This window comes from Nansenia antarctica (assembly GCF_963989245.1).
Source record: "Nansenia antarctica genome assembly, chromosome: 2".
Taxonomy (NCBI): Eukaryota; Metazoa; Chordata; class Actinopteri; order Argentiniformes; family Microstomatidae; genus Nansenia; species Nansenia antarctica.
Window position 1 is genome coordinate 63054835 of NC_137675.1, and position 72089 is coordinate 63126923.

General features: G+C 44.7%; 4 protein-coding genes across 5 annotated transcripts; 1 reads left to right on the forward strand and 3 right to left on the reverse strand.

Moving 5' to 3' along the window:
- Nucleotides 1-5123: 5123 nt before the first annotated feature.
- On the forward strand, nucleotides 5124-6006 carry LOC308151880 (neuropeptide B-like; the record flags this gene model as incomplete). The annotated part of the gene is made up of 2 exons (XM_080524771.1): nucleotides 5124-5384; nucleotides 5878-6006. 2 exons carry the CDS (start codon nucleotides 5124-5126, stop codon nucleotides 6004-6006), a joined length of 390 nt encoding a protein of 129 aa, XP_080380897.1.
- Nucleotides 6007-6803: 797 nt separating this feature from the next.
- On the reverse strand, nucleotides 6804-17982 carry LOC308151877 (guanine nucleotide-binding protein G(o) subunit alpha-like; the record flags this gene model as incomplete). The annotated part of the gene is made up of 10 exons (XM_080524768.1): nucleotides 6804-6991; nucleotides 8022-8109; nucleotides 8995-9066; nucleotides 9392-9521; nucleotides 12591-12719; nucleotides 15887-16047; nucleotides 16456-16548; nucleotides 17287-17378; nucleotides 17488-17623; nucleotides 17944-17982. The coding sequence occupies 10 exons, from the start codon at nucleotides 17980-17982 to the stop codon at nucleotides 6804-6806; spliced, it is 1128 nt and encodes a 375-aa protein (XP_080380894.1).
- A 949-nt stretch (nucleotides 17983-18931) lies between these two features.
- LOC308151876 (ethanolamine-phosphate cytidylyltransferase-like) lies at nucleotides 18932-36739 on the reverse strand. Of its 2 annotated transcripts, none has more exons than XM_080524766.1 (13): nucleotides 36567-36739; nucleotides 32883-32971; nucleotides 29893-30054; nucleotides 29658-29724; nucleotides 29395-29479; nucleotides 29000-29041; nucleotides 28155-28293; nucleotides 27953-28035; nucleotides 27758-27835; nucleotides 27586-27651; nucleotides 27432-27497; nucleotides 20795-20883; nucleotides 18932-20585 (listed from the first exon to the last, which is right to left on the reverse strand). In XM_080524766.1, the coding sequence occupies exons 1-13, from the start codon at nucleotides 36686-36688 to the stop codon at nucleotides 20471-20473; spliced, it is 1203 nt and encodes a 400-aa protein (XP_080380892.1). In that variant the 5' UTR covers nucleotides 36689-36739; the 3' UTR covers nucleotides 18932-20470. The 2 variants fall into 2 exon arrangements, with proteins under 2 accessions (XP_080380892.1, XP_080380893.1); XM_080524767.1 differs by lacking the exon at nucleotides 36567-36739 and adding an exon at nucleotides 33945-33969.
- Nucleotides 36740-44826: 8087 nt separating this feature from the next.
- On the reverse strand, nucleotides 44827-45485 carry LOC308151878 (transcription factor MafG-like; the record flags this gene model as incomplete). Its single annotated transcript, XM_080524769.1, has 2 exons — nucleotides 44827-45285; nucleotides 45450-45485. 2 exons carry the CDS (start codon nucleotides 45483-45485, stop codon nucleotides 44827-44829), a joined length of 495 nt encoding a protein of 164 aa, XP_080380895.1.
- Between the last annotated feature and the right edge of the window lie 26604 nt (nucleotides 45486-72089).

Here is a 72089-nt window from a genome sequence, read left to right on the forward strand (position 1 = left end):
GATTTTGAGGCACATAGGGAAAATCCAGCTCGATCTGATCCTGGTTCAGTTCACCAAAAAATCGGGATCATCAAAAGCTTTGAACAACTGGGTCCAGAAGATTGTATTTTGATTTTCCTGATCAGGATCAGATATGTAGGCTTACTGAAATAGCCACGGTGCACACAATGACAGCTATCCCTCGTGAATGGAGGGCTCTTCCCAGGGACTTCCCCATACATCCAGGGAATGCTTGTCCAGGTTCCAGAAGTTTCTCTGCTATCACTGTGACTCAGCCTGTCTGTGGCCCACTTACCCGTCCAATGTATTTTTTACTGGAAGCCTGATGCAAAGAGATATTAAAGATGTGGATCATATTGTGGTCAATTTAGATTAATCCTCAGAAGAAGGAAACAAAGTAATTTTAATTAACCTACAATTGAATAATCACTGACTAGGTAAATGGATATAAGAAACATTTCTCCATGATGACCAAAGATTACAGTTTGATTTTTGTATCCTTCCTTGCAGGGATGTTGTTTAAAGCTCATCCAATTGCCATGATCCTGCTAGTATGAGCTGATCTGAGCTCATGAAAAGTGGATTATCAGGTGATTCTCTCAAGGTCTTCTATACAAAAATATGACGTATAGGGATCATAGGCATATTGTGTGCTGTGTATAGTAACAAGCATGGTGTCATTTATGATTTTATTAATTATTTATGTTAATCTGACGTAATCTTTATGATATCAGCAACTCTTAACCACTGACTTGTATTGTAAGACTGTTGCCCTGCTCTGTGTCCAATAGTCAACAATGATAATCATGTTAATCTATCCAATGGTCCAGTCCCAGATGATTGTGAGTTGATCTTTGACCCCACCACAGCAAGTGCCTACGTGCTGCTCTCAGGGTAACGCCATGTGTTGCCCCTTCCGGAGCCTCAAGGCCTAAAGGCCTTAGGTATCTAAAGGTAACCAATAGCTACTTCCCCCAGACAATCAGGCTCATGAACAAGCCCACTGTAGACAATTGACTATCATCCACAAGCACATCCCATGCATACGGACTACCTAAGCTTAAGCTCACAGTCACCTTACTACCCAGCAAGCACCGACGGACCTGGACGAATTCGGACCAGCCCAATAACGGCCAGATCATGAAATATCACAACTAGTTAGTATCTGGCCCACAATATCACCCTATTTCAACAAAAAAAATGTTTTACAGAAATATACTTTGCCACTGAAATAACTAAATGGTTGTAATCGAGCTTAAAATAACTATTTTTCAGACCAGCACTTATTGTGTAACATCAGAAACATAATTGGCACTGATTTACAAGCTGTTTGAAAACGTGTTAACAAAACTCATTTTGATAATTTCTTCAGCTTGAAAGAGAGCAGCATGGACAGACCCTGATAGTGGCCAGATCAAATTATATCATGACTAGTCCGATCTGACCCAGAATATCACCCTATTTCAACTAAGAAAAATCTTAGGAAAAAAGACTTTACCATCGAGTGTCACAAAACTCATTTTGATAATTTGTTCACCTTGAGAGAGATCAGCACAGACGAATTCAGGCCATCCCAATAACGGCCAGATCAAGTCATATCACAACTAGTTAGTATCTGGCCCAGAATATCACCCTATTTCAACTAAAATAAATTTTACAGAAAAAGACATTGCCACTGAAATAACTAAATGGTTGTAATCAAGGTTAAAATAAAAACATTTCCGACCAGCACTTATTGTGTAACATCAGAAACATAATTTGTTACAAGCTGTTTGAAAATGTGTTAACAAAAATCATTTTGATAATTTCTTCAGCTTGAAAAAGAGCAGCATGGATGGACCCCAAAAGCAGCCAGATCAAGTCATATCATGATTAGTCAGATCTGGCCCAGAATGTCACCCTATTTCAACAAGAAAAAATCTTTCATTGAAATAGGGTGATATTCTGGGCCAGATACTAACTAGTCGTGATATGACTAACCCTAACCCTTAATGGCAAGATACTGCTAATTGTAAATAATCTTATTTGTCATATCATGTCACTCTGTACTATTGTCACTTTTTGTATTATCTTGAATTATACCTATTGCCTTATTGTCTTGTGCTGCAATGTCAGGAATCGAAACCTACAAAGTTTACTTTCTTATTCTTGTGAATTTGAAACTGAAACCTGAAACTTGAGTGGAATGACTACGGCTCAACACAGAGGCTTCAGGTTGCTGTGCTCTCAGATTCCCACCAGGGGGCAGCATTACTGAAAGATCAGCACTCCTAATGACACAAACAGCAGCTGGGCCATCAGTGCTGTCACCATCATCACCAATACAAAAACTGAGGAATGCTACAGTACAGCGTCTTCCTGGGCAAGAGCTCCTGGTGGGTTGAATGGAACAGAGAACTTAGGTCTATGGGGGAAGAGGAGGAAGTGAAGAGAATAGATTGAGCCCGAGAAGGGATTAGCAGCAGAGGCCACCAAGAGAGGGGAAGTGACATGGAAGAGGCAGGGGAGTGGGCTGTCTGGACCTATGAAGGAAGAGAGCAATGCAGGTCCAGAAAAGAGATAGATGAAGGCTGAAGACAGTGAACTGTGGACTCTTTGCCTCCCATGATGGAAATATGCAGGCCCTTTGCCCGATGCACCCAAGTAAGATAGGGGTGTATCTGGAATGTGACCATGGCTGGCTATCTTTCCTCTGTGTTTGAGGCAAGAGTGAAGCTCTTCAGGTTTGAGAAGCTGCCGTCTGACCCCGTGCACCCTGGCTGAGGGAAACAGGGAGGAGGATGGCCATCTGATGGGAGTCAGGGGTCAAAGTTCAAGGGACTAAAATGATGCTGCAATTCAGGGAATTTGTTCTTGCAGAATGCTATATTTGAAAGGCTATATGATATGTAACAATTTGGAAAACTGAGAAAGAAACTTGGGAAACTGAGAAATAGTGCATTCTTGCAACAACAATTCACAATAATTAATAAGAAATGTAAAATAATACAGAGAAAGGGTAAAAATGTATCTAATGGTAATAAAAGTCACTGTAAGCACGACGCCTGATGCAACAAATGCTAGAGCTACTTAACCTCTCATTGCCTCAATCACTGCACAACCTCAATCTCTGCATAAGAATATAGACAATTTCTGAAGAACTACTGTATTACTACTGTATGAACTACTGTACTACATGGGTAGTTTCCAGAGCCAATGGAGGATATGTCACTGATGTAAAGTGTGGATCCATCAATTAGGAGCTCGTTGTTCTTAAACCAAGAGACTCCAGATGAGTTGTGGGCACTGGGACATTTGTTCACACAAGTCAGATTCACTGAGACCCCTTTTTTAGCCCATTTCCGCTGGATGTTGTCACAGATATCAACTCTAAAAGTGCAAGTACAGTTACTCTGTACAGTATGTACACATATACTGCCACATGTAAGTTAAGTCCATCACTTGATGTAACTCATGGAACTTTACCAAAAACATTGAATGTTGTGCCATGTCGACCAATCCACTTTGCTTTGAGTATGTCTCAATGCTTCATGCATATTCTCCAGAGACTGTTGCTCCACTTGATTTATTTTCTAAATACCATTAGTATGATTGTTACCAAGATTCTTCAATTTGAGGAAGGGATGTGGTCGTTTACTATATATTTTTAAAAAGGGCCATTATAGAAGTTCACGCTTGTTAGCCTTTACCAAGCAAAATGAGAAGAACCAGTGACCAAAATGTGTGGTGTGTGTCCAATACACATCTCTGGAGCCCCAGTCCCACTAAGGTTATTCACTTGAGAGTCAGAATTCCTAATATGTTATAGCAGATTACAAAGACCATAAATAAAATAACAATGAATATTACAAAAACATGTTTTAAATACACAGCTTCTGAAAATTTGTATCATTTGAGGACCTCAATTTAATGAGTAGGACATGTAACATGAGTGCAGCAGCTTATAGGCTCCCCTGATGACATCAAGTCATTGTCATAACCAAATCAGGTCAATTTGATCACAGACCCAGTGAGGCCGAGCCTCGAAGGGAGTGGGGTTGTGACCAAGACTGTCAATGCAGCACAACCTTGTCGAAGTCACAACTGCTATTGTGGTCATCACAATTGGGATCACTTAGCATTACTTGCTAGACAGATGTTGTGTAATATTGTCCATTATCCACATATTTGATGGCAGCTACTAGATTGAAATCAAGTGTAATACTGAAACACAACTGTGTACATTTCAAACCTGCAAACTGCGACACTTTAAATGAATGTGCAATAACACTATGTGCAATATGACAACCCTAGGGTACATAAGGTTCAGATAATAGGAAATGTTAGAATAGGTATAGCATAGCATAGAGTACAGCACAGTGTTTTATTTGTATAGTATAGTATAGTGGATAGTGTACATAGCCTTTATTTATGTAAACCAGCTCTTTTCCCTTCTTTTTTTTGGGGGGGGGGGAGCCCCCCCTCCCAAATGTCGTTGTTTGGTACCTGTACTATATCAATGACAATAAAGACCATTCATTCATTCATTCATTCATGGTGGCACACAACTGTACCGATAGGTATTTGCACCAAGTTGTTCTGAAGAAAATATGAAAAGGAACATACTCAAGATACAGTTACTGGCAAAATACATTATAAGCAACCAGAAAGGACATTCCAAGATAAAGTCCATTGGAAATAGGCAATAATCCAGAAATAGAATATAAATCCTGGCCCTATCTCGAATATAGCCTAAACCATTACAATATCACCAACTGGTTTTGTTACTGCTTTGATGGGACCACACCTGACGTACACCTCATCTGCCGTGACCTTTTAGTGATGTTTATGCAAGCTGAGAAATTCACTTTGTTCAAATTAAACGTCAGATCTTTAATGACACCCATCCCCTCCTGCCGACTAAACGTACTCTAGCTCTCTGACGCGTAAACTGATCAATCCACACAGGAATTCTCTCATGCGGAAATGTGAATCATCCACTCTAGTGTAGTTGACGAAATGTGATCACGATGACGAGGTCGCTATATAAGGGAGGACATTTGGAAAAAATATACCAAGTATTCAGTGACCAGGAGAGAGTTACCGGGAGAAAGTAAAAGGAGCGCAGCAACACAGTGTTAGACATGGAGAGGTCCGTTAAACTTGCTTTGGTGGTCGTAGTTATATCCATGCTGGTTTCTTGTAACCCAACAGAAGCGTGGTACAAGCAAGTTGCTGGTCCAAGCTACTACTCAGTGGGCAGAGCGTCAGGCTTGCTGTCCGGTATCCGGAGGTCGCCATATACCAGGAGGGCTGAGCCCGAGGCGTCTGACAGCGGAGAGTCTACCTTAAACAGCGTGTTCTCAGAACCCAGCAGTCGAAAGAACTCGGTCCTCAAATCTATGGTAATTTGCTTTTAAAACTGTCACTTTATTTAAATTCGTAATACGCACTGGACACACTGTCACGTCATGCGTACAAGTGCGTAAAACCAACAAAAAATACATTGCGCACACAACATGGAATTGTCAAAACTACTGTGTATTAGTGTTTTTTGTATTTTCTCTATGGGGATGATTTGTGAGAAGATGCCATGTAATGGGGTCACAAGGGCCGGAGCTGTCCATTCAGCACCACCCTGTAGCATTAGAGTTTTACATCAGTTCACCAAATTCGGAATAGTTCCGAAAATCCGAAAGTTGTCAGGAATATTACAGGAATACTACATGCATTATGATTACATTACAGGATATCAATGTAATCTTGTTCATAATAAGTTTGCCTACAAATAAGTCAAATTGTAGTTTATTTTTGCAATAGGAGCATATATTGTACACTCTCTTTTACACAAATTACAATGTTTCGTTACGGAAATATTTTATACTTCTCTTTTTACAGCCTATTTGTATCAAAGATATTACACCGAACCTGCAGAGCTGTGAACTTGTGCAGGACGGCACGGGCGTATTCCAATGTAAAGCAGACGTATTCGTGTCGCTGGACTCACTGGACTGTGTGGACGCCTGATCAGCACCACGAGCGGGGATACATTGATGACTGACTGATAAAGGACTGATGGCATTGAATGTTTCATTGAAATTGTCCATTATCACAACCCTATCGTTAACTGAATTGTTTCTGTGAGTGTTCTTTCGGTTTTACGACCGTTTGACCATTCGTTTCCCCAGAACAGATACATTTGTTTCACTTATATTTGTCTTTACAACACTTTACAATGTATTCTGTAATGTATAACAGTGTACATACCTGTATTGACCAATGAAATACCGTTCTTCATGAATAAAGCCATCTTATATTGCATTAAATAGTTTGTTCATACAATTTGTGTATTATAATTATATGATATATTTCCTACTTAAAATGTTGCTGTCTCCCCAGTACAAAGGCATTATGTGGACAAAAAAACAACACAACACAAATACTCATGTAAGTTAGCTTGGCTTAAGAATAGTCTGAATATTTAACATCATAAGAAATACCCAAGTAGCAATAAATAGTTTTATTTTCTTAAAATGTATTAAAAAATAATTTCACAACATCAAAGTAATTCGGCAACAAATCATGGCAGCCTAAATTAAGTATTTCCAGTAGCCGAATTCATTCTAGATCAGTCCTTGGCTCATTTGAAAATCACTGGCAGTTCATTGACTGAGAACAGCTTTAGGTTGTTGGAAGTGAAGGGGTTGGAAATTGAACTTGACACACATAATGCATACAGTATAACAATGTATGTGAATATAGGTTAAAAAAACTTAAAACTTAAACAAACCTAAAAACAAATATACTTGAGACCCCAGTGGGTCTTAGAGCAGAGATACAGCCTCCAGGTTCTCCTTGACAATTGTGTCCATGGTGTCCTGTAAGACAACCTGGACTTTGGACGTGTCTGTGGCGATGGTATAGTGGTAGACCAGCTTGTTAGGGGTGGTGTTGCATGCCAAAAACATGGCAGTGATGTGAAGAGCAGCAGCATCCACATCACAGTCCGCTCCTGCAGGCAGGGGACCAAAAGTTACAAGAACCACACAGACAAGCAATGGCTTACATTTGGAACAGCCAGCCCAAATTGAGTTGCATACCCTCATCAAGTCCTACATGACACAATCAGATATTAGAGTACAGTGGCGTCAAGTTTGTGGTCCAAATACAGGGAAGGTCAGTGACAGCTGAGTGAAACCTTCTCATATCAAGGTCATGCAAAATTCTGAAAAGTAAACTAAATTTAAAAACTGATTATTCCTACTGAGAAACACTGACATGGAGAGAGACCCACACCCCACCCTCAAGGAAAAATACAATCCCCTTATTTCCACTGAGAACTGAATCAGAATCAACCCCTGATGTTTTATCAACCAGACTTCCAGTTCTCAGGGATAAACCTGAAATATGTATGACTAGATTTCATGGTCCCAGTGGAGGTATTGAACATGATCAGCATTGCATCAGAATGGTAGTATGGTCTGCCATGTCAACCCCTGGCAAGAAGGAGCTCTGATTCCCACACGAGGGAGAGACAGCAGCAGGCCTATAGTGGTGGTAGTAAAAACAGAGTGTATGGCTGCACAGACAGTCCCTTAGGGAAATACACAGGGAAAACAAAGATAACACAATAGTGCCTCTCCCACTGGAGAATAATGTTCTACAGTACAGATGTTCATTGTGTGGGTTATGTGGCTGATGAAATTCCATTATTGCTCAGAGCATCCTACTGCAACAACAGTAACATACTGGGCAGTTTCTCTCCATCACCCACAGGGTAGTACAGGATAATGAGGAGAGTTTGGAGGTGGTAACTACTATAAAACTTAGGCAGCTCAGAGGCATATGAAAAGACAGTTATGTAAAGGATTGCTCCCTAAAGTCAGTAAACCAATTAAATCAAAAGGCCAATTCTGAAATGTATGCAATTTGCAATTCATCAGGAATATATTGTACATGCCAAGATGTACAGGAAATCAAAAGGAAAACAAAGCTGGATAAATACCAAGAAAGTCAGTGAACAAAAACCTATTCAAGATTACCTTTGTAACAGGGGAGGTGGAGTCGCAAGTGCCTTCCCGAGTTTAAAATCTTCTCTCGAAAGAGGTCAATTTTGTTCATGAATAGAATCTGAAAGAGATTGTATTATCATTATGAACAGGAATGTTTCAAGACAAACTTGCCCTAATGTTGAACAAATGCCAAACAAAAATGACATTTTCACTTCACGATTGCTATTTTACTCCATGATAAGGTTTAAAGTGTAATTTAAATTGTTATAGTTTTCTTTTTTTTACAATTTAAACTTCCCCCATGAATTATTTGCAGAAAATGTCTGTCAACTGGTATAAAATGTGTCCTGAAACATGCACCTAAAAATTGTGTTAATTAGAACGAAACTGCAGTTGGTGTCCTTATGGAATAATCACGGTGGCAAATAGATCAGTAATTAGCTGGTATGAGAGACAGGAATACACTTACCTGTACTGTTCACAAAAAGAGAGAGGCTGGAGAAAAAGGCTATACACCCTACTGCTTGGGTGATGTCATTAAAGACTACAGATAAAAACGATACTGCAACCAATAAACAATGACTCATATCCACAACCTAAATACTAGTACAATCTTACCAAGACAAATTAAACAAGCTTGTTATAGCTTTTTTTAAACAGTGCCTCCAGCCAACGCAGTGAACTGAAATGACCTGCAATTATGCCTTGTATGCCAATTATCCATGTCACAGGCAATCAAAGCTAGTTCTGCTCTGGCTGCTTGGGTAGAGGTGATTACTGAGGGGGCTCCAGAGGCTGTAATCTTCCCAACATCTTTAACACTGCTCCGCCACACTGCACTGCACTCCCACAACTAACTGGGAGTTACATTGATGCAAAGGACAACCATTGTTTACAGGCCCAACTGCAGGTCATCTTTAAGAGAAGCAGTCAGTGGAGACCGTGTTGTACAAGTAAGGTGTTTGAGTGGGTGGTGTAAGACAATACTCAAGTAAAAACTTACCAATGACGTACTTCCAAAAACTGTATTGGTGCAGATGGAATTAAAGAGTTCAAGGCTCTCTTGGAGCTGGTTCTACAGTGACAGAGAGAAACAATGGAGTGAGGAGAAAGAAATAACAGGGCAAGAGAAGCACATTAAAACAAAAAACAATGCACAGTTAATCAAGTACAGACAATATATACCCAGTGACATGTCTGATAAAACAGCAAATGTCTAGACGTCAGGACAAGACCGTATTTCTGGTGGCATAACATTTAGTCGTTTACAAGGACATCATTGGTTTCTTCACATTGATTTCATGCACATTACCATATACAGTGTTGTATGAAACCTCCTCCTCCTCCTCCTCCTCCAGTAGCTTTCAAACAGATGTTTTACTGGTAAATGTATGTTTTACCTTAGAGGGGTCCTCCATCAGAGTCATGTCATAGCCACTGAGCGCCACCACAAAGAGCACAGCCCGGACAGAGTCAAAGTAGCTGAGCCACTTCCTCCTCTCTGTCCTTTGGCCCCCCACATCATAAATCCTATCAACAGACACAAAAAAATAGGTTGCAGATGAAAACATGGTCTGAGATAAGTTAGGTGAAAGGGAACATATCAAGAGTCATCAATCATGTACCATTTAGCCAAACACATGAAATGTGTTTATGAAAGATCCTGCCAGGTACACCAGTGAAGCTCTGGGTCTTGGTGACACAGGTCATTGTTTCATCATTGTTAGAAACAAGCGTACCTGCCTCTGAGGGTCAAAGTCGATTTTAACAACCAAAGAACTCATGATGAGGCAGGGTGGTTTACTTGTAGTCATTACCATCAAACTAAAAAGAGTGGGTCTCATATAATATGTATATATATATATATATATATATATATATAGTATTGACTGGATTCACATGTCAAGTATTCACCTTACTGGAATTTTTCTACATTTGGTAGTGTTACAACCTGACATTAAAATAGATTTAACTTGTGTTTTTTTCCCATGGATCTATACAATATCTTAGTGTAAATTAATTTGTTAATATTTACGAAGTAATTACAAATGAAACACTGACATGTTTTGAGTCATTAAGCATTCACCTGCTATAACACTCCTCAAATCAGCTCAAATGCAAAAATGCCTTCAGCCAGTCACTCTATAAGTTGAATTGAGTCCATCCGAGTGTAAGGATAATAGTTGATTCAGAGTGAAATGTTTTTATACGGTCTCTGATTTGCTTAGGAATCAAATTACACGGTGTGGATCAGATTGTCATTACAGACTGAGCAAATGGAGAGAAACAAAACTGCTCAGAAATGATACCCTGAGGAGGCTTAAAAAAAATCTCAAAGTTGAATGGTGGAGAGGAAAAAGCACAGTCGATGGGACATCATCTCAGTCATACTAAACAATTGGTCTATAACCAAGTGGCCAAAAAGAATCCCTTAATGGAATAATTGCTCATGTATAATTGGGTTTGTTTATTTGGTTTTACTACAAAGCATTAACTTTAGTGCTAATCCAGCACCTGCAATACAGTTTCCACACCATCCCTGGGGGGTATTCCTTCAACGTCGCTAAAGGAAAATGCAAGCTTATTTTAATATACAAGGCTGGATTTATTTCTTTCTGGGGCGCCTGGTGGCGTAAGCTTCAACCATGTAACCGCAGGGTTCCTGGTGGAATCTCGTGGGATTTATAAAAATAAGCCTGGATTGTCCTTTAGCGACGTTGATGGAATACCCCCCTGGTGTGAAGAATAGTGGTAGCTGCATCATGTTATGGGTATGTTTGTCACCAGCAGGGACTAGGGAGTTTGTAGAAAATAGCTGAGTTGGTAGTGACAGTGTAATTGATTCCTATGCAAATCAGAGACCCTATAAAAACATTTCATTCTGAAATCACATGAACTATTATCCTTGCAGTCAGATGGACTCAATTCAACTTATTGAGTGACTTGGAGGACATTTTTGCTTTTGAGCTCATTTTAAGAGCAAAGGGTCTGAATACTTATGTACATGAGGTATTTCTGTATTGCAATTTCAATAAATCTGCAAACATTTAAAAAAACATGTTTTTGCTTTATCATTAAGGCGTATTGTGTGTGGATTAATGGCCAAAAATAAATAAAATAATACATTTAAAAAAAAAAAAAAAGTGAAGGGGTCTGAATACTTTCCGAAGCCATTGTACATACATATACACACAGGGGGTTGTCCTTGAACACACGCATACACACACACGAATTCCACCAGCATTGAGGCCATGTTAATGCAGCACCAACTCCTGATGGGCTGCTGTGTCAGGATAACCAAGTACCTCCTATGACACCAGGTCCTCTTCTCCCAGCTCTCTACAGGCCAGCGAATCCAAGGTGGTCAGAGGAAATAAATATAAAGATGCTCTCAAGAAAGGTGATATCAACACCAGTAACTTGAAAGAAAAGGCAACAAACCACCTGGCCTGGCAACAGGCTTTTTCAGCTCTGTTGAAAAAAAAATAATGGAAGATACAACGTATGGAGAGACAGACCAACCCCCCCCCCTGCTGAGCTCTACAACATGCCGCCACTGCAGCACAAGCTGTGCATTGATGACTGGGCTCCTCAGTCACCTTCATACTCACAAAGCCTGATTGACGTCATCGGACAACTGAGGAGGAGGTGGTGTGTGTGTGTGTGTGTTAGGAGTTGGGGAGGGGCTTGTAAATAAAGTGCCAATGAAAAGTCGGCTTCTACTGTTCTTATTTTTCAACTGCAGAGCCATGCCATCAATATTTTATGGGTGTGATTCATGCCCCAGTATGCGGCATCGCCTCCAGCTGTGAGGAGGTAGCCTATCAGCATTCCCCAAGACAACCCTTGGGGAGGGTGAGCAGGGCCCTCAAAAGTACAGATCTGCGCGCCATCACCAGGGCAGCCATCCCAAAAGCAGCATACAATTTGACTGTCAACTTAATCAACTCAGAGACTTGCAGTCTAACAGGAGCTAAACTGAACCAGTTTTACTTGTTACGTGGTCAAAGAAATCACAACACAAAGATTAAACAGTATTGATGAGCAAAGACAAATACAACTAATGATTTTGGCTGGTGCGGAAAGTTGGGCTCATACTCAGAACAAGTTTCACTTCAAACTGACCAACCCCCTCTAGAATATCATGCATTATGTCTACAGAAAAATTATTGGCCGTGTTGAAATACTGAAGTGAATTCAACAGACAACTGTGTTTCACACCATATACATGAGATAGTGTAGGATCAACAACTTGTTCATTGTTAAAATGCTCTGCACTGAATTTATGGGAATAATTGTTGCATATTATTATTCACAAAGGAGAAAACTACAAAAAGTGTAACTGAGATTGATATTTCATGCCTGCATATTCTGTGATGCACAAATGTGAGGGGATTTGATTCCAACTCATATCCATTTCCTTACTGAACAAATGATATCAAGAGTGCTTCGGAAAATATACAATGAACCAAGGCAACCATAATCGATTTTTGAAAAAGCAGAAAACTGTGGGTTATGAAAATTCATTCTTAAGAGTTACAGCGAAGTGAAAGATGCAGCTGAAGACAAAATGGTGATTTTGGAGACTCTACATCTTACCTAAAAACCATTTGATTGACTCGAAATTGAGTCTCGATGATTCCACAGGTACGCACCCGCACCCTCAATACATCGGTCTCTGTGGGAATGTAGTTGGGAGCGATGATCCGACTCAAATTCTCAAAGAAACTGCAAAGGCAGAGAAAACCAGAGGGACCGTCAAAACAAACAATGGCAGGCTTTTGACATTGTGTATAAATGATTTAAGGGATATTCATCACAAATGTAACATCATACCAGCAGAAGAATATTGCAGGGGATTTAGCCAAACACATGAAATGTGTTTATGAAAGATCCTGCCGGGTACACCAGTGAAGCTCTGGGTCTTGGTGACACAGGTCATTGTTTCATCATTGTTAAAAACAAGCGTACCTGCCTCTGAGGGTCAAAGTCGATTTTAACAACCAAAGAACTCATGAGGAGGCAGGGTGGTTTACTTCTGTAGTCATTACCATCAAACTAAAAAGAGTGGGTCTCATCATTTTTGGGGGGTCACTTTTAGCTGTATTGCTCATTCCACGCATGATCCTTACAAGTTGTACCTCGTTGTAAAGGTGACTAATCAGGCTTTCCAACGATTTAAAATACAATACCAATTGGTATTATTAAAGGGGAGGAATAACGTTTCCGAACTTTTTTTGAGGAGTTTATTTGAATATGGATTGGAGCAAACATTGTTCTCAGTGCATAATAAAGTAAATAGTTGCTATTGAATGGGTGCTTTTGATTGATGTTTCTTCCACTTGTGAAAAGAGAGATCTACAGTGGAATACATCAACCGGGAGAATATGAGAGAATGCATGAGCTCAGACAGTGGTGCTCATTAGTGGACAGAGGTGCCCATTAGCTGGGACCTGCTCAGTAGGCAGGTCCGAGCACCATGGGACTAGAGGTTTATTTGAATACTGAACGCTCACTAAGATCCTCTCAATAGGGGTGCTTTGTGTTACAGGGAAACTCAATTCATCCATAGTGTCCACAGCGCCATTTGAACTGTGGATCAGTGCAGCGACAAGCTTCTGGGAAATGACATGGCTCTAAATTTGCAATTGTGATGACAGTTGGGTTTAGTGTAAAATACTTCATTAGCATAATGTAGTTGCAGCCAAAGCTCTAAAAGCAAAAACTCCATTTAATGAAAACAAAACAATTTAACAAAAACTATGACTATTAACAACACATAAAACAACCCTTTTCATAGGACAACAAATGTAGATGTGAAACATTAAAAAGGCAAAAACGAATTATCTGCCTAAGTGTTGTGTGAATGTGCAGGGGAGGCACAACAGTAGCCATATTGGAGCTGACCTCTCATAATTAAGAGCAATTAACATGTTGGCAAAGCAACAGATACCAGATGACACGGTGCACAACAGTGTCTAGCAGTAATCAGATACCTACAGCGTGCAAGACTCCCACCAACCCCTGCACGCCTGCTATGCACCTCCTCAAGCCAGGAATCGGTGACATTCCAGTCCAGTTCAATCTCATCTCCCCTCCCACTCCCACATCCGCCCACTCCAGGCTCTCTCTCTCTCTGTCACTGTTCCATTAGGACTGCTGCAGAGAGAGCCACATCAGCATGTCCAGGTCATGATGGTGTTGCAGTGGGTTACACAGGCCCAAACTACAGGAGGAGGGACTGGAGGTAGCCTCAGCACTAGCAGGGGGTTGATACGGCCTGGCACCATCAAACAGAGAGGTTGCAGAGGAGTGGGGAGATGGAGCTGGGGTCTGGCGACGACACCTGTACCCCCCGCTATCTTCTGCCGGGCTGCTGTCTTACAGGATTGGGATCTAGCAATGGAGCTCTGAAGTGAGGGGGACTGACTGAACAAGCAACTCCCTCTATCCAAGCATTGAGCTGGCTGGTATTCTTTTCTTTTCATTCTTTCGTTCTCAGTGTTAACTGTAAATAAATACAAGGAGAGAGTTCTAAATTACCCGGTCTTTTCTGCAACAAAAGAAACGGTATACAACTAATTGTGTTATTCTTCTTAGAAAGATGTACATTCATCCATTTTCAAATGTACTCTTTTTGACTTTTGAATCCAGAGGAAGTCAAAAGTGTGTCACGAGCTATGGCTGAGATCAATACAAATGGGAGGTCTAACAAGATTGAGGACAGGGGAAGAGCTCTAGGAGTTGTAATCCAAAATGTCACCAGCCTCCAGCTCTGCGCAAAAAAAACACTTTATTGAGTTCCGATAACGGAGCTGTCATGGACTCATCTCCCTCCCCCAGACCCAACATGTCAGGATCCAGCACCTGTTGGTTAACAGATAAGAGCATCCTCCCCCAACCATCGCTTCCTTTCTCTCTCCATCTGCATTTCCATGGCTCACTTGCACAATGATCTCTGGAGAAAATAAATCAAAGAAAGCTCATGCATTGCACTCATAGCAGTATTACTAAAGAGAGCATAGCAAAAAAGCTAATGCAAATCCAAAATGTAAACCATTATCCACACTTCACTTGATAGCTGAACAGCAGCATTCATCAACGGTAATGTCCCTGAAACGAGGCATAAAGAGAGGACAAATTAGGGTGATGACACCTTCAACAAAGTGTCATAAAAAGCGACACGCTTCGCATGAGGGCCCCAATTGCATCACTCCCAAGGACGCTTTACCAATCCCATGGTTCAAAACCCAGCTGATCAACCGACAAGTGGATGACACACCGGGCAGACCAAGAGAGGACAGACCCAATGGCCTTTGGATGTGTGGAAAAAAAATCTCCAAAACAAAACGCATACAAACTATCTATGGTTGACTAGAAAACTACCCCAGAGTACAGAGCTATTGGGCACACAGCACTCATTCTGACTCCTCCTTTACCCCTGGTGAGTAAATTAAAACTTCAAACTTGCTATGACACAGAGCACATGACTGCAGTCATGGTTCAATGCAGCCAGTGCAGGCCATTTGGCAAATTATTCCTATCATAACCCCCCTTTACACACAAACCCCTTTACCACTCTCACATACTGTTCACTCACTATACACACAATTACTTGCATTAAAACATTTAGAATGTAATCATCGTCGGTTTCAGCCCCCACAAGGAGTTGACCAGGACATTCACAACCAATGTTAACGTGCAATGAATCAATTTCAATTCTTACTGTGGATGCAATTAATGGCCAACGCAGCCAATGTCCGGAGAGTCATTTTCTGGAAGCAATGTATCCTAAGCAGCAATCCAATCACATTGTATTCATGGTGGGCCCTCTCTGGACCATTCGTGGCCAGTCTGGTTGGGTGGAATGGTGCGATAACATTTAAGGTACTCACTAGGGCGCTGAATCATTGAGCTCAAACACGTGGCCTCGGGCTGTGGCTGTACGCACACCCTGGTCGGCCCAGAGGGCACAGAAGGCATGGGCCACAAACGGGAGCAGCTCCTGGTCCTGGCCGAAACACTGGCTGCACGACAGGATGGAGCGGGCATGGACCTGGGGACAATAAGGACAGTTTATTGTCTCCTGATGAAACAGTAAAACATCTATAATCAGATCAAATGTGAAGCTCCATGCACATGAGGTTGAGGAGGTGAGAATGAGAGAGGGGCATTACCTTAAGTCCTACATGGAGCTAAAATTGATCAAATGTTGATTGCAATCAGGTGTGGGCAAAAAACTAATCAAAAGTCTCAGATTTAAAAAGATGAAAACTAGTATACTTTGCCCCTCCAGCACAGGAGCTGGGCAACGTGCCCTCCTGGTTAAGCATTAGGCCAGGTCAAGCCTGCCATCTAGTGTAAAACCAGAATTCTACAGAATTCTAAAGAGGAGGACATCATCCACATAGACTTGCTACAGTCTTGGTTGGCCCACCTGATACCTGTCGGCATGTCTCCTCACCTTGTTCTTCTTGTTAGCCAGGTTAATCCTCAGCATCCCCATGCCTCGCAGCACAAACTTCATAGAGGTCAGCAGGTTGTCCAGAACTGCAGGCTGGAGGGAGCAGCTTTAACTGACTAAACACTGGATCGGCTCAAAAATGCATACTGAACCAGTAATACTGGTGAAACCATCCGAATGGTTAGGATGTTCTGGCAGTAGACCTTCATCTATTGACATAATCTTCAACAACCTGTTCTTCTTCTTTGAAACTATGCTCCCAGAGGGTGAAAATAACCTTCACCAATCCTCAGAAACACACTCCCTCCCCAATCCCTAGTGTAGTGCAATAAGATGCCCTTTCCAGCCCAAACCCCTAAGATTACTGGTAAACATCAGAGAGAGCATTCCAATCATTTATTCCCTCCTTTACACCAATCATTGACTTCTTCCCTCTCCTGGGTGCTTTTTATATTCCCAGCTTCCTTTTGAAACCAGGCAAAACACATCATAATCAAGGCTCCGCTCACAGCTTGAGGCCTGACACGCCACAGCAGGAGATCAGGAAAACCATCTTAACAGAGGGATTTCCCTAAAATGGCTTGTCGGAGATGCTGGTCTGCCAGTCCAAACTCATGCTACAGTACATCATTCATCATGTAGTATACATTTCAGCACATGTTGATACTGTATATAATTTAAACACTTTTTTTCAGCGTCAGTGTTTTTGTTTCTTTTTTTAGCTAAAGGCCAGCTGAGGACTTGTGTCTTGGTTCTTTATAACATGGAGACAATGCCATAATATGGCACAGAACAAGGTAGTACTCCACAGTGCTAAGAGCCTGGTCATACCTTGAAGCTGATAAGCTCCTGCTTGGAGAAGCCATGACTGTGGATGATCTTTATCTGCTTGACCAAGGTACTCTTCCCACTCTCCGCAGCACCTATTCTTAGGGAGCAGACAGTGGCCATGGTTACATTACAACTAGACCTTTGACGATCGGATTAACAGGTTCAATAACATCGTTTTGCAAGAGAGGCACACAAACTTACCAAGCATCAGGATTTTTACCACGTTTAATTCATTCTTGGCTTGTTCAAATAGATCTCGCTCGATCTTAGAGCTCTGACTTTTAGCCTTTTTCTCCTCCTCAGTAATGTCTGGATGAAGACACTTTCTCACGCATGTCTAGAGTCAAAACAAAGAAGTGTCCTTGGAACACATGAGCTACCTGTTTATAGTGCATTATGATTGCATATTTTGCTTAAATAAGACATCTTGTGGATCTATTTAACAACCCTTACAAATGGTATACTATCATCAGATTATAATGATTTACACATGGGTGATTTATCATGGTACATGCTAAAACATTTATAGCAGCCCTTATGAAACTATTATATACTGTTCACAGACAGACTGTAGACCTAACTCACAGTAATATTCCACTTTTTGTTTTTTGAAAGCAAGTAAAAATACAGCAATAACAAGACTTCCAGATAGCCTACCTGCAGAGGGGCTGGCAAAACACTAATAAATCGAAACATAGTTGTCTTTCTGTGAGACTTTGCAGTATATTCACTATTAACTTGAGACTTTTGTTTGAAATTCATCAAGAGATGGAAAGGGAAATGAGAGAGAACTAGAACGTGTAGCAATGGAATGCCTTTGTATGTCAAGTGGCGTTGCTAATTGTTGAACTCAAAACACCTGTTGCAATTAGCGAGCAAAGGATTCACCTGTGAATTGTCTGGACTTTCCTGTTTCTTTAATAGGAGTGGGCTATACAGAGGTCAAACACAATTGTTTTGTTATTTTTATTAGGTCTCAGTTTTTTTGTATTCCATTTGACCTATCTCAACATGAAATGACAACATTTGTGGAATGGAATACAAAAAAAACTAAGACCTAAGCAAAACAAAAAATGACCCATTTATAGCCCACTCCTACCTTAAAGAGGTTATTTGTCAAATGTTTTAGACGGTTTAGAAGGCTATTAGCTAATGTGAATGTCCACAGGCCTTGGACCTCACGCTCAGAGTTGCCGCCGTGTGCAGGTACAGGTAGGTCTGCCATAAATGGTGTTACTTGAATGAGCTGACATTTACCGATGTCTCAGTGTGAGGTGATTCATATGGATGTGATGCCATCATTTCAGCTGAAGGTCGAGTAATGTCCAAAACATGATCTTACTTTTTATAAATGACAATGCAGTGTGGTGAAGTCAGTGTCATTCCTTCCCTCCCTGTAAATGCCAATCTTGACCAGAAAAAACAACAAACATTTTAAACGCAGAACTGGATAACTATTCGTCCAAGAATAAATACATAAAGGATAAATATAGTAAACATTTGAATGACTGGATTACCCCCACGCATACATAAATGCAAGAGATAACAAGATGACAAACACAGTTGTTCAGATGAAGTTGTTATTATTGACAATGATAATATACTGTACCAAATTCCACAGCGTTTGTCTTTTAGAAGATCAGAATTGTCAATAACATACACAGGATAGCCTACACTGAATGCATTCCAACTTTACTGACAGACACCGTTTTATAGGCCTATGGTTTTTTGAAACATATGAAACCAACCATTGTTACTGTAGAGCTGGTCTGCAAAATATACATCTATGAAAAATATAGTATTTAATCCGATTACATTTTGAAATGATGATAACCTCTCCAATGTGCAGTGGTTTTATGAAGACTTTTGATCATGACGGTAAAAGGTCATTATAGGTTAAGTCAACAGCACCGACCAATCTTCTAAAAGCTCATAAATTACGATTAGCAATTAAAATGTTAAAACTCTATAGTGCTCTATCAGAATGTGCAAGGACAAGGATTTATTTATTTAAAAAGCAATAGTGACCCTTTGTGGCTAAAACAAGAATTGCTCTCAGAGGCAGGGCAATGGGCCATAGTGTGCATTTAGGGTAAATAACTCTTCTGTCAATAACATACAGTATAATAGTTCTAATGGGCTCCAGTCCAGTCTGTGCGTTATGTACATGAGGTCCCATAGGTTGGCCCACCTGATATTCAATACTGTTTCTGTTCCATCTCTACAGGCTGATTTACACTAGTGGGAAGGTAAGTCTACTTGATGATGAGGAGAAAGGCTCTGATCAATTGGTGAGTCTTTAAATAACTACTGTATTATTATATTATATGACAGTATTCTTTACATTCCATCCCAACAATGATTTTTTGATTGAAATTAAATCAATCAATCATCAATGGCCTCTGCTTGTCTAAGGTAAATCAGCCAATAGGATGCTTCCACAGGGATCGGACATTTTACCTAAAGCACCTACACCTCTAGGTAGTGGTTTCAGCATTTCTAGAGAGCCTGTTATTAATTTATAATAGATACATACAGTACATATATACAGAGATAGATTAGATAGACTGTAAGTGTTGGGGGGATACGTCCATTGCAGTGTGGACAGCAGCAACAGTCCCCCAGCAATGACAACAAAATGTTGAATGCTTCATAATCGCCCCATAAGGAGCAGAGGTGGTTTGCCACCAAGGCAACAACTCCAATCCTCGACCAACAAACCTCAACTTACTCACTTGCCCCCTATATCCCCAGTCCTACCTGCTAAGTTGAAAAAATGCCCATGTTTGAAATTCTTCCATTTTACAAGCTCAATTAACCCAGAGAAGTCATATTGAGGAATGTTAAGTACTTGAAGACATTTAGTCTTGTAAAGACACATACATCTTCCTCCTAGGCATCCATGCTCTGTACTGTAACTCGGGGAGGGGAGGGGAGACAGTGAGAGGTCTGTATGGGTGTTTGGTGAAATAAAAGGAATGACATGACATAAAACATCCCCACCTCCACATTACCATCTGAGCCCACAACAGAACTGCACATTATGTTCAAATGGCAGGTTGGCTGTATGGGCTTCTGTTGGTAAGGACAGTGTGTGGAGGGTGTTGACTGCATTGGGGGTAGATGTGTTGGGTTTGTCAGTCTCAGGCGACCCTGATTGATGGTGTGCTTGGTTGGGGCCCTTCTACAGCACAGCCTGGACTCTCTCCTTGGCCTTCTCCTCCTCTCGTCGCTTCATGGCCTGGATCACTGCCATCTCCTTGGCCTCCTTCTTCTGGTTCCTTGCCTCAAACAACAGTCTGGGATGCAATGGGGAAGATAGCATGAAGTCTTGAGTCAAAATGACTATTTTGCCCAATGGATTTTCTTAGGCACTGTAACACAGTAGTATTCTAAAATATAAAGAATAGATCTTAAAGGTTCCGTACATAGCATTTGGACATGTTGCAGCCGAACTAATCTCACAACCTACTACAAACCGGTTGGGCTCACAGTCTCCTTCCCTTACCTGTTCTTGATTATCCTCTGCACAATGTCATCCGTGGTGAGGCTGTTCATACTATCTACAGTATGTAGTATTCCTTTCCTCCTGGGTTCCTACAATTCCAGAGTCCACAGTAAAAAAGAAAAAAAATGACATTAGTCTAAATCCATACACACCATTTGGTAACCAAATGAAAGAACAGTATTGTTATGAAGGCCCACAATTTAGAGCCAGTTAGTTTCCCCAAATCAGCCCTATTTTGCCCCTGTTATTTCCTTTATTATTTTCCATACTATTCATGTACGTTTCTCATGAAGGTGTATGTATTGTTATTGTAATTGTATAAGTTCTGTCTTAGATTTGTTTAGTATTGTGCAAGCGCCGGATTAGTGGGCGTGGTTTTGATTGGCGTACGTGACCGGATGTATGATTGGCGTACGTGACCGGATGTATGTTCGGTTGGTGTATATATAGCGACGGAAGTGGTCTGTGGTCTGAGAGTGACGAGAGTGAAGAAGAAGCAGAAGGAACCGAATGTGAGACAAAGATGGTGGATCAGTAAACGCACACGGTGCTGAGACCGAAGACAACACGAGTCATTTCGAGACCTGCCTTTAACATTGACTGTTAGTAGTGAAGCACGGGCTACCCGCAGCACCGCGGGAGTTCGGAGTTTGTTGAGTTGGCAGCGCTAGCCCCGTTTAGCTGTGTCCCCGTTAGCCAGCCTTGCTAGCCGCCGGCTGCTAACGTTGGCGCATAGCGAGACCCAAGCTGGACAGAGCCGTCGCCTCCACGAGGTGGATTGCGACCGACCGCCGACACCACCGGAGCTGACCGTGGACCACCGGACCTGAGCCATTCACCAACCTCGTCGTTGACTACGAAGAAGCCCCTTTCCCTTCGAGTTGCAACGTCCCTTCCCCCCCCTTGTCTGAGGCCTTCCTCGAAGCACATGCGAGCTCCAACCAGGCCTCAACGCGCTCATTCTCAGTCCGGGACTCTAAGCCTTTCCAGGCGAGGTACTGTGTGTGAGTGAGTGAGGGAGTGTGTGTGTGGCCGGCGGGGAGGGAGTATATTTGGGATGTGTATATAATTTGTATAAATAAATGTGTTTGTTCATATGGGATACCGTTGCTGTGTGTTTAGTCGTCTGTTAGCTAATGTTAATGCTAATGCTAATGCTAATGCTAATGCTAATGCTAACGCTAGTAATGCTAGTCTAAAGGTTTGCTGGCGCCCCCTGCCTCTATCCTCCTACACTGCCTATTTAGCTCAGAGTTAGTTAGATAACCAGCCCTTCCTAAATTCTACAGTCCTTTAGCTACTCCCTGGTTACAATTGGTCCTTCGAGCCGGATAGGTTGTGTAGTGATAGCATGGCTGAGCGCAGCCAACCAGACAAGACAGTTACCCCCCCTTCTCCGCCCCCTGAGCCAGAGCCACGACCACAGAGAGTCCCGCGGTTGCCTCCGAGGTTACAAGAGTATGAGCTTGAGCACGAAAGCTCACTGAGTGGTAGTGAGGAGCGCACTCCACGGGATACAGTGGTCGGAGAGGCCGAGGTGTCCGCCGGCGCGCGGGTGGCTAGCACCGAGACAGCCATCAAAGAGCACCAGCCTGAGGATGAGATGGCAGAACAGCAGGGTTTTGCCGTAGAAACGGAAGAGCAAGAAGGAGAGGCCCGGTCTGACAGCGCCTGCGGGCGGAAGAGGGAGGGCCTCAGCCTTAACGATCTGCCTCCCAGTACGGCGCGCTCGAGACCTAGCTCCTGCCGTTCAGTGGCTTCCTCCCGGTCCAGGGTTTCCGTGGGCAGTTCTGCCTCTGGGGCGGATAGCATGCACTCCAGAGGGAGTAGTGCCGCGCTGTCAGAATGTATGCGCCAACAGGCCGAGATGGCGTTCGAGCGGGAACGCCTCCAGTTCGAGCGTGAACGCCTCCAGATGGAAGGAGCGGAACGTGCGGCGGAGAGACAGCGCCAGGAGGCGTTAGAGAGGGAACGTGCGGCGGAGAGACAGCGCCAGGAGGCGTTAGAGAGGGAACGCATCCATTTCGAGCGCGAGCGCCTCCAGATGGAGGGGGCGGAACGCGCGGCGGAGAGGCAGATGGCGAGAGAGCAACTGCACGCGGAGAAGATGGAGGAAGTGATGCAGACCATGCGCGACGTGTGCATCAGCAGAGCTCCGTCGGCCCGTAGCTCCAGAGCATCATCCGCACGGCCCTCTCGAGTGCCATCTCCTGAACCCCCCGCCGATGGCTCCATGACCCCCGCCATGACTGTCCAACTACAGGCCCAGCTGACCACCTTGAAGGAAGAGGACCAGGGACCCGACCGCTACGCGGCCCAGAGGGAGCCAGCGTCGCTGCCCGGGAGGGGAGCCATTTCCCAAGAGCGTAGCACACCCCTAGGTCCTCCAGTGAACCAAAATGCATGCAGGCCGGACACCCAGACCGTCACTCCAGCCCCGATCATCCACTACAGGATGTTTCCCCAGGTGGAGGGACCCAAGTTCCCCTTCTTCAAGGACGAGGACAGGAGCCAGTATGTGGAACTACGCATCTGCCTAGACACGCTCTTGGACGACTCCTGCTCAGAGTCCTACAAATATGCGATTCTCCTTCAGCATGTGAGGAACCCCAGAGCCCACAACATGGTTCTGGCCCATGCCTCCGCACCGACACCTTACACCAGAGCGCTCGCCGACTTGGATGCCCGCTACGGTCGTCCCTGGAACCACGCCCTTGCTGAACTGCAAGCCCTCGAACAGCAGGCCCCCATCAAGGATGAACGGGCGCTGGATGACTTCGCGCTCCGCGTGCACACCTTGGTTGGAATGCTGAAGACGCAGGGCCCAGCTGGCGCCAGCGAGATCAACAGCACCTCCAACGTAGAGCGGCTGCTCCGCAAGATCCCACGCTTCCGGCAGGAGAGGTTCCGGCGACAGCAGCGCGTTCGTAACCCCGGGAAGTTGGGTCTGAGCATGGCTGCCTTCGCGGAGTTCCTACTGGAGGAAGTGCATGACACCAACGTAGACGCCATGGGTTACGCTGAGCCGAAGAAGGAGAGGGAGAAGGGAGACCGCTGGGACAGGCCGAGCTCGAACAGAGGACGCCCAGTAGGAGTGCTGCACACGGAGGAGGAGCCTCGGAGAGAGAGGAAAGCCCGACCTGAAGGAAAGGATTCCTCTCAACCCCCTCAAAGGGGACGGAGAGGTCCACCGCCATGTCCGTACTGCACCAGCGAGCACTGGTTCAATGAGTGCAGTGACTTCAACAACCTGAGTACCGAGGCCAAGCAGAGGTGGCTCGAGGAGAACAAGAGGTGCTGGAACTGTGGGCGCGACCATCTGGCTAAGAACTGCACCTTGAGGAGAAAGTGCAACCGCTGTGAGGAGGTCCACCTCAACATCCTACACGAGGTCTCCCTCGCCAGGTCCACGGAGGGCACCAGAAGCCCTAGGTCCGGTAGCGCACCGGAAGAGGAAACACCTGTCTACTATCTAGACCCAACCCAGAGCAGCGGCTCCAAGGTCCTACTGAAGGTGGTGAAGGTCCGACTTCACCACAACAACGCTGTGTACGACACGTACGCCGTTCTAGACGACGGGTCGGAACGGACCATCCTTCTCCAGGGGGCAGTGCGCCAGTTGGGGCTCCAAGGGACTGAGGAGAAGCTGACTCTGCGCACGATACGTCGCGACCTTAAAGAGGTCACCGGGGCGAGAATCAACTTCTCTATCTCCCCGGCGGGGCGGCCGTCGGACAGATATCGGCTTCGGAATGTCTTCACCGCAGACCAGCTAGCGCTCTCCCGCTACGACTACCCCCTGGAGAGATTACGCGCAAGATATTCCCACCTACGGCGAGTAGACCTACATCCGATAGAAGGAGCGGAGCCAACCCTTCTCATCGGCTCGGACAACGCTGCACTGATCGTGTCGCTCCGTCCTCCGCTGAGAGGACCACGAGGCTGCCCGATGGCTGTTAAGACTGCGCTTGGGTGGGCCCTCCAAGGCGCTACCGAGTGGAGAGATAGAGACGGGAGAGCTACGTCATCCCTCCATGTCCGAACCGAAGAAGTGCAGACCATTGGCGCCCAACGTGGGGCTATTCCTGAAGACCCTTACTCTGAATCTGCCAATAGAAGAGGCTTCATCAAAGAAGATGCGAAGCACAGGGCTTTCCCTAAGGGGCAACCTGATGAGCTAGCCTACTCAGAATCTGACCCTCATCGGCGGACTCGTGACAGGGATCCAAATGGGAGGGGCTATTCAAAGGAGGCACTCTGGCCAGCAGCTGGGGAATGGGGGGCAGACAAGAATAGGTTCACAGTGCCAATGGAAGAGGGTGGTCAACACAGTAGAGACCATTTGTTAGACCTAGTTAAGGCCATTCGTCAGGAGGGAAGGGGAAAGAGCTTCGAGGCCAGCAGAGCACCCCCTCAGAGGCCAGCAACGGTCAGCAGAGCACCCCTTCAGAGGCCAGCAGAGGCCAGCAGAGCACCCCTTCAGAGGCCAGCAGAGGGCAGCAGAGTGAGGTCTGAGATCCCAGAACCTTTCAGACAATTTCTGTCTGGGGCCACAGTTAGTAACAAGTACCCTGAGAAGAGGAAGAAGAAGAGCCGGTTCTCTGATGCCACAGACCAGGAGATGGATGTGGTTAAAATAATACGTGTTGATGACTCTAATAGACCACGGCAGGAAACCTTTGCCAAGCCACAGGGTGTCTACCAGGGGACAAGCTCCAGAGCTGAGATGACACGGACACAGACTCCAGACACAGGCAGTGTTTTGGATGTGTTGAACAACATACAAATTGAGAATGTGGAAGAGGCCAACTTCCTGAAGGACAAGCTGTGTCATCTTCTGAAAGAGTTCCAAGCCAACAAATCAGAGAAGGTTGAGCACAAAAGCCAAGGTCCAACAGTTGTCTCCAAAGACTACAGTCACATGAGCAAGGGCCACCTGGAATCTACTAGAGACCAATACGAAAGAAACTTCAGCCAAGTACAAGAGGAGAGACATTATGAAAGCCAACCCAGGCGATCACCGAAACTCTACTCCCCAGAAACTACACAGGGTCTCTACAGAGAGAGACCCAGAGATGCAGAGGAGCAATTGGAGAAACACAGCCATGCAAGTCGTTCTGAACCCAGAGGTTCAAGGAGAAACCATTATGAAGAGGTCTTTGGACAGGTTGACAGGTACCCACCATCCCATGCCTGGCAGGAAGAGCCATTGAAGTATCCGGAGAGGTCCCAAGGGTCCATGTACCCAGATGACTATCCACCTGCTGTGGATGAGTTTTATGACCCTTACCAACCTACACCCCCCACTCGAAGGGAGTGGGGATATGGGATGCCCCCTGGCCCTCAGACCTCCACTAGCCTAGACACTATCACCTCCTACCTCACGCTGCTAGAGCAGCCTAGCCAGTGTGCCTTCCCTAGTTAAATGAAACCGAGGGTTTCATGGGGCGGCTGTTATGAAGGCCCACAATTTAGAGCCAGTTAGTTTCCCCAAATCAGCCCTATTTTGCCCCTGTTATTTCCTTTATTATTTTCCATACTATTCATGTACGTTTCTCATGAAGGTGTATGTATTGTTATTGTAATTGTATAAGTTCTGTCTTAGATTTGTTTAGTATTGTGCAAGCGCCGGATTAGTGGGCGTGGTTTTGATTGGCGTACGTGACCGGATGTATGATTGGCGTACGTGACCGGATGTATGTTCGGTTGGTGTATATATAGCGACGGAAGTGGTCTGTGGTCTGAGAGTGACGAGAGTGAAGAAGAAGCAGAAGGAACCGAATGTGAGACAAAGATGGTGGATCAGTAAACGCACACGGTGCTGAGACCGAAGACAACACGAGTCATTTCGAGACCTGCCTTTAACATTGACTGTTAGTAGTGAAGCACGGGCTACCCGCAGCACCGCGGGAGTTCGGAGTTTGTTGAGTTGGCAGCGCTAGCCCCGTTTAGCTGTGTCCCCGTTAGCCAGCCTTGCTAGCCGCCGGCTGCTAACGTTGGCGCATAGCGAGACCCAAGCTGGACAGAGCCGTCGCCTCCACGAGGTGGATTGCGACCGACCGCCGACACCACCGGAGCTGACCGTGGACCACCGGACCTGAGCCATTCACCAACCTCGTCGTTGACTACGAAGAAGCCCCTTTCCCTTCGAGTTGCAACGTCCCTTCCCCCCCCTTGTCTGAGGCCTTCCTCGAAGCACATGCGAGCTCCAACCAGGCCTCAACGCGCTCATTCTCAGTCCGGGACTCTAAGCCTTTCCAGGCGAGGTACTGTGTGTGAGTGAGTGAGGGAGTGTGTGTGTGGCCGGCGGGGAGGGAGTATATTTGGGATGTGTATATAATTTGTATAAATAAATGTGTTTGTTCATATGGGATACCGTTGCTGTGTGTTTAGTCGTCTGTTAGCTAATGTTAATGCTAATGCTAATGCTAATGCTAATGCTAACGCTAGTAATGCTAGTCTAAAGGTTTGCTGGCGCCCCCTGCCTCTATCCTCCTACACTGCCTATTTAGCTCAGAGTTAGTTAGATAACCAGCCCTTCCTAAATTCTACAGTCCTTTAGCTACTCCCTGGTTACAAGTATAGAGACGATTGCGTCTGGAAAAATTCCGTCTGGATTGCGTCTGGCGTTACTTACGGCATAGGGGTCAGACCCATCCTTGTCAGGAAACACCTCTGTCTTCCCATGACACACAAGGTCCACCTGCAAAGGCAATATAGGTAAATGTTAATGACTTGAGGTCCATTTTTGTTTTAGTCTGCAGAGCAGTGATGGTAGCTTGTGTCCTTACCTTGAAATGGTCCAGCAACTCTCTTGTGACTGCATAGGGTGCACCAATCACCACTTCAGAGACATACTAGTGATTGGAACAGAAACTAATCAGATTTTTTTTTCTCACAATCTCACTTATCAGACAAAGACAAAGAGGATGGAGAAGAGATTGAATGACGGAGAGGGCTTACCCTACAGGCCAGCACACTAAGGGTTCTCTCATGGACGTTCATGATGGGGTAATTCTTCCCTTTGTAACGATTCACCTCCTGAGAAAATGCAAAGAAGATACACATGTAGAATGATACAGTGGGGATACAAGAAGCTTCCACTCATATGCAGCACTGCACAGCTGCAATGAGGAAACAGACAGGAGTCAGACTCACCTGGTCAAAGTGCAAACCCACTATAACATATGGCTTGTCTGAGAGCTTATACACCGCTTCCAGGAAATCCACATGGCCGATATCTAAGGTTTGACCGGTTAAGGCTCACAGCATGGGTAATGAAGTGGCCAGTATCTCTTCCACATACAGGACATGATTTCATAAAAACATCAGTTGATATGATGTAGACATGCCAGGATACGGAAGAGGTCGAAGGCTCCTGCCACGTAGATAATTGTGTCTCCAGGCTGAGGCTCCTGACCTGAGGCAAACTGAATGATCTTCTGGGAGGTCTGGAGGAACTGAGACACCCCCGTCCACGGACTGTGGCCCTTCGGACCCTGCAACCCCAATAATCCACAAATAAGAAAAATAAATACAGTGTAATACTGAATAAACCACCTTGCCAGCAGAGGAGGACGAGCATTAACAGTGAACAACTGAAATTATGTTACACACAGCTTCACTTGTTTTTTTACCAAGATCCAAGATCACTCTTGGCAATTAATGGTCAGCCCAGTGTTGCGTAAGCCTAAACCACATTCATTCAACCCCAGCCAAAATGTGTCTTTTCAATCAATTCTACCATGCCATTATAGAGCATGACACTTTCAGTATTAGAAAATACAACTCGTCTTACGTAAACCGTGATACCATTTCACAATACCCTAATTTTCTTCCCACACCATTTGGAATCACAACATGTTAATCCTGAGGTCAGTTTCCCCATGCTTTGGGGAACAGGGGCAGCATTCATTGCCCACTGGCCAGGCCTACAGCTCTGGTTATAAACTGGGACCACAATAAAGCCCTTTGTTACAGAAACGTTGGCATCTGGCCCTAAGGGCAACGTTGGCAACTCAGGGGACCAAAGAGTTGTAGTAGGGAAAGGAACCCAGGACGTGGACCCAAATAGTCCTGATGAAGAGGTCAGTAGTAAATTGTGTCAAGTGGACTGGATTAAAGGGATCTAAAAAAATGACATGGCACACATAGATTCCCCCACAATAGGTTGTGCTTGTATCACACAGTGGACATGATGCCTACCTTTCCGAAGTTGTCCGTATGCTGTTGATAGTCTGAACTGCCCTGAGGGGGATAAAAGAGAGTATCAGACTTGAGCATGATGAAGACATGAGAGATAGCTAGCTACCAGGTTGGGGGTACGAATTCCTTTTCAATTCACTATGTTCCAGTAATGAATGTAATTCCAATCAGGCGACATTCATAAACGGCAGATTTTGCAATACATTTTATCCACTGTATACTGTATGTCCCAATGGCCATCAGCTCAACTGTGTGGAGTTCTTTACATTCTACTGTAAATTGAAAATAAAAAGCGTTGGAATTTAATACAAGACTCAAAACACTTCTTGAATTGAAAAGGAATTTGCCCTAACGCAGTTAGGCTCCTGTACAAAATGAGGGGTTGCTTTACTCACAATATTGCTGTGGTGGGCTTTGGTCATTAGGAGCATGCGGCCGACCAGGTCTGTGGTCGAAACTCCCTGGGTTCGCTTGCATTCCCTGTAACAACACCAGTTATGAGGATTGCACAGGGAGAGATATCGCTTAACAGACTGGTTATCAAGATCGCTGTTATCTGCTGGTTATCAATATCACTGTTATCTGGTGGTTAACAAGAGGACTTTCTGCAACAAAGCAGATTGTTCTATTCGAATCAGATTGCAGCTTAATGTCACACCTGTATCGTCCCGACTTTTTCACCTCTTCATACGTGTCCTTCCCATCCACTGTTAGTGTGATGTCATCTGAAATAAGACATTCAATATGTCTGTCATAATATGCAGTCTCCAAAGTGCCTGCTTAAGAATAAGCATGAGACATTTGTTTTTCAGGGTTCTCTCTCTCTCTCACTCACTCACTCACTCACTCTCTCTCTCCAGACCAGCCCGCCAACCCATGCACACAGATCTCACCTCCATGCACACAGAAATCACTGTTGTACTTGTCTAGGGTCTCCAGGGTGGTGACGTAGGGTGCTCCCTCCACTATCTCATCCACCCACTTGATGGCACGCACCATCTTGTACCTCTCAGCCTGAGTGAAGACAGGCGGGCCCTTGTGCTTGGAGATCTCACCTAAGGGTTGGGAAGATAGGCATCAAGCTCATTCATCAACAACACACAAACCACTGGATACTGTATTGTATCTCTACAATAATGCTTATGATTTATATAGCAGCTTGGAAGATGTGTCCTGTGTGTCAGTTTCTATACGATGGGTCAAATGTATCTAAAAACAAGCGCTTCCAACCACCATCATCCTTTTTTTTGTTTCTTTTTTTTTTACTGCAAAATCAAACCGTTTACGCTTTTGTGTCCTTCCCTGTATTGGGCCTTTGAGAGTAATTTATCGTCTTATAGTGGATGCTTCATAGTGGATGTACTGTACTATGCACAGTCAATTCTCCTCATTCTGTTACACTGAGCTAATTCATTACCACTCCTCTGGGCACGAGGTTGCACTATCTTTGGGCCCTGGCCACAATGTGAAGCCCCATTGTTTGAGATAAGCCAGAGCCATGTTGTTCTGACTTACCATAAACACTCATGGCACACCGGAGTGAGCTAGGCGGTGCTGTGAGCAGCGTCACTGGGTCCCTGTGCTACTGTCACCCCCCCCCCCCAAGCTTACAGCCCACAGCTGGTGCTCATCATGGACTACACAGTGTAAAACAGAGGTTGGCAGCCTGGGCCTGGCACCTCCCCAGAGCCAAGGGTTGAGAGTTGAGGGGGTAAGGTAGGGGTCTGGTAAGGGCAAATAGTTGATTAGGATGTGGTGAGGGCCTGGGATGAGGAGGCTTGAGGGTATTTTGGGGTGAAGGGACTAGGGATGGACAGAGATGTCATTATCTGTAAAGGTATCTGTTCAACCTACAAAATTATCTGTATCTGTTTTCGGATAGAAGACCTGAAGTGGGTGTGGTTCATACCGGAAGTCACATTAAATTGTTAAATGAACGGCCCTGTCCAGCTCTCCTCGTGTAATGGCCTGTCATGGCCAGTATCTCCTCTATGCTCTTGAGACTGCTGGGAGACACAGCAAACGACGGCACGTATGGATGTGCCATCCTGGAGGAGCTGGACTACCTGTGCAACTTGAATGGGCTGCAGGTACCGCCTCATGCTACCAGTAGTAACAAGGGCTCTAGCAAAATGCAAAACTAGAGAAAAATCTGTCAGGAAGGACAAGGAGAGAGAGAGAAATGGTCTGTAGCCACCACCTGCAAAACCATTTACTTTTTGGTGTTATACTGTGATGAAAAAAAATAAACGGCGCTACATAACTGTATAATCAGGAGTTGAAAACGTCCGGTCTTTCCAGTGTCTGCCTGGCAGCGGGTATCTAGATTGTTAAAAAATATATATAAAAATAAAATAAACCAGAATATACCAGAATATACCAGAGAAAAGATGCCTCTGGCCACAGGAGGATCCAGCTAGCCTTCCAAAATATAGGCCTAATGCATGTTGTGAAGATTAGTATACCGATATTTCCCTGTCGTATTTGCACTAACTGATCATATCTTATGTGTGTCTGTATCTGTCTTTCTTATTTTATGTAATTTCAGTGAGCCGAGAAGTGAAGAAGTGGAGAGGGTTAATAAATAGCCTAGCCATCATAGACAAAGTTCACCGTGTGTAAGCTAGACAGACATTTCCCCTGCTCATTACTGTGCACACATGTAGTGTATGTACTTAGGCCTCAAGAGCCCTTCAGCAGACACCTAAGGGCTCTGCACACAGCGTGCGATTTCTGTTGCGCGACAGCATTCCATTGCAACGCACACGGCGTGCGATGCGATTTTGTTGCGCCGCAAAATTCAATTTTCAACTCACACCATTGAAGTCTATGAGAAAATCATAAAAAATCGCATCCCAATGCACACAGCGTGCGATGCAATTTCTGTTGCACCTCAACATTCCATTCTCAATTGTTACGTAGTCGGACCAGGCAGGCTGATTACAATAGGCTCTACCAATATTGCTTGCCTTGCTTCCACAATTTCTACAAGATACAACTGGACATATTGTGATAAAATATGTGGGTCCCCTGATTTAGGGGGTGTACCATGTTCTGTACATGTTCTGAAAGATGGCGGCCGGATGTCTCATGGCCGGATGTTGCCGCAATTGTCCTCTAGACTGCTGGGACTTGTAGTGTTTGATGGGAAAATACATGGGAGCATTTAGCACAACAACAACACTCAACAAATAAATGGATTCTCCACATGGATTCTAGCTGTGGGCTATATAAGTGTAGTGGCTGGCTGATGGTGATGTTCGTATCTAGTACAGTTCGTTCTAGAATAACGGTCACTTAACATCTCATCAACGAAAGGCGACAAACGAAAATGGGTGAGTAGCAACGCTAACGTCGATATTTGCAAAATTTGACAGTGCGACAAAACTCGCACGCCGTGTGCTTTGTCCCATTCAAAATGAATGGAATCGAATTTTCGCCGTGCGATTAAAATCGGGGCCGTGTGTGTTGAGATGCGATGTTCTCATAGACTTCCATTCAAACTTCAAAATGGAATGTTGACGCGCAACAGAAATCGCACGCTGTGTGCAGAGCCCTTTAGAAACCTTCCGGCAGGGCACGCTTTGCGAGCACATAACAAAAAAAATGTGCATTCCTACTCTGGACCTCACAAATGTCTAAACCCTGGCCATGGTCCTGATCGCATTATTTGTGCTTTTCTAAATAACGTATTTGTACATCTCCAGAAGGGATAGAGTGGGGATCTAGTTTGGGGACTGGGTGGTGAAAGTATAGATGGAGCACTGGTCGAGGCTTGGAGAACATAAGAGGATGAGGTGGGTGAGGGACGGTTATGCCGTGGCGGTCTGATAGAGGCTCCCCGATGTAGGCTGGGGTATGGATGCCTGGTCTAAGCCCTTACCGTCGGTGTGCACTCCCACGATGAGGTAATCCCCCATGGCCTTGGCCTGCCGCAGCTGGTTTGAGTGGCCATAGTGGACCATGTCATAGCTGGGGCGAAACAACAAACAAACACTTAATAAACGCACCGGAAAGAAGTGCCACACAGATGGTCAATAACAATAACATAGTAAAATACTCTACTACAAGTATGTGCCACAGTGAAATGGCTGAGTATATTCAAAACTAGGTGGTAGCACACCTTTGTAACAGGTTGTGTACATTTCTATAAACATCAATTCTAGTGCATGTTACATGATCCAAGGACTGTGTCACACCTGTAATAACAGGATTGATACAATTCAGTTTGACAAAAAGTAAGAAAGTCAATGAGAGTGCATTCTTCAACACCTACAGAGACTATCATCTGAATATAATTAGATTAGCACAGATTCTGTCTCAGGTTGTATCAGGCTAATCTAGCATGGCGATGATGAACAGACATTAGCTTTCTGTCACTCACACTGCTGATAACTCCTGCAAAGCCAGGTCCTGCTTTTGATACAGGTCCTTACATGATGCAGGTCCTCAACTGGATGTTATCGCTTTTGTAAAATGTCATTCAGTACGCAGTCATTTACTATGGCAAACGGAATGCATGCTACTTAAAAAAATAAATAACTTGAACAACAAGCAACAATTGCCACATTGTGGGGAAAAAAACACTTTAAATACTTTATGCTTCCACCAACTGCACAGTACATTGGCACTCTGTGGGCAAGCAGAAACTATTTAAACTAACTTTACTATTTAATAACATAACTACTATAGTAGTTAATAACATAAAATCTATGAGAAAAAAGATAGTACACTTTGATGGCCAAACAGTAAGAGAATATCATATTACAAGAAGGCCTTATTCCCTGAGAGGTATGCTAATGTCAGTGTACCTTACTGTGGTATCATGAGAGAAAATAAATAAATAAATAATAACAAATAAAAAGCATTGTGACTGCCAATGGCCCCTGGTCCTAGCATAGATTACTTTTTCTTATGATGACTCATGGATAGATGATTCACTTACTTAGACAAATGTATTTGTTGTAAGTCGCTTTAGATAAAGGCGTCAGCTAAATGCCAAAAATGTAAATGTAAAGAGAAGAAGGCTCTGAGACTGAGACACGGTTATATAAGGTTGGGAGGGAGGCCCTGGTGGGGTATCTGTCTCTGTCTCTGTTTACTCTTGGTGTAACCCAGGAACACAGGCTAGCTAGCAAGGTGCCCAATGGGTGACAGTGTTCCTGTTGTATTTTTTAGCAGGGAGGGATCACGAGAGGATCACCAGGGATGATGAAATATTAACTAGTGTGGTCAGTTAGCAGACGACCAAACAGCACCTGAGCTCCTTGAGAATAACACGTGGGAGGAGACTGTGTGTTACAGAGACATAGCACAGACAAAGGAGTGTAGAATGTTTAAGAGGAATGACAATATAACTACAGATCTCTTCAAAAAGAATGGATGAAAGTGTGTCAATTTAATTAATCTCGGAACCCAGAACCTCATCTCACGATTGAGATTCTGGGGTCGTAGGAAGTAAAGAGTGGGGACGGGAAGTTGTCAGCAAGTCTCCACCTCAATTAAGTTTTTGCCTGAGCCCCTTGCGACTACTTACTGTAAATGTAAATTCATTAGCAGGAGATTGGTTGAGCAGTCAAGTCTAAATCAATTAGGTAACGACCCATATTGGAGCAATTGCCTTTGGGTGAATTTGACTGTGACCGTGCAAATTTTGAGCACATTCTAATAACAGTGTTATTACAATACACTGACAAAGGTGAACAGAGTGGACAGAGACCAGAGCTAACAAATTACCGGTTTCTCAAGTTGTCAAAGATACTTGACAGAAAGACATGTTATGACATCTCTCATAAAAAGGATTCTATATCTGGTGTCATTAATGTGTGGGATTACCTTCTAGGGACTTTTACAGACTGAGAGATCACTTCAGAATGAGTAATTAGCAGATCCTCCCCTTACTGAGGTTGTAAATGGCATGTTTATAGGCTGGCCTGATCTCTACCCAAACAGCCTTGTGGAAGCCATAGTGAGGAGTGGCGATGGACTTTAGCGCTGACTTGGTGATGTTGCTATGTTGATGCTTGCTTGGCCATGGCTACTGAACTTCGACCTCTGTCATCTTCTGTCAGTAGGAACCAATAAAAACAGAATGTCACCAACCCATAGGGGAGTCAAAAACAGATTTGTCTCACAACCAAAAAAAGAAGCTATTTCCTAATATAATCTCCCTTTCTTTGAGTACTGAATGTCAACAAGAATATGGTGATGCACTGTATGGCAAACAATGTATTTAGTGAGGGGTGAGCAAGGCTGCATAAACTCTAGTGGCCATAGCAGGTGTGGGCCGTAGGGGTTAGAGGGGTTACTGAAATGAGCTCTGTTGACACTGGCTCTCTTTGGGAGCTCACCCCACCGTTTAATATTCTGGCATCCGAAACATTCTGCAACATTCCATCAAACCACAGTTAGGCGGACGCACCGAAATGGCTGGAATTCTCCCAGAGAAAGCCACCATAATCCTGGTCTTCACTCACACAAATTCAAAGCATTTTTTTCTTTCCTGCCCTGAGCCCACACTGGCCCAGGAGGCTGTGGCCTTTCTCACTGCATAACCAGGCCGCTTCTAAAGACAATGTCATTACTAGTTTTGTCACTCCTCTTTTCCACACAAAACTGCCTGCTGGACAATGGCAGGATTGTTTGTGGTTTTTTCGCCATGCTTCATAAGCAGGTTACAACATAAAGGCATGATGTGCACAGAGTAAAGTTGATCACCTCGCTGTGAGGTGGCCTGTCAGTGCCTGTTGTTCCTAGAGAGGGTCAGATATTGAGGGGTTTGGGTACACAGCACCATAGAGGCATAGACTGTGCAGAGTGCATCTAAGGAATGTGTTATGTTAGTGCTGGCCTGGCATTTATCCAACCTTGAGTTATCTTACTTTGTGTTACAGCACATGAGCATAGGTGTTTGAGTCTGGATTTTTGGGGGGATGGCAATAACCGGCCACTCATCATACTAGTTATTCTGCATCAGGAGAGAATGGGCTTGGTATGCAGTACAATGGAACCTGGTTATTATTATACAGAAAATAAGTGAGAACATGATGTTTTAACACAGCGAACTAGAGTCATTTGTCACGCTTGTTTGCACACCGTGCTCGTATGCAGGTTATCTACGGTCGCTGAGCATCTCTTCGCCTTAACGCTAGAACTCGAGAGTGTAAGTGAATATCTATAGACAGACTGGGCTGTTGTCATAACATGGGGCAGCCCATTAGAACATCTCTCATTGCTTACCCTGACAAGTAGAGTAACATTCTGTTTATGGTACAGAATGTGACGCGTTATTGGAAATGTATTAGGCATTCATTATAGATGAATGTCGAAATGATATTGTATCATCTATTACATTAGCCTGTATTTTAATGATAGGCCTATTGCATTATGTATCGTATTGAACACCTGAACTCTAACTATTTCATTAGGCCGTGTTTATAGGACTAGAGGAATCGAGCACTAGGTGATACCCTTACGCGAATCATTTGATACATTGTTGCCCCACGCATGATCTTTGCAACAATGCATCATCGTCACATCAACATGCTGGGAATCGTCAATCACTTACCACCCATCGCACCACACCCGGATGATTCGTCTTCTCTTCTCCGGACTGCAAGCTGTAGCGCCGAGGGTCGTCCCTGCGTCTTTCCCTGGGGTGTTCATTTGGTGGTGTCCGTTCTTGATCATTTTGTGCACTAAAGACTGTAGGCCTAGACTATTTCTATGAGATTTCAACGAATATCCCAGACAGGCAACCCCTAATGATGACACAAACAAATGCACAAACTCCTAGACGTTTAGAATGTGTATAGGCTGTGTGAAATGTATGTCCCCTTGCAGGATTGCCGGTTTCTGCATAGAAGTGACGCTTCAGCAGCAGCACCGTGGGACAACGCCTCCTTTGCCGGGGAAGTGGCGTCATATGGCATGGAGTCGTACGATGACTGCGAGTGGATCGCCGACATATTGTTACATAATCAAGGCATGTTCCCCTGTCATGTGACTACATTTAGAGTCACACTGTAATCATGTGCTTAAAATACAGTATAACAAAAATATATAGCTGATCATCAGCCTGCACATTTGCATTGTATTTCACTATGCTGGTTGTACAGTATAGCCTATTAAATTATATGGCCCAGAGACGATGCTCTGAAAATATACCATTAGGCCTAACTTAAAAGTAATCAGATCTGATTTGGTGTTTTGATTATTATTTTTGAACGAAACATTATGTGCAATAAAATGCTCATAAACGTGTTGTATGGCGCTTGCATGAATTTGATGCTCTACATAATATAGCCTATGATTTATTAATTTATGTTGTCAATCTATGCAATAAAATGAGTGATAAGCGAAGGTCAAGCGAAAGCAGAGTTATGAAGCATCATCATCAGCCCATCTGGTAGAGGATATCATGCTCATGGCCAGGGATTCCTTCCCTGCTGGAAAAATATTTGGCGCCCCCTTATCAAAAATCCGTTGTACTGCTACTACATAACACAAGAAAGATCCCTTTAGGCACAATTACCAGCAGAGGGAGTACAGCTCCATCATATTTTACCAGACTGCAGTGTAGACAGCAAGAAGGTAGTCTGTCAGTGTAGGGCGTGTAACTCATGCTAAAAATGATGATTATGTGGACTAATTGTGTGTTTCCAAAGCACCATGACTGATACCACAGTTTCACCATTAGCCTTGTTGATAGCCCATTATGATTGAACTGTCCATTATTTTGATTGCTGTAGTAGTACATCAAATAATGTACCAAACTGAAGAGCGTATATGCCTGATTTGACAAACAACTTCAAATACAACATAGTATCAAAATAAATGTCAGGACACATGACTGAAAAAAAAAAGCAACAGAGGAAATATAGCTCGTAGGCAATGTGGATGCCCTCTCACAACTCATATAAATAGATGTGTCCTCTAAAACTATGACATTTGGAGAGTAGAGCACCATGCCAAACCTTGGCAGAGTAAGCCCAGGCATGGTTTATGAAAGCCCTGCTGATAGCGATGCTTACATTAATTGTGCAGTTGGCTGCGGCCTAAGAACTGGGGCAAGCACCTGCTGCAGAAGTGGGTGAGGATGAAGAATGCTGTCCTAGATTGCCCACCAGCTCACCTTAACCCTACCCACCAAATTAATCAACTCTTCAGGGGCCATCAAGCTGTCTGGGGCAGCCATCGGAGGGAAGAGTGGGGGCATTTTATGAGGCACAGGTCAGAAAGACCTGTATGCATTTCTTTGATAAAGACGAGACATATTGCACAAAGAACCAAGATGGGTTGCGTGACTGAGTGAGTGCATACAGTAAATGCAAGGGCCTTAGGGACTAAGTGGGGTTTTGAATGAGTGGTTTGCATCTGTGCCCTGTAGGGCAAAGTTTGTACAGTTTTTTCTAGAACCATGACCTGGGTCTGAAACCCTGATGGGTTTACAGTTTTTCCCCAATCGTTTAAACACGTTTCCTGAAAGCTCAATTTCTCAAAACTGAAAAGAGTTAACCATTTTGTCAAAACTGATTCTTTCCACCGAAACAATACACACAGCTATCACTCTAATAGAGCATCAATTAAACACTGGTGGGCTCAATTTAAAACACTACCATCAAAATAGTGTTTATATGATGGCTTCATGAGGCCATGTTACATATTCAAATGTATAACATTGTGTAGAAATTGTTTCTTTTTTCTCCTTTTGTAAAGTTTAGGGGGGTTGTACCAAAATAGGCTACAATTGTATGGTACATAGAGTTGCCATATTGTAATACAATATTGTGAATATAGTATCATATAAATATTGCATTGACACAATCATTGTATCAGAATAGGACACAATGCACATAGACATGTGTCTATCCAATGATCTCCAATTGGGCTAATCAGAGTCATACTGTATTGTATGTTTATACTGCAACATTGTTACCTAATTTGGCAAAACTCACAGTAATTGCACTGATAAGTAAACTGCACAAATACAAAAAGGTAACAAAGCAAATATTTGTGTTACGGTAATACGGTAAAATGTTCAGCTGAACTGACTGCAAAAAATATATATATGTTTCCCACAAAAAAATAAAATTTTAAAAATGAAACATACCTACATGTAAATCAGTCTGCTTCCCGCCTCTGATCCTGATCAGGCCAGAGGACCTCAGTAGAGAATCTCCTATCGCCTGCGATGTTCTCCCTGGCCAAGCAGCAAGGATCCACCTCTGGCATGCATCTGCATGGATGTCGTCACATGCCTCCTCCATTGCCTGAAAAGTATATACAGTATAGGCTACACATAATATAAATGTAAGACAAAACAACATTACACTATACATTTCTTAAAGCACTGTGGATATCCATAGAAACCAGAATGTTACATTACTGTAAATTACTGTAGAGTATAGAAGACTACTGAAGTGGTTACTTACCTATTCTCATCTCTAAATGCCTGGATAACTGAGGCTACCGTGAAGCGGCTCAAATTCAGCTGGACTCACTGTCCAGCTTCAGTCATTGTTGGGCCATGATTGAGTACATGGCCAGCCAAAGTTGCGCAGATTTCATTAGACATATTGGCTCACCTTCCTCTTCCTCCTCTTGCTCTTCCTCTCCATTCTCCATGCTGCTACATTTTTACATTTTCCCCCAACACAGTAGGTCACCTGCGGCCTCTTTTATGCTCTGACACATGATTGAAGTGTTTTGTCAATTGAGTTTGAACAGGTGAGAAGTGAGTGAGACCAATTGGTAATTAGGGTGTGGCAATTTGAAGGTCAGAATTTTCCAGGTGAACAAAGTGTGCTAAAATAATGCGATTTGTGCTTCGAGTTTTGAAAAAATGTGATTTAGAATTGCTATTTGTGTGAAAACAATGGAATTGTGCTTGAGTTTAGCAGTCTGGAGTCTTGTTGGAATGGAATGGAATGGAATGGAATGGACTTTATTTGTCATTGCTACAGTACAGGTACCAAACAACGAAATGTAGGAGGGGTGGCTCCGGTTGTTGTTGATACAGATCCATTTCTTGTGTGTATACAATGAATAAAAAGTAAGATGTGAGTAGAGGTACAGGCATTCATAAGCTGGGTGATGCTTGATGAAGCGCATTGAGACAAAGGGGCCCCAGGAGCCCCAGAGGGAGTGGAGATGACTAACTCACTACTCTTCCTAATCTAGGACAGGCACACCTAGACATCCTTCATGACTCTAATGTTTTACTCGTGTCGGGCCAAAAATGTGTCCACTGAGGTTAGTCAAACTGGGTCACCCGACAGCTTTTTTTGGATCACAGAAAAAGAAATCGTGCCATCTAAATGATCGCCGTCTCCTAAAACCCACCCCGGACTGCAAAATGCCTTCCCCGCCAGTTTATTTTTACAAGTTTGAAAATGGGTCAATGACGCCACAGAACATGACAAACTCCCATTTTAACAGTGCCTGGGCCACAAAGACAGAGGGACTCATGATCTTTTTCAAAACCTCTTTATTGGTCATATAGAAAATAAAGTAAGCTGTATCAACAAACATACAGTATATACATTAATAACTTAGACACCTCAGAGAATCACGGTTAAATCCACAGTTATTATATATGAATACATCATATTGCTATCTACAAATTGCAAAAAGTACAATAATTTAATTTATAAATAGTTACAATTAACTATTCTCTGTTTCAATACAAAGTACTGGAATATTTTATTACAACCCATACAGAAAAATAACAAAACAGATTAGCAACTTTTATACACCATTCAAACACTTTATTTTCAGACTATATACCTTTGAAACATAGACCTACTCTGAGGAGTAAGATACAAACCTGCACAGTCAACTGTTCACCAAGCATAAGTTGATGAAAAAGCCTTATTTCTCTAGAGCTATGTAAATTGTCACACAAGTGCTGATAAGTTATTTTCCTCTCTAATACACTTATATCGCTTGTAAACAAAAAGCCATAACCAAGTAAAAAGAAGTTCTGCAGAACAAAATAGTGTTAAGATCAATACTAAATACATATTTAGCAAACAATGAAAAATAAAATGGCATTCAGGTATGTTTCAGCAAACAATGCACAGTAATGACTAGATTAGCAGCATGGTAGAAATAGAACTTAAACCACAAATGAGAACAGAAATTGCAAGTGACCCTAAAGATCTAGTGTCCTGGGCAATCAGAATTCCAGAAGTAACTTCCACCCTGCCCATACTTTTTCATTCACAAAGATCTGAGTGTACTCTATGAGATTGAAAAGGGCTTCGTTTAGGCATCAGGCTACTTTCCCTAGAGTTCCTTTACGGCGAAGTAAAAATACATATCCATAAAAGGGGCAATCTGGGATTGGTTTCTATTTTAAGACTTTCAATTCATGTGATATGGCTGTCTTATCCCTTCAAAACCCGAAATATATGATAGTTTACAAACAATGGAATAAAACAATGTCATTGTAAACAAACGCTATAGTTTAAAATTCTGGTCTCATGGATGGTCAATCATTGCAACTATAGCTCTGTCTATGAATTTGTCAGAATTAAATTTCTCTAACCCCATTTGTTTACCAAACAGCTGAGGGGTGGCAAGGTCACCACTTTGTTTCTTTGAATCCCAGATTGCCCCTTTAACCAACTAAATCTCAAGCCAACTGCTGTTCCATGTGGGGAAGAAGTAAACAAACTGGTTAAAAGAACAAACCAACTTTACAAGGAACATACAAAACAACACACATTGGTATAAAATGATAGATCACACAGTCACTTTAACAACAGATTACTCATAACTACTCTCTCACACCTGTCCACTGAGTTGCATATGTATAAGGGTCACTTTTTCCACAACTGTCAATACTACCTACAGTAGCTACATACACCTGTACTACTATACACCTGTGTGTGTGTGTGTGTGTGTGTGTGTGTGTGTGTGTGTGTGTGTGTGTGTGTGTGTCTCATCTCTAGTGGAGATATGAGAGTACTGTCAAGGGTGTTATTTGAACACCTAGACACTTCACAGAAAGGTTCACGCCACAAGACTGCCACAGCAATTATAGGACGCCAACATCAATACTGGGCTATGTCAAGAATCAGATACATATATTTTCCATAGGTAACCAGTAAATGTAAATATCGAACCATGTTAAGGAGACAAAGTGAGGATGTTTGCTCATACGTACAGTATCATCAGAGCCCTGGTCTTGAGGAGTCAGAGCTGTTCGTACAGTAGCTTTGAGAGAGGCAAGAGTGACCGTGTTGACACAACGTTCGGAATCTTTGAAGTTACTGGCTCATTTGACAACATTGTCTTTGCTTCCCAATCTTAAAATTCCTCTAAACAAGTTCTAACCTGCAGGAAAATAAGATGCCTGTGAACCGGTGTTTAATACCTGCATTATGTTCGTCATTTCAAGGATACTTTCACTTTTAAATAACATGCATTGCTGGCAGCAGTTTCGGATGGTTAATCTAAGAGATCGTCCCATGTCTCTTTCTAAGTGTGAACTAAAGCCCTTTATGACATGGAAAAAACCAAAAACAATAAACAGAGCTGCCGTCCCTACCTGATTCTCAGATTCATAACAGTTGGTTTTAGGGCAACTGGTTTTGTCCTGAGTAAAACAAGCAGGAAATTAGTGCATGTACAGTATACCCTCACACAACCCAAGATAACCTGACAGACAATCAGAAAAGCAGCTGTCCAGCCACCTATACAATGTTGCTTGCTTGGCCTCCCTCTTAGTTAAAACCTACGGTTTTTAACTGTGACGCCTTTAAGAATCGACATGGCTTTTCAAGGATTGTTGGATTTATCAAATGCTTGCTCACAAGACAATATTCTGATTTTGTTTATTACTAAAAACGTAATTTGTGAGGAGATTCCCTTTACAACCAATTTTTAAAAAATCATGGCCAATTCAATTGATTAAACACTGTTATTGTGTTATCACCACACCTTAGAGGCAATACATCATCCCCTTCAATTCATTAAAGAGAGGACAGATGCCTTACAGGATAAGCTGTTGAACTCAGACATACCCTGTCTGAGACCAGAGTGTTGTGGAATCTAACGTGTATGCAGAGTGAACATAACACACTCCGGCTTATATGAGAGAGGCCACTGAGAGTACCGAATGGACACAATTGTCTCATGTCAGCGCAACCAAGATCTCTCTGGCTTCCCAACGGTCTGTTGAAGAACCCGTCGGAAGACAATGGTATGGGCTGTCAACTGATTATCATGTTGGGATAACAACAATCCCCTTCAATTCCTCTATTAAGTTACATTTACCCATCTGTCTTGCATTGTTGAATATAATAAACGTGTAATAACAATGAACAGATTTCCGAATTACACCTAGCGGAGTAGATATCACAGATGCCAATACAGATGAAGACAATTGACCTTGTTTACACCACCTAAATTAGCTCTACATTTATTTATTTTTATTTATTTTTTTATAGCACAGCATGACATCTACAGTATACAGTGCACAACACTGCCAACTTGTCACTTACACATCACGTCACGCGCTACTCCACAGTACGCGCCTAGTCACTAGAAAAAGCTATCAGACTTCAATAGTAAGCCACTTTTGGTACAATTGCAAAAAGGATATCACAGGTTTTTATGTTTTCTTTTTCAGTCTTTCTATAAACAATGCAAGATACTCTATGCGTTCATAAAAATCAAGAACTCTAAGGTAGACAAAGACTCCTAGAATACACACTTTGACAATTAAACAGTAAAGCTTGAGTGAATATTTTTTGGGAAATATGTGACCGGCCAGTCCACATGTAATTACACAAAAACAACATTTGCAATATTCTTGAACAAAACTGTTTCAACATCTTTTCTCTATAAAGCACAAATTATGTCTTCAATGTTTTGCAGATTAGAATTATACCTCCAAAACATTTTAAGATACTGTAAAAACATTCAGGTTCTCTGATATTGGAGAATTTGGCATTCCCAACTCCGGCACAATACTTCAATTTATGTTGTGGATCAATTTGACAGATTCCACCTACCATAACTATGAGAAACCTTTTGTATTTTTCAGTGCATACGTATATTATTGCATCTCCTAGTCATATTGACTAATCACAAGTTCATAAAAGTCTGTGACACAACTGCACAACTTGTCAACAGAAAGTTGTTTGTTTTTTAAACAGACAATCAACTAAAATCACAAACTACTCTGATTTGTATCATGGGTCCTCACAAGACATCCAGAACATAAGAGTTTGAGACCATCTCTCTCATCATCATATTAGTCAGTGCATAATAACAGGCACAGGCTTTCAACTCAGGATTACGCAGTCCCTTGTTTAGGCTCAGGAAAGGGCAAAGCATAAGGCCAACTTCTTGTGGCTAGACTGGATGTGGCTAGTTGTGAGAACTTTATTTCAACATTCAAATCCAGTGTTGGGACGGAGGAGACTTGACATGGCCAATCTTGAAGAAACAGACGCTCATAAATAACAAAAACACATTTAAAAGTATAATGTACAACACAAATCAATCAAGAGCTTTACTCCAATGCCAAATGGAGCGACATCAATTAGGACTGGGCATCAAAAGGTCTACCTTGATTCACAGGACCTTTAACCTCAATTCCAGCGCGTGAAATATAGAGGACTTGTACATTTCTGCGTACAGTGTTGCTCCGTTAGTGCAGAGGCCAATTGTGAGAGCATTACTAGCATGGATAAATGTAGTACCGAAAGACATGTGTTTGGGCCCAAAAGACACATATCCAATCCTGTGCTCCACTATGTATGCACTGACTATAAAGTGAAGTCTGACGACTCTCTCTGCCGCCCTGCCAGATACTACGACCTAGCCACCGTTTTGGACTTGACAATGGTGATTACGCTGGTAGCAGCCACCTTGCCCCCGGGGATGAGGGGCCCTATGACCGAGGCGATGGGGCCCCTGGCAGAGGTGACGGGGCTACGTGCCACAGTCCTGGCAAGGAGGGCATGGAGGGCCTCGTACTTGGAGCGCAGCGCGTCCAGCTCCACCTTCATGCTGGCGTTCTCCGTGGCCAGCGTGTCCACCTCCTGCTGTAGCTGGGCCTTCTGCTTCTCCAGCTCCTCCTTCTGGGTGACACGTTTGACACGACAGCTGGCAGCGTAACCCCTGTTTTTGAGGGTGCGACGGCGTTGCTTCAGCTGCAGGATCTCGTCCTTGGTCAGGCCCCGCAGGTGCTGGTTCAGCTCCCGCACAGACATGGTCACCAGCTCATCATCTGTGAGGCTGGTCCCATTCTCCCCTGGCTCCCGCTTCACCTGGGTGTGGGGCACATGAAGAGAAGTAGAGGGATGTATGGGTGAGTCACAAGAGGACACAGTGGGGGATGGGGAAAGAGAAGTATGAACGATGTTTAAGTGATACCTGGGAAGGAATTCCAGGGAGAAAGAGACATATCTTAATTCTTATTTGGTAAGTTTACCTTCAAGGCTTTTTTTCCCTTGTTTGTGGTAGTCATGCCCCGAGAGCCACTTCCAACTGCACCGCTGGTTGGTCTGTGGATGAGAAAGAACAACAATTAGAATACAAAAAGCTAAAGGACCCGCTGTGGCTCAGGAGGTAGAGCCGGCGTCTAATAATCGCACGGTCGGTGGTTCGATCCCCGGCTGGCCACAAGGTGTCTTTGAGCAAGACACTGAACCCCAAATTGCTCCCAATGAGCAGGCCAGCGGCTTGCATGGTAGCTTGCTGCCATTGGTGTGTGAATGTGTGTGTGTGTGTGTGTGTGAATGAGAGGCCATTGTAAAAAGTGCTTTGGAATAAGCCTCTATATAAGTGCAAACCATTTACCAGTCCATTCTAAAGAAATCATCAAATAAAGGTAGAATAAAAAAGTATATGCTCCCTTCGGTGAGGCAGATAGAGTACAACATGACCTATCCCTTAAAATACAATGGCACAAAGTGGGTCAAGGACTAATACATACTCGTTAGGGATATCAAGACTTGTTAGCAAGCAGCACCTGGCCCATTAGCTCAGCAGTCTGAAGGAATAACTTCAATAGCTCACATGTTTTAAATCCCCAAATTAGCAGGGTGGAATTTTGACTACGCCTAAGACAGCAGAATGATGGCAAAAAAAGAGAAGCTCTTCAGAGATCTGTTCATGAACCAGTTAGTTGATTGAGACATTGGGTTTGCAGATCAGATATTTCGGCTTATTTGCCAGACTGTACAGACAGCCCACTTGTATCTGTGATCTATGGAGTGGTTGGTGTTTTGTGGTTTGGCAGATCTACAGCAGTTGATGATTTCTTGGAAAAGGAATTTCACGAAAAATGCTATATTTCTAGAAAAGAAAAAAAAACACTTCCTCAAAGTGGAGCCACCAAAGAGGAAACAGAAATGCATGGAAACAGCCATATCAATGTCGGCTGCATAACCCATTCATTAGAGACAAACAAATCAATACACACTAGGCTAATCAGGGACGACTCCACAGCCTGTGTCCACTCAACTTGAATTCAGCTCACATGAACAGGAAAAAGGAAGATGGCAGACTAGCCTATACTGAAGGTGTCATTTAAGACATCAAGCATTCTCCAGGGGCATTCTCCCCTCTCACTTCTAAGATTAGCAGGAGACCACTGGACCCATCTCGGAACTCGAAAAGCTAGCACACTGGTGATGAGGGAGGCAGGAGAGGTACAGCACACTGGTGATGAGGGAGGCAGGAGAGGTACAGCACACTGGTGATGAGGGAGGCAGGACAGGTAAAGCACACTGGTGATGAGGGAGGCAGGAGAGGTACAGCACACTGGTGATGAGGGAGGCAGGAGAGGTACAGCACACTGGTGATGAGGGAGGCAGGACAGGTACAGCACACTGGTGATGAGGGAGGCAGGACAGGTACAGCACACTGGTGATGAGGGAGGCAGGACAGGAACAGCACACTGGTGATGAGGGAGGCAGGAGAGGTACAGCACACTGGTGATGAGGGGGCCAGGACAGGTACAGCACACTGGTGATGAGGGAGGCAGGAGAGGTACAGCACACTGGTGATGAGGGAGGCAGGAGAGGTACAGGGGTCCCTCCCAGCTGGGCAACCATGTAGGCCTCATCACAGCAGCAGCAGTACGTTTGTCACTACAAGTGGTGGCCCTGAGTGCTTCACTCCGCACACACGCACACGCGCACTCAAGCGCATGCGGGCGCACACAGTAAAAGCTGTGTCAGCAGCACAGCAATCCGCCACTGCCTGCTGAGCGCAGCCAACACATTGCCTGGCTAAGCTGATTTACATAGTGTGTGTGTGTGTGTGTGTGTGTGTGTGTGTGTGTGTGTGTGTTTGTGTGTGTGTGTGTGTGTGTGTGTGTGTGTGTGTGTGTTTCACAGGCTGTGTGCATACAAAGCAGAGAAGTTGAAAAAAAGAAAGATGTGTAGTTGTACTGAAGTGCATCCAAGACGGCCAGGACATTTCCATGGCAACAAAGGGGTGCTACAGGTGGACCACTCACCTGAGCCAAACAGAATGAGACACGCTTGTTAAAAATGACCTGAATACGACACTATCACACAGGCAGAGGAAATAACACAGGGTTGTGACTCGCATTCTTTATGCTTTCGCTTCAATCGCAGCTCCCCATCGAATAAAATAGCAATGTTTTTCAACGCTGCTGCAGATGCATATCTAATTGGGATGCCAAGATCGATTGGCCAGCAATCGGAATCGGATGATATTCAGTAAAAATATGAGATCGTGGAAATCCGATAATGCTTTCTAGTCGCTGATCACGCCAACCGATCAATGGCGTAACAACCTGAGCAATGGCGCTAACAACGCTTGTTAAACTAAAATATGTTGGCGGTGTGGAAGTACTAGGCTAAGCTTTACGAGTGATATCTGGAGCTCAGACGTCAGCCCCATGTCAATGCTGAGTTTGACAGCTCAGTGGATTGATGCAGGCTTCCAACTTCAAAAAATGCATTCGCAAGAGTTCTCCGGATCCCACACAGCTGCAGCCCTAGCAACAGCATTCGAGAATATGTTCCAGACGTGGCATATTCCGAAAGAAAGGTGCATGTCATACTCAGAGATAATGCCACAAACATGCTCAAATCAATGCAAGATGCAGGATAACCAAGTCTGGGATGTATGGCCCACACGCTTCAGCTGGCTGTCCACGATGGAGTCCTGTCACAGCACAGCATAAGTGATATCATAGCTACAGGGAGACGCATTGTGGGCCACTTCAAGCATTCTGCCCTAGCATATTCTAGATTGCAGAATGTAGACACTAGGGTTGGACGGTTTTACGGTTAAACCGAAAACTGGGGTCTCTAAAAATATATATATATACGGTAGCTGTATTATAATATTTTTTTACATTTTGTCACAACGTCATGAATTGCTATAAATGCCTTAAGAGTGTGTGATTGAAGATGCTATGATTTTTGTAAACAATGTAATTTGTCAATAAATTAACTGTCTAAAAAGACATGTCACGTGACAGCTTCTCCTCAGAAGAGAGAATTAGGATTCCCGCCCAATCGGGACAACACTGTTGTCTGTTAGGAACACTGTTAGGGAAGCGAGTTGGTCTGAAAAAAAGCAACTGCAATATGGACGCATTTCGGTTTCTGACCAATGACGAGGGCGAGCCAGCAAATATTGACGGGGGTGTGTCTAGGAAGATGATAGCCAAAGATGGAAATACTTCAAATTTAAATTGCCATCTCGGTTGCAGTCTAAAGCCCCTTTCACACATACAAGCCTTCCCAGTAGATTCTATGCAATTTCCAGGGTCGGCGTATGTCTGAACGCGACTGACCAGGGAAATCCGCCTGGGCAATTACCCGGGTCGAGACCATGTATAATTCCATGGAAAGTACCGGGTCACGGTAAGTGTGAATAGATGCCTGAAGATTGCCTGGTCAGTCTCCTTTCACAGCTGTCCTGCATCGCGCAACCAGCAGAGCGCATAAGAACTGCCCCAGACTCTGAATATCGCTACTGCTAAATATAATTCCATAACTGGACACTACTTAATTTCCAATCATAGTGGAAGTATGCCATATGGCAGATATATATGTATATGGCAGTCTCACCAGCTCCACGGTGCTTTGGTGGAAAGGCATTTTTAACGAACTCCCTCCCCAATCAAAACATGAAAATCTACCAGTTGAACATAAACTAAACTATTTCAACGCTGCTATATCTTGTAAGTTACAAGATCCTTACATCCCACCATTTTTTTTAAAGGATGCAAAGTTCTAATGTACTGGAGACATAGTTGATCCCAAAGTCTGTTCAAACCCAGGCAGCGAGACCAGAAGGAAAACACAACTAGATCTTCTAAAATTTTAACTGAATACCCTACCCTAATTGTGTCGTGACTGTGCTTCTGGTGTTTTCACTGTGTTTTCGACATGAATGTAGTAGTAGAGTATTGTAGTAATATAGTATAGGGTTCCAATATTTGAAATTGGCGGCTCAACAATGTCATTTTGAATCCCAGTTAACCAATACAAATTATTTTTGTTAACGATTTCTCAGTTTCAAAAATTGGATACCGGCCATCCCTAACAGATACAACTCGGCCAGCCTATCAAAATGTTTGTGGAGATTTTTTAAAAGGCTCTTAAAACATTTAGGCCTAGGCCTCGCTTTATCGGACAATCTAAATGTTAAATGTCTCTTCTACACTCATTGTAAAAAATGTATTAGCCTATTATTATTGCAATTAGTCCAAAATGCAGCAGTGAGAGTTTTAAGCAGAAGAGCAGAAGAGCTCATATAACATTTTAGAGACTCTACACTGGCTTTCTGTTAAGTTCAGAATAGATTTCAAGATCCTTCTGCTTGTTTATAAAGCTCTCACTGGCACAGCACCAGAATAACTGAAAGACCTTTTGCTAGCATATAAGCCCAATAGAGCGCTCAGGTCTTCTGACGCTGGCTTTCTCTGTGCACCACTTGTACAAAAGAAGAGATTTGGTGAGGCTGCATTCTCAGCCAGTTTACATTAGAGATGCAATCTCAGCAAATAATTTCAAGTCAAGACTAAAAACCCATCTTTTTAATATTGCCATTGCCAAATAATTAAATTATGATTATATAATGATTAAAGCACTTAAAGATAGATAGATAGATAGACTTTATTTGTCATTGCTACAGTACAGGTACCAAACAACGAAATTTAGGAGGGGAGGCTCCCCTGGTGTTTAGGAAAGGAAAAAGAAACACATTTTAGAAAAAGCATAGATGCATAAAATCACAAGAAGGTAAGGAGCTGGTTTACATCAATAAAGGCTATGTACACAATCCACTGTACTATACTGCACAGATAGTCAACTAGGGTTGTCATATTGCACAAGAAAGTCTTTTTTCACATTATTTTAAAGTGTCACAGTTTGCAGGCTTGAAAATGTACATGTTTGTGCCTCAGCACTAGCTGCCATACAATCCGTCCGGACTGTCCTGGGCCCAGAACTTAGGCCTTTTCTGTGTTCAGGGCCTTGACGGCCCTGTGGTAGAAGCTGTCCTTCAGTCTGTTTGTCTTAGCGGCCGGGGTCCTGTACCTCCTGTTCGAGGGCAGCTTGACAAAGTGTTCGTGCCCAGGGTGGGTCGGGTCCTTGGAGATCTTGGAGGCCCTCCTGAGACAGCGTGTTTTGTACAGCTCCTCCAGAGAGGGGAGGGGGGCGCCGGTGATCTTCTGTGCTGTTCTCACGACTCTCTGTAGCTCGTTTCTCTCCGCTGTTGTGCAGCTGTGGAACCAGTTGGAGATGCCGAAAGTGAGGATGCTCTCCACTGCGCCGTGGTAGAAGGCCACCAGTATCTCCTTCTTGTTGAGGCATCTCAGGGTGTATAGCCGCTGTTGTGCCCTCTTGATGGTGCCTTTAGTGTTGTCCTTCCAGGCCAGGTCATCCCGCATGTTGTGTCCCAGGAATCGGAGGGTTGAGACTATCTCCACGCTCTCTCCGTCGATGAGCAGGGGCAGGATCTCGGACTTTTTCCTCCTGAAGTCTACGATGAATTCCTGGGTCTTTGACTTGTTTAGCAGCAGGTTGTTAACCTTGCACAGCTTGCTCAATTGCTCTACCTCATCCCTGTACGCCGCCTCGTCCCCCCCCGAGATACATCCCACCACGGTGGTGTCGTCTGCAAACTTTACGATGTAGTTGCTGGGGTGGATGGGGGTGAAGTCGTGGGTGTAGAGGTTGTAGAGGATGGGGCTTAGCACGCAGCCCTGGGGTGACCCAGTGCTGAGGCTGAGGGCTGTGGAGGTGTGGGGGCCCACCCGCACCCTCTGGGGGCGGTCGGTCAGGAAGTCCTTGATCCACGCACATATAGAGTGTAATAGACCCAGGTCTAGTAGTTTGGTCACTAGCCTGTCTGGAAGGATGGTGTTAAAGGCGGATCTGAAGTCCACGAAGAGCAGTCTCGCGTAGCTGTTTCCCCTCTCCAGGTGGGATAGAGTGGCGTGGAGAGTCGTCGCTATGGCGTCCTCTGTGGACCTGTGGGCTCTGTAGGCGAACTGGTATGGATCCAGGTTGGGCGGGAGGCGTGTGAGTATGTGGGCCCGGACTAGTTTCTCGAAGCACTTCATGATGATTGGTGTGAGTGCCACCGGGCAGTAGTCGTTTAGGCAGCTCACCGTGCTTTTCTTCGGGACTGGGATGATAGTTGAGGTTTTCAGGCAGGGTGGGACGGTGGCCTGGGACAGGGACTGGTTAAAGATGTTGGTGAAGACCCCGGCCAGCTGGTCGGCGCAGTCTCTCAGCACCCGTCCCAGGACGCCATCCGGCCCCGAGGCTTTCCTGGGGTCCACCGCCTTCAGTACGCGTCTCACCTCGTGCTCTGTGAGGGTGAGGCTGCTGAGAGCTGGAGAGAGTGGTGTCTGTGTTGTGGTTACCTCCGTTCGCCCCTCGTCGAACCGGGCGTAGAAGGTGTTCAGCTTTCCCGCCAGCAGGGGGTCGTCCTCTGCGGCTGTGAGCCTGTTGGCTCTGAAGTTTGTCATCTGCTGAACCCCCTGCCACATCCGCCTGGAGTCGTTGCTCAGGAGGCATTCCTCAATCTTCTCTCTGTGCTCTGCCTTGGCCGCTTTGATGCCGCGCTTTAGGTTGGCCCTGGTGGAGCTGTACAGCGGTGTGCGCTTCCCTGCGAAGAAGGCGTTGTCCCTCTCATTTATCAGTTTTTGGACCTTCCCAGTCATCCATGGCTTCGTGTTGGGGTAGACCCGGACCCGTTTGTCCACGGTGACTGAGTTGGTGCAGTTCACTATGTGGTTCAGAACCGACGACGTGTACTGTTCCAGGTCCTCATGCTCATATTCCTGCCATAGGGTGTCATTTAGGCAGATCTGCAGTGGAGCGGACCCTTCTGGCCAGGTTCTGACAGTCTTAGTGGTGGTGGGAGCACTTTTCCCCATTGTAGTGTATGCAGGAATCAGGAGGATTGACACATGGTCAGACATGCCTAGATGAGCTAGCGGACTAGCCTTGTAAGCACGTTTGATGTTGGTGTATACCTTATCCAGTGTTTTTTCTCCTCTCGTTGCGCATTTTACATGCTGGTAGAACTTGGGTAGTACTGCCTTCAGGTCGACATGATTAAAGCTGCAATGTTTGCAGGAAAAGTGCTATACAAATAAAAGTTATTATTATTAGTAGTAAGCTATTATTTCAGCAGATACTGCTGATACACTGATCGGTATCTGTGGCAAAAAACGGTATCGGGGCATTCCCTAATATCTAACAACCCATCCAGTTAGAGCAAGACATAACAGGTGTAAAACCCCTTCACCATCTTTTCTGGTGATTAATTTCCAATAATCACTTTTGAATACCACAGATTAGATAGCCTACATAATGGGATAATAGTCTTATTAATGATGTGGCCTACAAATAGATTAAGGCATGGATTTTTGGAAATACTCTCTACCCTAGTCATTATCATTGCTAAGTACCCAGCATAACAAAGAAAAAGGGAATCTATGTTTCCATTTTCAATGCATCAGTAGCATATCCTTGTTGCCGACATTAACCCTTGTTCAAAAACAGGCAGAATGTAGAATATTTGGCTTAAAGGCTACTCAAAACAACCCCATGTTGGCCAGGTTGAGAGCCTCACAGCTGTAGGGTGACATGGGCCTGCTGTGTTCAGCCAATAGCTCACCATATGACATGCATGGAGATCACCCAGACCAGACAGCAAGCCTCAGTACAGTCTACTGCCAGGAGACAGCTCCAAATGACACTACAGAGACAGGGTCCAATGCACAGCTGCTCCACAGGCATGCTGCAACACACACACACGCTGCAACACACACACACACACACAGACACACAGACACACACACACACACACACACACAAGAAAAACAGCAAGTGATGGGAGGTAGCTGCACAGCCCTTGCGTCTGAAAGGTTCACCCTCTTAACATTCACAGCAGAGGACAGCAGGCACAAATGTCCTTGTGCCATGCACAAATGTATTACCTCCCATAAAAGATTTCACCTCTTTTGTGTGTGCCAAGCGAAGGGGAGCAGGAGGCAAAGCCGCAGCTCAGGAGACAGGAGCAATTGTGTGTGTGTGTGTGTGTGTGTGTGTGTGTGGGAAGGGGGGGGTGGGGGGGACACGGTGCACGTCTTTTGAAGGCACACGCTGAATTTTTATGAATCGCCTGGAAGAACGCTGACAAATCAGAGATGATTGCTTGTAGAGGAGAGACATCACACCCACAGGAAATAGAAAGCGCTGAGTGTGGTCGCCCAGTGAAAAGGAGAGACAGTGAGGGGGGGGGGGGAACAGCCTTGTGAAAAAAATGCACTCTCGACATATTTGGAGGAGCTTGAGAAGAGCAGGTAAAAAAATACAAAAAAACACCTGATCTCAGCAAGGACCACGACCAAGGCACCAATTAGGAGGTTGAACTAACACAACGAGAGCCATCAGTCCAACCTTCAAATGCTGCCTGTGTTAATTTAAATCTATGGGGGGGGGGGGTGTATGATTGGGGTTGTATGAGGTGAGGGACGATGATGGGGGTGAGATAAATAAATGTATTCATTAAATGCTGATCCAACATGATGGGTCCAGCCTTGAGTCTGTGTCATGACTTAACAATCTCATCTCTCTCCAGGGGTCTGCCAAGGCTGAACACCATTAGCTAGGGGAGTCTTTGTTCAGTGGAACTATGGCTACAGCATCATCCACCCACCAACCCCCACTCATGGGGGTGGGGGGGGTTGTTGAGCAGAGATGCACAGGAGGTAATTCTTCAAGGATGCAGATCCAAGGCTCCTCCATCATTTGCTGCCTCAAAATGGTTGTCTGTTGGGGAGGCTGGGGGATAGCCAGCTCCACTTGACAGCAGTGTAACAAGATTATCAGGGCCATAAGAGCAAACAAAAAAACCCAGCAACCCACTTTGGAAACCAGTGTCTGCTCTCTGAATACTAAGCATGGCTGAGGACTAACACGGGTACAGGCTTTGTTCAGATGCTGAGAGAGCAGACCACCGTACACATATTTACTGAGGCGACTCGCTTGCGCGCGCGCACACGCACCCATGCACAGACCCGCGCACGCACGCGCACACAAACAGACACAAACTGTCATTGCTGATTCCTGGAAGGAAACAGCCCAGTGCTAGGCATAGGCAGGTCCCTAATGAAGGAAACAGCCCAGTGCTAGGCATAGGCAGGTCCCTAATGAAGGAAACAGCCCAGTGCTAGGCATAGGCAGGTCCCTAATGAAGGAAACAGCCCAGTGCTCGGCATAGGCAGGTCCCTAATGAAGGAAACAGCCCAGTGCTAGGCATAGGCAGGTCCCTAATGAAGGAAACAGCCCAGTGCTAGGCATAGGCAGGTCCCTAATGAAGGAAACAGCCCAGTGCTCGGCATAGGCAGGTCCCTAATGAAGGAAACAGCCCAGTGCTAGGCATAGGCAGGTCCCTAATGAAGGAAACAGCCCAGTGCTAGGCATAGGCAGGTCCCTAATGAAGGAAACAGCCCAGTGCTCGGCATAGGCAGGTCCCTAATGAAGGAAACAGCCCAGTGCTAGGCATAGGCAGGTCCCTAATGAAGGAAACAGCCCAGTGCTAGGCATAGGCAGGTCCCTAATGAAGGAAACAGCCCAGTGCTCGGCATAGGCAGGTCCCTAATGAAGGAAACAGCCCAGTGCTAGGCATAGGCAGGTCCCTAATGAAGGCAACAGCCCAGTGCTAGGCATAGGCAGGTCCCTAATGAAGGAAACAGCCCAGTGCTAGGCATAGGCAGGTCCCTAATGAAGGAAACAGCCCAGTGCTCGGCATAGGCAGGTCCCTAATGAAGGAAACAGCCCAGTGCTCGGCATAGGCAGGTCCCTAATGAAGGAAACAGCCCAGTGCTAGGCATAGGCAGGTCCCTAATGAAGGAAACAGCCCAGTGCTCGGCATAGGCAGGTCCCTAATGAAGGAAACAGCCCAGTGCTAGGCATAGGCAGGTCCCTAATGAAGGAAACAGCCCAGTGCTCGGCATAGGCAGGTCCCTAATGAAGGAAACAGCCCAGTGCTAGGCATAGGCAGGTCCCTAATGAAGGAAACAGCCCAGTGCTAGGCATAGGCAGGTCCCTAATGAAGGAAACAGCCCAGTGCTAGGCATAGGCAGGTCCCTAATGAAGGAAACAGCCCAGTGCTCGGCATAGGCAGGTCCCTAATGAAGGAAACAGCCCAGTGCTAGGCATAGGCAGGTCCCTAATGAAGGAAACAGCCCAGTGCTAGGCATAGGCAGGTCCCTAATGAAGGCAACAGCCCAGTGCTAGGCATAGGCAGGTCCCTAATGAAGGAAACAGCCCAGTGCTAGGCATAGGCAGGTCCCTAATGAAGGAAACAGCCCAGTGCTAGGCATAGGCAGGTCCCTAATGAAGGAAACAGCCCAGTGCTAGGCATAGGCAGGTCCCTAATGAAGGCAACAGCCCAGTGCTAGGCATAGGCAGGTCCCTAATGAAGGAAACAGCCCAGTGCTAGGCATAGGCAGGTCCCTAATGAAGGCAACAGCCCAGTGCTAGGCATAGGCAGGTCCCTAATGAAGGAAACAGCCCAGTGCTAGGCATAGGCAGGTCCCTAATGAAGGAAACAGCCCAGTGCTCGGCATAGGCAGGTCCCTAATGAAGGAAACAGCCCAGTGCTAGGCATAGGCAGGTCCCTAATGAAGGAAACAGCCCAGTGCTAGGCATAGGCAGGTCCCTAATGAAGGAAACAGCCCAGTGCTAGGCATAGGCAGGTCCCTAATGAAGGAAACAGCCCAGTGCTCGGCATAGGCAGGTCCCTAATGAAGGAAACAGCCCAGTGCTCGGCATAGGCAGGTCCCTAATGAAGGAAACAGCCCAGTGCTCGGCATAGGCAGGTCCCTAATGAAGTGAATAACCTAGGCAGTGGAGGTGCATGCTGATGAACGACCAACGTACAACAACAGCAGCAGTAAAGCTCATAGGAAAAAAGCTCTTCTACTAGGCTTGCATCTAGCCAGTATCTTACATTTTAATACACTGTAGGCCTATTTAAGCTATCTCTAGTAAGAGCATGTGGTTAGCGCTATGGCATTACTGGTTTAGTTTCTTCCATACTTCCACTAAAACCAGTGCAGACCTGTACAGAAGCTGAGAGAAGCCGGAGACAAAGGTTTTGGAGCTGCAATTTACAATCTCAACATTGTTTGTTCTGAACTCAGCTCTGTTTCTGTGTGACTCTTACGTTAGACCTACCTTTAACGCTGAACACCACCACCCTGGAGGCTACATCAGCAACAGCAACCTGCCTATTCATTTTCACCAATTAATAAAGGAATGCTCCAGTATATGCAAGCAGTTGCTTCAGGGACTCTCAGCAGACAAGCACAAAGAAAGTAAAGTTAGTAATGATCAACCGGTTGCCACCTTTCCTCAAACTTCTACTGCAAAACTCATTATCTGAAATCCAATGATTCTGCACATCATTCACGGACCTGTAGATCTCCTGCCCACAAAGAGCTAAAATGCCTTGTCTAAATAACTCAGCAATTTCCCAGCCATTTTAGATAGCCTCTTTAAACATGTCATGCCTGATGGAAGCCACCACTTTGACTCCCTCCTTCCCCATCCTCCGAAAAAAAATATATAGATATTCAGATCCAATCACCCCTCCCTTCAGCTGAGTGAAGTCAATTATCAAACAAGCTGCATGTGTCGGGCGCCATTTAACTGCAAATTAAAAACCAGACTCCACTGATAGCTCAGGAAGAGTTACTAGGAGGCTGGCGTCAATTTATGTATAGAGTAGGCAAGGCAGAGAGAGAGAAGGGGGGGAAGCTATTAACTACTAGGTATTCAGAGCATGAAATAAGAGTGACAAAGACAGAGAGAGAGAAAATCATTCAGCAGCAGGAAAGTGTGATGTGCTATTAATAGTGGGAAAACAATAAGCTAACACCTTTTCCCATTAGAGGTTGAGGTGATGATGAGAAATTTCAAAACATAAACAGGAAGCCTGCGCTGAAATTAGATTGCACCTTTCACAAGGACTGTCCCGTAGGAGGAACCTTTGATGATATAGGCCTAGTGCTTCCCATGGGAAAGATGAGTGGTTGTTTGCATCCAAGGGGACATGGAGGCCTACTCTTCTTCAGGCTTGACATGACATCAAAAATGCTAAATTCGAGAACCTGGAGTCCAAAGCAAGCGGCTCCGATGATGACAACAATTGAATGTCACCAGTGATAGACAAACATTTAAAAATAACAGTTCAGATCCGGAAAGATTTCCAAGAAATCTACGACTTTTACAGCTCAAAAAAAGTGTCTCTCAGAATTGGGCCAAAGCTGGCTAAAGTGTAGACAAACTGAGAACATCTTGTAATAGAGCGAATTTCTCCACCTGATAAGAAAGAAAAGAGGAAAGACGAACTTGAGATAAGGATCCAACTTTATCAAGAGTGACGAGGCTTCCTGCATGCTTGATATGGTACGTTAAATACCACTCAAAATGTTATTTAGGCCAACACATTCAAGCTAGGCCTAAGCGTATCCAACAAATAGCTTAGGCCTTACTAGAAGGACGTGACTGTAATGTCACTACAAGCAAAAACGTAGAGGATGTTGACTACTCCTTTTACTTTTAGCCATAATAATAGATTAATTCAGTTAGTTATTAAAAATAGCCTATTTCTGAGCTCAGTGCTGTCGTGTACTCTGTGTGGTGTTGAGAGTAGTGGAGAGGAGTGGAGACTTCATTGGCCTTCCACACTCTCTGCCTGGAGGGCTTGATTAAAACGGAATAGCTCTTGATACATAGCACTGGCAGAGGAAAGTAGTATTGCTGCCCACACACTGAACAAATATCCATGTGCTACGCTACAGTTGGAGAGTGCATCTTATATAGGCTAGCTGACCCTTAAAATTACAACATGTAGCCTATATGAGACCATGACACATTTCAATTTATGTTTAATGTGGGTACAATGGTTATGAGCATTTGAGTATCTGTACAGCTCTGAATGGCTGATTTGGCAGATATTCATGAAGCAAAGCATAATATGGCAAATGCTACAATGAATTATAATAATGCAGCATGTAATGCTTTTCAAGGATAAAGGTTCAGACATGTGACAAGTGAAAACCTTTCTCTTATGTGCACAGTTAAGGTTGCATTCATGTTGAAACAGATTTTCTATCTGGTCACATACAGTAGTAACACCTTGTAGTAACTAGTAACAACAGAGCCTCATTCAAACAACACAGACATAGCCTGCACGCAGCACATGAACTAGAGGCCTATAGTAGGTAAAGCACATTAAACTAGAAATGTCAGTGTTGATCAAATAGGCAGTAGCGCCCTTACATTAAAAAAAAGAAAAACTAAAATCCATATAAACATTCAACATGCTTCCTTGCTCTCTCGGGATGAAAGTGCTACAGTTACAAGTGCAGCAGCTCATATCGCAATGTTAAGCAATCCGCATCCAAACTACACTTGCAAAGAGTTTCATCACCAACATCCCCTCCCTATTAAACAAAAAAACTCTATAGATCTTTTTTTTCCTCTCTTCCCTCCGGCTTTCCCGTTTCCTCATGCAGCTTGAGCAGCACTTTTGTGGACAAACCCCACGCCTGTGTTTCTAGGGGCAATTAATTCCCCTGAATAAGCACAACTGCTCAGAGAGAGTTGTTGTTGGCCATTATACTGAGGTGTTGGTGGCGACACTGCTGTGTATGTGCTGTGTACTCTTGCCCAGTGTTTCATCAACCACCTACCACTTCCTCTTCCACCCCCCACTGCCCCTCTATCCCGAGAATTGCCAATGGGTGTGAGGCTGAGCTGTGAGGCAGGTTAACCTCTATTGTATTCAGGCTCGTCTTATCTTGGCTGCCCCCCCATGTGAGATGCCCCCCCGCCACGATACTACACAAGGCTCTCATCTGTTCTCGTTACCTGCCGTAGGAGGAAGAGACGGGCATTACGGTTTATTGCAAGGCTGGGTTTCTGATGTGGGGCTGTGCTGTCTACCAAGCACACTTCAATGCCCCGCTTGCAAGAACGAGGATGATGAAATAAGCTGCAAATCGGCGCAAGAAAGAGTAGCCTAACTTCAGACACTCCAGATCCATCTGTTTACCCTTGCCCATTAATTAACAGTTTTCAAGGTGACTTGGCCTACACTGAATAACTCAATGAATCAAATGCAGCCCAAAAGGCATATTTGCGCTGCCCTCCATGGCACTTAGCACTAAAAGCTATTGAAAGGGACCACAAATAGATGCTGTGGTAGCCACAAAAAAAAAACTTCTACACACTGCAACATTTAGGAACGTTCATTTAGTTACTACCATAGCCTAAATGAAGACAGCAGCAAAAGGCCACAGGTGATAAAATAACAAAGGCTAGCAAGCAAGCTGGACACCCATAGCATAACCTAGTCCTACATAAGTCAATCACCACGGATACCTGCAGCAATGACAGCACCTGTATTTTTTTTAATCGTTTCTCTCCAAATAGGCATTTACTTCACTCCTTGCACTTAGAATACTGCACGCATGTTCGGCTCTCAACTTCTCACATATCATGCACATATGACCTACTTTAAAGTCATGTACAGACAAGGTGAATGTGTGAAGCCTTTCATACCATAATGCATAGGACCTAATCATGCATTTTTCAAAACGGATTTGAATGTGACTTACGAGATCTAGACCACAAAATGTATGGATAATAAAACACGTGATGCTGCTTTGTTACTGGATATCATTAGAACAGCGCTGTCTGCAAAGATAGTCCTTGTTTTTTTCTCCGAATACGCACCGAGAAGGCACTAATTGATGTATGGTCACCATGCATGCTCATCATTTCATGATTTTTTTTTAAAAAGGACATCAAATCAACACCATTTCACTATTATGTCCTCGATGTCGACAGCTCGCTGATAAACATCATCGATCCATGTCCACCTAAAAGACCTTTGTCCAGTGGTGCCATGTTTCGGGTGGATTCTCAAACGACCAAATACATCATTGTGATGATTCAGCATGATCAAAAAAAATATCCCCCGTATCTTGTTTCGCTGGCCATCGTACTAAAACAAAACGTCAAGATGTGAAGCTATGTGATGTGTAAAGAGAACAATGACGGCGGCTCGATAAGACATTGCTGGTTTACAATTTTAACCAGTGGCTATAAATGAACTGTCTCACTTCAGGTGAACACAATTGCTCAAGCCATCGAAACGATTGGAAATACTATGGAATCAACTTTTCTGTCTCACGGGGGGAATTAAAGCAAGCTAAATCTATAATGACTCTGCGTGTATTCGCAGAATAGTGTTAAGAGTTTCATTTCTGTCCCCACATTCTCGCTAGATGTCACCCAGAAAGAAGAAAACCAACCTGATCTCGCGCTGACAGCCGCTGTGTCTGCCGCCTGCGCTTGGCTCTCTCTCTCTGCACGCACTGATGATATGATGAAGCAGCAGGTTTGAACAGCTTGTTGTAGTTACAGTATGTATGTGCATGCATGAGTTAGCAAACTACGAGAAGCCAAAGAGCCAGTCTGGGTACTGGTAGGTTGCTTGCAAGTTGCAAGCGACCTATCTGGTTACACATTCTCGACAACCCCCCCAAACTGTCATTACACCACCACTTGCATACATGTGACACTTCACCGACTCCCGCCTAAGCAGGGAATCCCCCGTGCTCAGCTTCTTCCAATTCGGTGATTCGCTAAGCTTTTTTTTTTCATTTTTTAATCGCGAACAATTGTTGGATTTAGATATACAGTATATCTCAAAAGTGAGTACACCCTTTAGATTTTTGCAAATATTCTGTTATATCCTTTCAGGGGATAACACTATCCTACTGAAACTTTGATATAACTTAAAGTAGTCAGTGTGCTGCTTGAATAACAACAGTATAGATTTATTGTCCTTTGAAAATTACTCAGTACACAGCTGTTAATGTCTAAACAGCTGGCAACAAAAGTGAGTACCGTACACCCCATAGTGAACATGTCCTAATTGTGCCCAATGATGTTGTTTTCCCGCCCTGGTGTCATGTGAATCGTTAGTGTTACAAGGATTCAGGTGTAAATGATAAGCAGGGCTGTTAAATTTGGTGTTTTGGGCACAATTCTCTCTGAATGCTGGACAACATGGCACCTCATGGCAAGGAACTCTCTGAGCGGTTGAAAAAAAGGATTATTGCGCTTCACAAAGATGGCCTTGGCTATAAGAAGATTGCCAACACCCTGAAAATTAGTTGCAGCACAGTGGCTAAGATCATACAGCGGTTTTCCAGGACAGGTTCCACTCGGAACAGGCCTCGCCAGGGTCGACCAAATAAGTTGAGTCCACGTGCTCAGCGTCATATCCAGAGGTTGGTTTCCAAAAATAGACGTGCGAGTGCTTCCAGCATTGCTGCAGAGGTTGCAGAAGTGGGATGTCAGCCTGTCAGTGCCCAGACCATACGCCGCACACTGCATCAAATCGGTTTGTATGGCCGTCGCCCCAGACAGAAGCCTCTTCTGAAACCGATGCATAAGAAAGCCCGCAAACAGTTTGCTGAAGACAATGAATCCAAGAACATGAGTTACTGGAACCATGTCCTGTGGTCTGATGAGACCAAAATAAACCTATTTGGGTCAGATGGTGTCCGGCGTGTGTGGCGGCACCCTGGTGAGGAGTACCAAGACAAATGTGTTTTGCCTACAGTCAAGCATGGTGGTGGCAGCATCATGGTCTGGGGCTGCATAAGTGCTGCCGGCACTCTGGGGAGCTGCATTTCATTGAGGGACACATGAATTCCAATATATACTGTGACATCCTGCAGCAGAGCATGATCCCCTCTCTTCGGAAACTGGGCCGTAGGGCAGTTTTCCAACATGATAATGACCCTAAACACACCTCCAAGATGACAACGGCCTTGCTGAAGAAGCTGAAGGTTAAGGTGATGGACTGGCCAAGTATGTCTCCAGACCTAAACCCAATTGAGCACATGTGGGGCATCCTCAAGAGGAAGGTGGAGGAGTGCAATGTGTCCAACATCCGTGGGCTCCGTGATGTCGTCATGGAGGAGTGGAAGAAGATTCCAGAAGCAACCTGTACAGCTCTGGTGAATTCCATGCCCAGGAGGGTTAAAGCAGTGCTAGATAACAATGGTGGTCACACAAAATATTGACACTTTGGGCACAATTTAGACATGTTCACTATGGGGTGTACTCACTTTTGTTGCCAGCTGTTTAGACATTAACAGCTGTGTACTGAGTAATTTTCAATGGACAATAAATCTATACTGTTATTCAAGCAGCACACTGACTACTTTAAGTTATATCAAAGTTTCATTAAGATAGTGTTATCCCCTGAAAGGATATGACAGAATATTTGCAAAAATCTAAAGGGTGTACTCACTTTTGAGATATACTGTACCAACATGCTTCGTTCGGTCATAAATCAACAAGTCTCTAGTTCAAGAAGCGGCTAGCTACAGTATCGAACAAGCGATGTATGCAGCTCAGACGGCTGGCGAGAAAGCCCAGAGGTTAGCTAGCTCCAGTACACTGGCTAACACGGCAGCATTGAGATGGCTCTCGCTTGCTCGGCATGTCAGTGAAGGTAAAGAAGGCGCCGTGCACACTCAGCATAACAACATATTTCAGTTTGGTTTCGAATTTCAACTCACCAAAGTTTAAGAAGATTTTTTTTCCCCTAGCTCTTGACGTCCACTATTAAGTGATAAAATGGACAGCGCATGTACTAAGAAGCAGTATTCATGACTGACACACCAGCATGCGTTTTGTCACCCGCTCGTGCCCTCCTTGTTGATTCCTTTCTCTTGTACCGAAGCCAAGCGTCATATGATGTTTGGTCACGTGTGTTCATTCATGAAGGCCCTAAGCAAGTATTGATTTGTCTCAAAATGTCCTACAGTGGGTAAAGAAATGCAATATCTTGCATGATGTTACATTGCAGTGTTTCCCCTACCATTGCCGCCCCCCCAACGGGACCTCCCGCCCCCGCAAGAAAAATGTTCAATGTCAATTTGGTTCATGTTTTTTTTTTTTTTTATAATAATATTTTTCTCCCAGTTGTATATGGCCGAAATATGTTTCTTATGTGGTCGAAATATGTTTATTCTGTGTCATTTGCCTAATTTATGTGCACCCTCATTTAATATGTTTCTCCTCTGTGCGTTTTGCTGCCACGCTTGTCCGCTTGTCTCCTCGTTTCACGAAGGGCGGGGCTCAGCTCCCTCCACACACACGCTCTGACGTAGCTAATCTCAAACAAGCCATTCGTCTCTGCTGTAAGTGCAAATAAAGGCCAACAATAATAGTTTTAGTAATGGACGGACGTAGACCCCAAACCTGTGACAAGCAGGCTAACTTCCCGCGTTTATTAAACGCACCCAACCCGAATCTGGCGATATGGACGATTTTAGACGCTTTTTAGGGGTTGAGTATCCCTAAATTTCATCTCAGCACGACCTAAAAGAGAATAATCATTATTATTATTATTATCATTATTATTATTATTATTATTATTTTCTGAAATCATTCTAGCCCAATTACAGTCATGATGTTACACACTCCGGTACAGTAGCCTACATACACTCACCTCATTGGTACCCGTTTAGGGAGGATCACGTAGGTCACAACGGCAAATAGGATGACGGCACAGGCAGTGATGAAGTCCCCAAACGCTGCATCTTCCATGGCCGAACCACCTGGGGGAGGAGGGGGGGGAGGAGGGGAGGGAGGGGGAGGGGAGAGGAGAGGACGGGAGAGAGAGGGGACCAGAGGAGGGCAGGGGAGGGAGGGGAGGAGAGGGAGGGGAGGGGAGGAGAGGGGAGGGAGGGATTAATCACAGTTTCAAATCCTGCTTTATTAGGGCTGATTCATATCTTATCTTTTAAGACTTTGGGTGCGTTCGTGGGTTCGTTTTACATGGGATGAATTAACGTTCATTTCATGGCAACATTAGTTAACGAGTATCTACTGTCAACAACACTACAGTTAGTAACAGAAAGCTAGCTAAGGTCAACGATAATGATGGTAATGTTATCGTTGGTGTCCGCCATGTTTACAGACAGTTCGTAAAGACTTGACTGTTCGTAAGCTCTATGAACTCAGAGCATTCTCAGAGTGAATTTACGAACGCACCCTTAGTTTTGGCTTCAGCATGTCACTATAACAGTACCCCCCCACACACACACACACACACACACACACACACACCCCTCCTTCCACCCCCTCCCCATACACCCCTCCCTCCACCCCCTCCCCATACACCCCCCCCAGGACTTACTAGCAGCGAAGGTGCCAGCGAGGCCCTGGCCACTCATGATGGGCGTGGTGTAGGACCCAGGAAGCAACGCCGCCATGCCAAACAGACTGTCCTGCAGCAGCGCCCCGAACGCTGGGTCAACAACAACAACAACATCAACAACAACAACAACATCAACAACAACATCAACAACAACAACAACATCAACAACAACAACAACAACAACAACAACAACAACATCAACAACAACATCAACAACAACAACATCAACAACAACATCAACAACAACAACAACATCAACAACAACAACAACATCAACAACAACAACAACATCAACAACAACAACAACAACAACATCAACAACAACAACAACAACAACATCAACAACAACATCAACAACAACAACAACAACAACAACAACAACAACAACATGGGAAGAGGGGGAGGGAGTGAGAGAGAGAGAGAGGGAGAGAGAGTGAGAGGGAGTGAGGGAGTGAGGGAGAGAGGGAGAGGGGGAGGGAGAGAGGGAGTGAGAGAGCAGGTCTTACAGTTGATGATGACGATCTTAACCATGGTGATGATGAAGAAGGGGAGGTGCTTCATGGGGACCTTCACCAGGACGGCCGTGACGAGGAACACCCCCATGATCACCACCAGGCTGCCCGCCACACGCACCTTCTGAGGAACGCTGCAGGACACACACACACGCACGCACACGCACACACACACACACGCACGCACACACACACGCACACACACACACGCAGTTAGGGTCAGGGTGTGGTTGTGTTAGGGTCAGGGTGTGGTTGTGTTAGGGTCAGGGTGTAGTTGTGTTAGGGTGTGGTTGTGCTGGGGTGTGGTTGTGTTAGGGTCAGGGTGTGGTTGTGTTAGGGTGTGGTTGTGTTAGGGTCAGGGTGTGGTTGTGTTAGGGTCAGGGGTCAGGGTGTGGTTGTGTTAGGGTCAGGGTGTGGTTGTGTTAGGGTCAGGGTCAAGGTGTGGTTGTGTTAGGGTCAGGGTCAGGGTGTGGTTGTGTTAGGGTGTGGTTGTGTTAGGGTCAGGGTCAGGGTGTGGTTGTGTTAGGGTCAGGGTGTGGTTGTGTTAGGGTCAGGGTCAAGGTGTGGTTGTGTCAGGGTCAGGGTGTGGTTGTGTTAGGGTCAGGGTGTGGTTGTGTTAGGGTCAGGGTGTGGTTGTGTTAGGGTCAGGGTGTGGTTGTGTTAGGGTGTGGTTGTGTTAGGGTCAGGGGTCAGGGTGTGGTTGTGTTAGGGTCAGGGTGTGGTTGTGTTAGGGTCAGGGTGTGGTTGTGTTAGGGTCAGGTGTCAGGGTGTGGTTGTGTTAGGGTGTGGTTGTGTTAGGGTCAGGGTGTGGTTGTGTTAGGGTGTGGTTGTGTTAGGGTCAGGGGTCAGGATGTGGTTGTGTTAGGGTCAGGGTGTGGTTGTGTTAGGGTCAGGGTGTAGTTGGGTTAGGGTGTGGTTGTGTTAGGGTCAGGGGTCAGGATGTGGTTGTGTTAGGGTCAGGGTGTGGTTGTGTTAGGGTCAGGGTGTAGTTGGGTTAGGGTGTGGTTGTGTTAGGGTCAGGGTGTGGTTGTGTTAGGGTGTGGTTGTGGTTGTGTTACTGTCAGGGTGTGGTTGTGTTAGGGTCAGGGTGTGGTTGTGTTAGGGTGTGGTTGTGTTAGGGTCAGGGTGTAGTTGTGTTAGGGTGTGGTTGTGTTAGGGTCAGGGTGTGGTTGTGTTGTGGTCTTACAGGTGGTGTATGAAGGAGTTGAGGCAGATGAACAGCAGCAGGAAGGTCATGGCGCAGGGCGTCATCACGTTGTTGAACTTGGCCTCCAGCACGCTGAGCTGGTCCGCCTCTCCCTCCGTCTGATTGGCTCTCGGTTGGACCACGCCCACCGAGGGCTCCTTCAGACGGCCAGTGAAGTACTGCAGCAGAGACAGGATGTGACCTCAGACAGGATGTGACCTCAGACAGGATGTCACCTCACATAGTGTGATATACAAACTACCTAACCTAAACCCTAACTCTAACTAGTTAGTTACCATGGTGATATAGTAGTGTGTATATATAGTTAATTCGTTACCATGGTGATATAGTAGTGTATATATATAGTTAATTCGTTACCATGGTGATATAGTAGTGTATATAATATAGTAGTGTATATATATAGTTAATTAGTTACCATGGTAATATAGTAGTGTATATATATAGTTAATTCGTTACCATGGTGATATAGTAGTGTGTATATATAGTTACTTCGTTACCATGGTGATATAGTAGTGTATATAATATAGTAGTGTATATATATAGTTAATTCGTTACCATGGTGATATAGTAGTGTGTATATATAGTTAATTCGTTACCATGGTGATATAGTAGTGTGTATATATAGTTAATTCGTTACCATGGTGATATCCGCTTGTTAAGTCGTGACGTATTTCCGGGTCCAACGTTGGCTGAGGCGCTGCCTTCGAAATGCCGAAATAATAATAATAATTCATTATATTTATATAGCGCTTTTCCGAGGCTCAAATACCCTGACAATATGGAGAAAACGGGAAAGTGCTGTGTCCCTTGTTGTATGAATAGATCCGAGTCTAAAAAACGATTAAACTGTCATTCTACCGCTGTAGTTCACAGGTACTCTGGTGCGGGGAATTTCTGGTTTGGACTCGGAAATGGCTAAACGTCACTTTTGACGTCAGACTTAACAAGCGGATAGTAGTGTGTATATATAGTTAATTCGTTACCATGGTGATATAGTAGTGTATATATAGTTAATTCGTTACCATGGTGATATAGTAGTGTGTATATATAGTTAATTCGTTACCATGGTGATATAGTAGTGTGTATATACTGTATATAGTTAATTCGTTACCATGGTGATATAGTAGTGTGTATATATATATATAGTTGATTCGTTACCATGTTGGCGGTCATAAAGAAATTCCATGACAGGAGGGTTCCAAGGCCCAGCGTGCAAGGCCCAGCGTGAAGAAGATCAGCCACACAGCATTATACCTGACACACACACACACACACACACACACACACACACACACACAAGAGTATAGACCACATTGGTTGACATTTAGTCACTAACTAACTAACTAACTAGCTAACTAGCTGCTGTAACAACACAACTATGACATATTGACTGCAGCTGCTTGCCGTCCACAAACTCATCAGTCACATTCTTTGATCACCTGACAGATATTTACAATCACATTTACATTTTTGCCATTTAGCCGACGCCTTTATCCAAAGTGACTTACAATTCTAATTAAGTGAATCATCTATACATCAGTCATCACAAGAACGAGTAATCCATGCTAGGACCAGGGGCCATTGGCAGTCATAATGTAATATATATATATATATTTTAAAATAACCTACAGTTGTGTATATATATATAGGCTGTATATTACACTAATAGAACCCTCTCTCAGAGACACAGACAGAGAGAGACAGAGACCGACCGAGAGAGAGAGAGACAGAGACAGAGACAGAGAGAGAGAGAGAGAGAGAGAGAGAGAGAGAGACAGAGAGAGAGACAGAGAGAGAGAGAGACAGACCACGAGAGAGAGAGAGACCGAGAGAGAGATGGAGACAGAGAGAGACAGACAGACAGACAGAGACAGACAGACAGACAGACAGACAGACAGACAGAGAGAGAGAGAGAGAGAGAGAGAGAGAGAGAGAGAGAGAGAGAGAGAGAGAGAGAGCGAGAGAGAGAGAGAGAGAGAGAGAGAGCGAGCGAGAGAGAGAGAGAGACATAGACAGAGGAGTTTGTATGTATTGTGCATGTGCAACCAGTGAAATATGACTCGGTTGAAAGTCGCTTTGGTGGCATGTGTGAATGTGATTCAGTCAGACGAGTTGACATCAGACAGCACGCTGCTCCATCGTTTTCTAGTGTGCACATTCTAGTCAAATATCAACACGAGTCAACTCTCTAACAATGAATACGGTGAGGTATCCAGTAGTACACAGTCTATTCTAGCACAAGCAATTGAATCAGACGCGCCTCTTGAACTCACACTTACAAATATCCGGAGGTCAGAACAGCAGTACGATGGCGCAGGTCCGCTCTACAATGTAGTCTAATTAACGGTCATTTAGAACACCTGTGCGGCGGAGTGATACATAGTTGTTAAAAGTCCCAGTGCTGTTATTAGTCAGGTTCACTATGTTTCAATTTAAACTTTCGTGGGATTTTTTTGGGGATTTGCTAATCTATACATTTTTGGAAAGGGCATTGTATGAGGAATCAGAAAATATATGTTTCCATTTGCACAGATGTCTGAAAGGCGGCCATCTTGGCATTTACAAAGAGGCCGCCATAATATGGAATGGAATGGAATGGACTTTATTTGTCATTGCTACAGTACAGGTACCAAACAACGAAATTTAGGAATACACACGTTTTGTAATATCTTGGCTTCTAAATAAGCTAGAAGATTGATTTTAACTGCTAAACCTACATTTTCAGGGTCAATGAATCCAATGGTTGGAGTTACAAAGCAATTTTTTGTATTCTTCTTCTTTAAAAAAAAAAGTATATGGGCACAGGCAGCCATTGCTCTGCAGGATCCATAGGCTAATTGGATCCCCTGCCAAATTGGTACTCCAAACATGAGGATGGCATGCTTAAACCAACAACCACAGACGTCCTCCCAGCCCCAAAGTCCATCATTGAGATGGTACAATGCAAATGCAAAACTGACTGTTCTTCTGGCAGATGTTCATGCAGAGCTAAGAACTTAGCCTGTACCGACATGTGCAGCAGCCAGTGCCAGAACGATGACGATTCCCAAGCTGTGACGCACGAAAGTGATGATGATGAACTAATCTAACAGCCCAGCTCACATTGGCACGCATTGGACTCGCCATTCACATATCACATCACACATAGCATAAACGCTTATACATAGTCAAGAGACACAACCCGCCTGTCATTACACATAGAGTAAATACACATCCCACAAACAGAACAACCAGCACACCATACACTCCCCACATTCCTCCCATTCATTTATTTTGTTTCATTCCCTATTTTTATCATTAAATATGATATACAGAGCTTATTCTCCATGCCGCACCCGCCTTGAAGTCCTGCCTGAGAGCGTTCCTCACTTCCTGTTTGCGCCAACTCAAGATCCCCAAAATCTGGCGAAGAGCCCTAGTTGTTGCGATCCCTAAACCGAATAAGCCTGAAGGGGACCCTAAGAGTTACCGTCCCATCTCTCTGTTATGCATCCCCTTCAAGATCCTCGAGACGGGGCCGTCTTTATAGACCTGACGGCTGCCTACGATACCGTATGGCATCGCGGCCTCACCTGCAAGCTGCTCCGCCTGCTGCCGGACAGGCACATGGTCAGAATGATCATGGAGCTCATCCGTAACCGCAGCTTTACCCTTACCACCGGTTGCGGACAGCTAAGCAGGCTTCGACGCCTTAAGAACGGCGTCCCTCAGGGATCGGTCCTGGCCCCCCTCCTCTATAATATCTACACCTATGACCTGCCCAACACACTCTCGCGGAAGTACGCCTACGCAGACGACTCTGCTGGAAATTGGCAGTCTGTGGAGGGGATTCTGAGCCAGGACATGCAGACACTAGTGGCATACTTCCGGAAATGGAGATTGAAGCTTAGCGAGGCAAAGACGGTGTCGGCTGCCTTCCACCTTAACAACAGGGAGGCTAAATGTGAGCTTAGAGTATACCTAGATGGAACTCCCCTGCCATGTTCCGCTGAGCCAATCTATCTCGGCGTGACATTGGACAGGACGCTCACGTTTCGCCGGCACCTCGAGTCACTGCGCAAGAAGTTAACAGCTCGTGTGGCGTTGATGAGGCGACTGGTTGGCTCAGGCTGGGGCGCCGGCGCAAAGACCTTGCACACGGCAGCCCTAGCCCTCCTTTATTCAACTAGTGAATACTGCGCCCCAGTATGGTGTCGCAGTGCCCACACCCGCCTCATCGACTCGCCTATAAACGAAGCCTTGCGGTTTGTGACAGGATGCCTGCGTCCTACCCCCGTGGACAACCTTCCCACCCTAGCAGGCATCCAGCCCGCAGGCCTCCGCCGCATGGGAGCCACAGCACGTCTCGCCTGCCGGGCCGTGGAGCTTAATAACCATCTGCTCCACGATAGGCTCACTATAACAGCGGAGCCCTCCCGGCGTCTCAAGTCGAGACACCCATTTGTGCCTGCAGGATGGGCGGATTATATGTGGCGCGCGGAGTGGGAGGCAAACACCTCCAAACTCCGCGACCATATCCCAGTCGCCGGCCCTGAGCCCCTCGGGATGGACATGCCAAGGCTATCCTGGGTGAAGCTCAATCGTCTCCGGACCGGCATCGGGCGTTTCCGCTCATCAATGCACAGATCCAATGCACAGTATCCAAGATGGCGGCGCGCTACTCAGTCGCGCGGCTCGGAGTGGCTTCTACACTGGTGTTTCTTTGTGTTTGTAAGTACATTTGTATGTACACTTTTATTTTAGTACTTATAGGGAACAGTTGTGTAAATAGTACCTACAGCAGGCTCGACTTATTAGAAATCGGCACGCAAAACGACAAGACAGTTACAGCGGAGTTTCTGAAGCAACACAGGATATATAACGAGATAGCCCGTGTACCGGGGGAACCTTGGTACTCAGTCCCCTCCCTGAGGCGGAAGCGACGGAGGCGAGATCGTAAACAAGTCCGAGGCCGCCGGGGAGGCCTGTTAGCAAGGCTAAGGAGAAACCCAAACAAACCAGCTTTACCAAGCATTTTCCTCTCTAACGTCAGATCCCTGACGAACAAGATGGATGAACTGAGACTACAGGTGGCCAAAAACAGCATCGTAGGGGATAGCTGTGTGATTATTCTGACCGAAACCTGGCTAAATGACAACATTGTGGACGCTACCGTTAGCTTAGAGGGCCGAACGCTACATCGCGCCGACCGAACGGAGCGTAGCGGGAAGTCAAGAGGAGGTGGGATCATAATATCGACGAAGGATAGCTGGTGCTTAAACACGAAAACTGTAAGTAGCCACTGCTCCCCAGACCTAGAATACTTGACTGTTAAATGCCGACCCACATACCTGCCTAGGGAGTTTAACGCGGTGCTAATTACATGTGTGTATATAGCGCCTAGCTCAGACAGCAAAGTAGCATTGGCGCGACTATATGACGTCATTAGTAGCCAACAAAGTACTGATCCACAGGCTATTCACATCATAGCGGGGGACTTTAATCATGTCGACCTGAAGGCAGTACTACCCAAGTTCTACCAGCATGTAATATGTGCAACGAGAGGAGAAAAAACACTGGATAAGGTATACACCAACAT

What these genes read in the sequence shown, in the direction of transcription:
- LOC308151876 (XM_080524766.1), bottom strand. Translation starts at nt 36,688, where the DNA reads ATGATCAAGAACGGACACCACCAAATGAACACCCCAGGGAAAGACGCA. An exon ending in AGGAGCCTTCGACCTCTTCC is followed by an intron (nt 28,036 to 28,154) that starts GTATCCTGGCAT and finishes GTCAAACCTTAG; the next exon opens with ATATCGGCCATGTGGATTTC. An exon ending in CAGAGGATAATCAAGAACAG is followed by an intron (nt 20,586 to 20,794) that starts GTAAGGGAAGGA and finishes ATTGCATCCCAG; the next exon opens with ACTGTTGTTTGAGGCAAGGA.